Source organism: Mirounga leonina, unplaced genomic scaffold (assembly GCF_011800145.1).
Source record: "Mirounga leonina isolate KUSES-001 unplaced genomic scaffold, KU_Mleo_1.0 Mir_151, whole genome shotgun sequence".
Taxonomy (NCBI): domain Eukaryota; kingdom Metazoa; phylum Chordata; class Mammalia; order Carnivora; family Phocidae; genus Mirounga; species Mirounga leonina.
This window is the reverse complement of record NW_023270377.1, coordinates 73512965-73572831: the sequence shown is the minus strand read 5'-3', so window position 1 is coordinate 73572831 and position 59867 is coordinate 73512965. Positions and strand designations below refer to the sequence as shown.

Genomic DNA, 59867 nt, shown 5'->3' with positions numbered 1-59867 from the left:
GTGTGGGGACCTTCTAAGACTGGATTCTCCAGAATTTTTTCACTCTCTGGATAACCCATACTCAGTCTCCAGCAATTCATCAAAACTACTATTTAAGCCTTCCTACCAGGTTATGGCTCCAGTGGCTTTCACTCCACAAAGGTGATCTCAGTGGTGCCTCTTTGTATTCACCCCTCTTTCCAGATCTCAGGGTGATGATTTTCCCTGTGATCTCAATTCTTTCATGGCCCTCAGAAAAGTCATTGATTTTCCGTTTGCTCAGCTTTTTTTCTTGTTGTAATAATAGAATTGCTAATTTCCAATCTCCTTACATTTAGAAGCTAAAATCAGAAATGCCTAGAACTATTTTTTTTGTTTTTTGTTTTTTGTTTTTGTTGTTGCTGTTGTTGTTTAAATAAGAAATTGCCATGAACATTCCATGTAGATATTTGAAAACATCTATGTAATAGATAATTTTTTTCTAGAAAAATATAAATTGCCAAAAATTAACTTATAAAGAAAGGGGGAATATAAACAGGATTATACCAATAAATTTAGTTGGTGATTTAAACTTTCTTACAGACAGTAGGTACAAAGAGTTTTACATTAAACTTTATGTCTTTTAAGAAATAAAGAATCCTTAATTATAAAATATGTTTCCCACAAAGAAGAAAGGAAAGTTCCCTATTAAGAACCTAGGAAAAGAAAGGAACTTTTTAACCTAACAAAGTTTATTTTACAGAAGCCTATTGAAAGCATGCTAGAGAATGGTGAAACTTAAAAACATTTCTATTAAAGTCAGAAATAAGACAATGATACCACATACCACCAATTATATTCAGTGTTTTACCAGTGCTCCTGTTTAGGTAATAAGACAAGAAAAATAAATATAAGGCAGATACCTAATTTTTTCATTTCTTATTTTTATTAGCAGAATTCACTTCCTTTATGGTTCTAAGAAAATGTCCCCATTTTTTTGCTGGCTGTCAGCCAGGAATAGATCTTAGGTCCAAATGGCCACTTTGAGGTCCCCTCTAACCCAGCAAAACAAAACCTCCCTCATGCTGACCTCTCTCAAGCTTTGAATTTCTCTGACTTTGTGTTCTACTGATAGCCTGAGAAAATACCCTTCTTTTAAAGAGCTTATATGAGCCATCAGGTCTACTGGGATCATCTCACTATCTCAATCTCAATAGATTAATAACCTCAATTACATCTGCAAAATCCCTTTTTCTATGTAACATAATCATGACAGTAACGCCAGGGGAGTGGAGATCTTGGGGGCCTACCTGAGAATTCTGCCAACTGTGGTACTCATACCACTGTTATTTGCATTAGACTGATATTTAATGAAAGAACAATACCCATTATTACTTCACTAAAATATTTTAGTTGTAGCAATAATGAATTCATGAATAAGCTGACACATAGTCACTCACAGTAACCCTGTAACTTTTTTTTAAAGATTTTATTTATTTATTTGAGAAAGAGAGAGAGCACAAGCCTGGGGGAGGGGAGAGAGAGAGGGAGAAGCAGACTCCCCGCTGAGCAGGGAGCCCAAATCATTGATCCCAGGACCCCAGGGTCATGACCTGAGCCAAAGGCAGACGCTTAACCAGCTGAGCCACCCAGGTGCACCACAATAACCCTGTAACTTAACTCTTGTGTTGCTCACATACCATCGTATCACAAGTGGATGGATATTGAGAGGTTTTATCAATAATCATCATCGTCTTTTTGTACTTCCCTAAATTGCAATAGTTGGTGAGAATGATCTTTTCAACTCAGCTTAAAAAAAAAAAAAAAATCCTTTCTGTGAAACAAAACCACTTACCCAAGAATTTATTTCAGTTTCATCAAAGACACATACCTAGGTATAAAAATATATGTATAAAATATAGGTATAAATGTTTGTCTAATCCTCACACTGATTTCAAAATGGAAAAATAAAAAAGAGTAAGCAACTTACCATCAGTTTAATGCATCATGAAGTGGAATTAATGCATTGTAGATTTGTGCTCCAGACTGAACAAGGACATCAAATTCTCCTCTAAGATAAATTTCCACTCCGGGATGATCTGAGAAGATATATTGTATATACCTCCACAAACTAGACATAGAATGATAAGAAAAAATCATGATCTTCCCGAGCACCTTGAAAGTAGGAAATGGTTCCTTGACTTATTTTGTTCCTTCAGCCTGCAGTGCCTAGAAGGCAGCGAACTGATAAGAGGGCTCTAAGAACAGTCTCACCATTGTTATAAAATATTGGCTCTAGCCCCACCCATAGGCTTATTATCTTTGGACCATGCAATAACTTAAAAATTAGAGTCAGTTGTCAGTACTTTTAACATTAGAAGATTTCATATTTTTTATCAAATCTAGATTTTTTGGTATATCCTGAAAAATCAGTAGGTGCAGCAGCTCGGAACCTACATTCATATATGTTACCCATCCTCTGAAGGTGTTCCAGTCCAGCTCCTGCAAGCTCTCTCCCGTTTAACATAGCATACTACCAGGCTGTTTTGCTTATTTACATTACTTCCCTGGATTCTATGGAACTTTTAAGTTTTCTACCATTTCTCCTCTCTAAATGTTGTTTTCATATGTATTTCAGATATGTTAGTCTCAGTGGATGCTCTGAGGAAGAAAAAAACGAGCAATAGAAATCAAGGCTATTAAGTAAATAAACTTGACTACACTTGTTTTACCCAACATTTTCCAAACACCACTGGCTGCAGAGCGTTTTATTGGGTAACACTTATTAATATATAACAGATCTAGTAATTTATGGTAATCGAATTTAATTTTTTCTTACCCACTGAAAAAATATGACACCTTATCTTAGCCAGGCTCCTCTAGAGGCAATGTTTATATGATAAATTTTTGGCAAATAGAGAGGAGGAGGGAGATTTGCAATCCCAAGGCATTAAGAATAAGGGGGAAAGGGGAGTAAAACATAGAAAGAGGAAAAACTAATCCAAGGTGGTACTTGACCAACCAGTCAAGGTTTTACAAGAAAACTTAGCCCAATGTTCAGTAACATGGACATTACTGCACTGACCCTATGGAACTATAATGCTTCAAAATAACCTTTGTTGGTGCCTGCTTGTCTCCTGTATCTTTCCTGCCAATATTCCATGTCTTTTTTTTTTTTTTTTTTTTTTTAATGTTGGTTACCTGTCCCCTCCAAGTAGCCATTAGGAAAGCCATGTACCATGGTGGAACGCTTCAACAGAATCCAACAGTGGTGCGAGTTTCCAGAATCTTCAGGATCTCGTTCGGTTGTGTCTATAAGCCAGAACTGTTGTTGCTACCTCTATGACAGGCACAATTTAAGCCTTGTTGGAGATTTACACTAATCCAAGGTCAAGCTGACCCAGCCAAAAATGTTAGGAGATGAGGCATCGGCTGTGTCACCCAGGAATGTTCACTGGGCAGGTGATCCATAATGCAGATAGAATCAAGCGAATTGGGAGGATAGATACTTCAAGGTTGATATACTCTCTATCAGGTCATGCTTAACCTTGAAAATTCAACTTAAAATTCAAGCAGGAAGAAAACAACTTCAGAGAAACTGGGAGTCAGTTTTCCTTGATACAAGGATCATCTGCAATCAGATGTTTGAGCCCGTTTTCTCTAGTATTTTTTTTTTTAATTTACTCATTTCCTTTACATACCAGAATTTCCTACAGTTGTATGTAAAGCGACACGAGTTTTCCAGTTTCTCTCTTTGTTCCCACTAAGGCTTGGCATTGCTGCTTTCCATGATTGGCTATCTTCTATCTCTACATGAGAACAAAAACGTTGCAAGTTTACTCACAGTAACTATTTTTTTTTTTAATTTATTTTATGTCAAGAATATTGTGCAAAAAAATTGATGGTAACTAAAAACTATCTTCATTGATAGACAATAATTCTTTGAAAAATCATGATGAAATATAACATCTTATTTACAGCTTATAGGATCTAAGTTGAAGAATACTCACATATAACATATTTGCTATTAATTATATGACAATTTCACAATTGTTTTTTGACAGGAGAATTTTATAGCTAGATAACTTGTAGTAAAAAAAAAACATAAAAATTCAATTCCTTACTTTTCTGACAGACACACTTATTTTTTTTTTTGCTGCATTTTTTTTTCTCTTCTCTATGAACTCTCTATTCTTTTTTATTGATCTATTTGTGTGTTCTTTCTCCAATATGACGCTGTCTTGATTTCTGTAGCTTTATAGTAGGACTTGAAATCAGGTAGTGTCAGTGCTCTGACTTTGTTCTTTTCCTCCAATATTGTGTTGCCTGTCCATATAAACTTTAGAATCAGTTTATCGATGGGGCTCCTGGGTGGCTAAGTTGGTTAAGCGACTGCTTTCAGTTCAGGTCATGATCTCGGAGTTCTGGGATTAAGTCCCACATCGGGCTCCCGGCTTAGTGGGCAGCCTGCTTCCCCCTCTGGCCCTCTCCCCTCTCATGCTATTTCTCACTCTCTCTCTCTTGCTCTCTCTCTCAAATAAATAAATAAATAAAATCTTAAAAAAAATAGAATCAATTTATCCCTATCCATAAAATAACTTGCTGGGATTTTGATTGAGATTGTGAGGGATCCATAAATCATGTGGGGAAGAACTGAAATTTTGACAATATTGAATCTTCCCATTATGAACATGAAATATCTCTTCATTTATTTAGTTCTTTGATCTCTTTCATTAGAGCTTCATGATTTTCCTGATCTAGAACTTGTACATATTTTGTGGATATTTTTGGACATACCTAAGCATTTCATTTGGGCAGTTATTGATTGAAACGGGATTTGTTTTAATTCTAATTCTACTCATTCATTGCTGATATGAATATTGACTTTTGACTCCCTCCTTAAATATATGGAATTATTAATTATTTAATTTTTTATTTTTATTTTAAAATAATTAAATTAATAACTCCTGATGAGGAAGACATGTATATTTATTCCGGTTGTTTATTTCATTTTACTTTTTCCTTCTTCTCACCCCCTATCTTGGGTCTTATCAAACACAATAGCTGCTCCTGAGATTACAGCTAACTGTCTTGTGTTCGCAGCTGGTGCCTATGTCAGAGAGGAAGACTAGTTCTTGCTGCATGCACACTATGTGTTAAGTGCTGAACTGGGGACCTATTTAAATTCACATTATTATAAGATGAGTGCTACTGGGGCGCCTGGGTGGCTCAGCCGTTAAGAGTCTGCCTTTGGCTCAGGTCATGTTCCGAGGGTCCTGGGATCGAGCCACACATCGGGCTCCCTGCTCGGCGGGAAGCCTGCTTCTCCCTCTCCCACTCCCCCGCTTCTATTCCTGCTCTTGCTAACTCTCTCTCTGTCAAATAAATAAATAAAATCTCAAAAAAAAAAAAAAAAAAGATGAGTGCTACTGTGTTCTTGGTACAGATGAGACAGCTGAATCTCATAGATGTTACATAACTTGGTTTGAGTCACATCAACAGAATATTCTGGCTCTAGACCTTTCTTAAACATTTCTACAACTCACAGCCCACTTGATAACGGCATGCAGTAAACCACAAACAGACACCAAAAGTGTAATGGAAAGTTATAGGTATTGTACAACTACATAAATGTGGACAGCTTCTGTCCTGAGTATCTTCGGAGACATGATTTAATATAAAATGGTTCTTGATAGTCTGTTTGCAAGCTCCATTCATCTGTTCATCCTCTCCAGGATAAACTGACCCAAGCAAAAAAATTAAGTTCTGAAGTCCCTAAGGGCCTTACAAACTTTGAAAAGGGAGAAAACTGGTGTCATATTTTCCCAGTTCTCTCCTGTCTGCTCTCAGAATATGACCACACCACAAAATAATCCAGAGAGCAATCAGTTTAGGGAATTCCCGATGGTATTGCTTTCTCCAAACTGCACTAAAATTGAGGAAATTTTAATGAATTTTCAAAAAGAAACTGATTTTTGGCAATAATACATCTTACCTATTGAGACACTCAGAAATTACGTAAACTCTGAAACATGCAATGGTTATCTTTTAAATGTTCTAAAAAATTTATATGTAAGTAAGGATATTTTTATTGTGTCCTCCTCTCATATTTGCCTTCTCTTGTCCTTATTCTACTTGGCAAATTAGGCCAATGAAATGGCAAAATGTAAGTATTATTTTTACTTTTTTTATTTCAGAAGTATTTATACAAGAATAAAAGTTGGAGGAGTGAATCATCCACCTTATAACACCATCCACTATAGTATTTCTATTCCATTGGGTTAAAACACAAACACACACACACACACACACACACACACCTTCTCATACTTGCCTTAAACACTCACTCTGAATCTTTATGTAAGTGTAACTTTACGTTTGCAACTTTTCTTCTCAACCTACATATACTTTGCCCAACCTTCCTTCATCTCCATAGCTTCAATTATCATCTGAAATTTAGATTCTATAGATCATTAATGCCAAATCTGTATCACCAGTCCAGAGCTCAAAAGATGACACATTTTCCAATATGATCTTCTTTTATTTTCCTTGGGTTTCTTTTTAAATTTCTCTTTGGCTCTATTTATTCTCTTTGTCTTCCTCCTCTCAGAAGATGCTACACTGTACCTTTCATGGATAGTCCCTATAAATATTCAGTTGACCCCTTGCTATTCCCATTCATGGGAACTTCTTAGCCCTTGATATCTTTACATTAGCTTGCATTCACTTTTTTCTCTCTGGTTGCCTTATCTTCTAAAACTCAAAATTTTCTTCTCAAAGATCAGTAGAATAATAACCATGAAATTCTGACAAAAATGATTTAAAACCATATTTTTATGTTCAACAAGACTATCTTTAAAGATGGGTGCAAACTTTTCAGATATGCAAAACACAGAAATAATGCCATCCACATAGACCTAGAAACCATCCCTAAATAGAGTACTTGCACCAGGGATGTCAACAAAAAAAGGAATGCCAAACATTGAAGCCATAGAATACAAGTAAAATTGATGAATGTGTACTAATAAAATTTATAATTAAGATAAAATACTTGTAATTTTTCATTTGAATGGAAATTTCTAAAATCAAAAAGGCATAAAATGGAAAATATTTATTAACAAAGTCAAAAATGCAAAGAAGGTATGGACAACAATCAAGTTGGAGAAGAAAGTCTTGTCTTATTTGGAGGAAAGTTTTGTTTGCTGATTATAATATGGCCTTAAACTTTCTATTTTTTTAAAAAAATATTTATTTAACAGAGAGAGAGAGACACCAAGAGAGGAAACACAAGCACAGGGAGTGGGAGAGGGAGAAGCAGGCTCCCCACTGAACAGGGAGCCTGATGCGGGGCTCAAACCCAGGACCTTGGGATCATGACTTGAGCCAAAGGCAGATGCTTAACAACTGAGCCACCCGGGTGCCCCTCCCTTAAACTTTCTATATATTCTCAAAACCGCTAGAGGAAAAAGAGCAACAGTTTTAAAACATAAAAGAAAAGGGCAGGAGAAAATAGTAAAATAAATATCGAACAATGAAAAAAATATAAGAAGAAAGCATTGACTGTAAGAGCAGACATAAAATAAACATGTCAGTGACCAAGTATAATGTCAGAGAGGAGACAAAACTTATCAAGGAATATAATAAACGTGAATGTTGAAAACTTCTCCCACCACCACATCTAAGTCATCCAGAACAGGAGCAGTGGGCCCCTCCCCCAGGTCTCACTTCCCAAGGGCGAATTTCCTAGTGTGGGACACCAAGTCTGCTGTATGCACAAAGGGTGGCTGCTTGCAGGCTTAGGTTAAGTAGCTGGAGCTGAGATTTCCAGGTTTGGAGTGTCTACACACATGCATGCCAGGCTTATCATTGTGCAAAATGGTGGAGCCCCTGGCAGAAAGAGAAACACAGACCCCTGGCCAGGGACATGTTATTTACATGAGATGGAGTTCTAAATGACCTGGAAATCCAAGTAATTTTGTAGGTACCTTTTTCAGGGAGGAGTTTAAGTCATATTTTCTTTTACAGCTTGTTACTTTGATATGTAACTTTTAAATATTTAGACATATGGTATCTAGGCTTCCCTTTATACTTCTACTCAAAGCTCTAAGTGGGAAACTGTTTCTCTACACACACACACACACACACACACACACCGGAAAATTTCCCTCTGCAGGATCACAAGCCTGCACATCTAAGAGCTAAAAAATTCAGCTCTTGAAAAGCATTTTTCCCATTTGCAGCTATCCTTTCTCACACCTTTGGATTCATTTTTGTTTGTTTGAAACAGCACATCTAGAGACAGACTGCAAATCCAGCCCAGTAGATACTATTGTTCTTTTCTTCTCTACTGCTTAATAGCTAAATTCGGTGTGATCCTTCTCACCTCCAAAGAGAAAATAAGACCTGAAGTTAGGGTTGTCAGAAGCATGAGCATGTATCATCTCATTCCATCCTCACAGAAGCCCTGGACAGGAGACAACTGGGCATCCTGGTTCCAAGAGTCAGGATGGAGTTGCATAATGGGTGAGGCTGGGAAACAAACCTACAGTTTGGAGGTATAAATGGATGTTTTGTACTTGGCTTAAAAGATTATCCAGACTGGTTTTAGATGTGAGATCAGGAGGGCAAAATGTCCCCTCTGCAGTTGTGTGCTTGGGCTCCCTTGAAACTGAGCTACTTTGCACAGACCTTGGTGTTTCCTGATCCAAATGGGAAGCCTGCCCTATGTGGCTGAGAAGGATCCCAAAGGACTGTGCCCAGAAGTTTCCAGACCTCTCTTCTCAGATTGCTTGCTCTTTCTTTCCCTTGGTGTGCTGTCTACTTTCCCGTTCTTACAGTCTCTCATGAGTACACACTGCGGAGTCTTTTGAGTCCTTTCAGTTAAACAATATAAATTGGTGCAAATGCAAATAAAATATGTAAAATGGCACTCTATTTATTGTGGATACGTTTAAAGGAATGTAATTCTACCTATTTTACAGATAGAGAAACTAAACCAGAGAAGTTACAGGGTTTGTTCAGTATCCCACAGCAAATTCCAAATTATTGTATTAGTAAAAAAAAAAATGCAGAGGGGAGTAGTCACTGAGTTAAGAATGGTTAAAATTAGGTTCTCACTTCAGCTTTGTTATAAGCAAGTTATGCCACCAGAAATAAATTGCTGAATCATCATATTCTTAATATGGCAAAATGAAGTAATAATACAGCCTGTGTCTGCATCAGTGTGATTGAGCAAAAACAGAAACATTTCACAATAGACAGGCAATGTCTCTCTTTCAAGATGACAGATGAGGGAAAATGTTTAAATCAGTTGACTTTACAGAATAAAGTACATAACTCCTAATGAGAAGCATAGTTGGGTGTGTGTGAGAGAGAGACAGAGAGAGAGAGAGAGAATAAGAGAGAAAAACAGAGACAGAGAGAGAGATTGAGATTTGGGAGTAGAATTTGTGACTATTAAAGAGGAGATAAAAGAATTTGATGATGAAAAGAAAAGGTATTTCACCACAAAATCAAGCAATATGTACTGATAACTTTGATTACCAAAAAAATGAAGGAAGGAAGTGGTAGTTCAAGGAATGAGAATAAACAAATTAAGAAGACTAAATTGAGAAAATAGAAATAAACTGAAGAATTTGGGGGAAGAAATTTAAGAAAAAAACAACTAAAAGGGCAAGTAACATGGTGTCAAAACAAGAAGTCTAATTTGAGGAGGAAAAAACATGATTCAAAAGCAATTATCACAGAAATGAGGACCATTAAGCTATTGAAAGTAGTTTAGTGGTTTAATGATTCCAAACTAATTGATACAGTTTTCAATATCATAAAAGATACCGTGACTATCTTCTTCTTCTTCTTTTTTTTTTTTTTTTAACATATAATGTATTATTTGTTTCAGAGGTACAGGTCTGTGATTCATCAGTCTTACACAATTCACAGTGCTCACAATAGCACATACCCTCCCCAATGTCTATCACCCCGCCACCCCATGCCTCCCACCCCCCACCACTCCAGCAACCCTCAGTTTGTTTCTTGAGATTAAGAATTCCTCATATCAGTGAGCACACAGAAGGGTACTAAGTGTTGAAGTGGGATATAATGTGGCAGCTAAAAAACTAGCCAAGACCTAGAGCTGGAATCATCACTGTGTTATAAATAATTGCTTACTCTATGGGGAAAACAATAAATATATGTGCAGAATTATTTAATGAATTAAATTAAAATGAATTAAGCTAAAATTAAATACACGTGCAGTTTCTAGTAAACCAGTGGAGAAGGTAAACTATTATATATTTATGATATTTTTGTTTGTATTATAACCATTATTGCAAAGAACATTTGTAAAATGACATTTGCCTATTTGCCTAGAGCCTTAGGATAAAATACAAGGAACTAAACTGCTCGCTTAAAGTTATAGGGACACTTATGTAATGTAAATTAGAATAAACACTGATAAAAAAGAATAGTTCAAACCATGATTGTTGTCTTGCTCAGCATAGGAACATAGAGAAATCTAAATTGAACATAGCTTTACATTTCTTTCAGAGAAGGATTAAGCTCATTTAACAAATTGTTGTCAGGTCCTAAGACACTCAGGTTTTCAGCTTACTCTGCTTTTATCTGGGAAGTCCAAATTTGAAAATTTTCACTTGGTTTTATGACATTCTATTACACTCTTAACTAATTTAGTCATGTTGCCTTACAATTGGCTATTGCATCCCTAGGGGAAATGTAAAATTTAAAGAGACACTAAAGTCAGATAACGTCACTGCCTATCAGAGAAATGACAGGGAAATACTGTTACACAGCATGTCATTTGATGGCACTTGTGATTAAGATGATAAATATTTGTTGAGTGCTAAAGAGCTAGTCATGTGCGCATATTCCCAAATTTTTAGAGGAGGGAAGGATAGTTGAAATAAAGTGGTAAAATAAAGTAGTAAGGGTATCAACTTTAACTTGACCATGCTTCAAATGTTGATAAAAGAACTCTTCAAACTTTAGAATGTACTTTAAACAGAATAAATTTATAATTTTAGGTAAGACCAGGATTTCCCACAGTAGATGATTTCAATTAAAATAGGACTAATTTATAAATCTTGTAGTACTAGTTGAGATATTATAAACAGGAGAGAATAAGAGGGGAATAAAGGGTACCATTCTAAGAAAAAAATTAAAACGCGAAAACTTTTTTTCATTTATCTCTTTTGCACCACTTCCATTTCAAAGTATTATTCTCTTTTTGTTCTCACATTGTTCTTACATGTTTCTTTTTGTGATCACATTGCTCTATATCACTTCCCAACTTCTCAGTCCTATCTCATGTGATTTAAAATTACCTACTTCACCTTTCCTCCAAATTTGGAAACTACTTCTCTCAGAACAGCTCATCTCTATTTATATACCAGATGTAAGCTAATCTTATTAAGTAATTTAATATTTTTCACACTTAACTGATAATAATTATCATATTAAATATTAAAAGTTTTAGAAACTCCCAGGCCCATCCCAGAATAATTGGGTGATCCGTTTGAATTAACTCATGCCATGTGTATGTGTATATGTATATATATATGTTATATATACTACCATTATATATACCACTAATGTTATGTTACATATACTACTAATATGCTATTGTTATATGTTATATATACTACTAGTAATATGAATTTATTTACACTATGCTGATATATTATTATATATAATTATACATAACATAACAGTATATAATGTAATTATGGCAAGGTGTAAAATGCATCTATTAATTAAGTGAAATACATTTAGATTACTTCATCTTTTAGAAATATATTATAAACATTATATAAAAAAACTGATGAACATCTTCATAGATAAATATCTCTTTGCATTTGTGACTTTTGCTCTAGCATAGTTTTCTATGTAGAAGCAATAGGAAAAATATGCTATTAAATATTTTCCCCAAAAAACCCCACATGGCATCTGTCTTTCAAATTTAGGAAAGTGTATAATTTATACCAAAAAGCTGTCGCTTTGTGGGAGAAGATTGCTGGAATGTGGTATATGTATAAAAGACAAAGTTCTTGAAGGAGAGGGTAGAAAATAAAGCAGGACTGAAATGTTCTGCATTGAAGAATTAGAGGAATTTGTAGTTTGTACCCAGAAGTTTGAGAAAGGGAGAGAGAACAGAGAGAGAAACAGGGAGAGAGGCTGAGGAGAAAGTGAGGACATGGATGGAGGGAAAAGGGGAAGGGGACTTTCACCTGGAAGGGAAGAAAGAGAGAGGAAGAGCTGAGCCAGGTCATTAGGAGAAAAAGATCAGGTAGAAATCTCATCCAGTGGCAATGGAAGGGGGACTGTTCTATGCTGGGGTTTGTGTAGATGTATGTACAATATCTGCATATCTTCCTGATTCTTAATAACTGTGGGGTAAATTCAATGTTTTTTTTTTTAAACCTATTGCTAAAATTTCCCAAGACTTTAAAGCTTCTTGTAAAAGACTACATTTAATTGTTTCATGATATCCCTTTGTAGACTTTCCACAGTGTATTTAACCAATATGATATTGTTTGACCATAGAAATACAATTTTAACTATTATAAATTATGTTTTGGTGAGCATTTTCATAACTGGACATTGTCACGTATCTTGACCATTTCTTTTTTTTTTTTTTAAGATTTTATTTATTTGAGAGAGAGAATGAGAGAGAGAGAGAGCATGAGAGGGAGGAGGGTCAGAGGGAGAAGCAGACTCCCCGCTGAGCAGGGAGCCCAATGTGGGACTCGATCCTGGGACTCCAGGATCATGACCTGAGCCGAAGGCAGTTGCTTAACCAACTGAGCCACCCGGGTGCCCTCTTGACCATTTCTAAAATTGAAATTACTGTAACATATGTTGCAATTTTCTTCCTTAATTAAAATTGGTCAATGAGATAAAAGATATTTTAAAGATCCTTTAGTTTATACTTCCAAATTTTCCTCTGGCTAGTAATGGGGCATTATTTTATTTTTTATTTTTTTAAAGATTTTTTATTTATTTATCTGAGAGAGAGAATGGGAGACAGAGAGCATGAGGGGGGGAGGATCAGAGGGAGAAGCAGACTCCCTGCTGAGCAGGCAGTCTGATGCGGGACTCGATCCCGGGACTCCAGGATCATGACCTGAGCCGAAGGCAGTGGCTTAACCAACTGAGCCACCATTATTTTACACTCCATCTAGGGTGCAGTACTTTGCCTCCTCACTTATTCAAACTTTACTAGGTAGGAGAAGCTTTTCTCTTTTTTTTTCTTAAACGTAGTTAATTTGAGGTGAAAAAAACATATCCTAATGTGAATTGGGGGTACATTCCTTTAAATACTGTTTGCACATTTATAGACCACTTGTATCTCCATATTCTATCTTTTATGAATTACCTACACAAAGAAAAAAATTTACTCCTATTGGTGATGGTGTAGAAGCTTTTCTGATATTAAGATTATTAATAAATATTCTGCAGTGTCTCCCAGCATTATCATTGTTCTTCTAATTTAGGTATGAACATACACTCTCTGTTTTATGTTCATGTCATCAAAGCTACTAATGTTTTTTACTTATGTTTGCACATCTTCTTGTATATTTAAAAAGGTTGTTTATCCTTCTGTATATGACATTTTATCTTCCTAATGATGCTTATAGTTTCTTCCTACTGATGTTATGATTCAAATTTTGTTTTATTAATATATCTTTAATATACCTAAGACTTATTTGGATAACATGTTTGATAAAACAGTAACTCTAGCATTTTCCAAATTGCTAAGTCAACTGTTCCAATAATGTTTACTAGAAAAGACCTCTCTTTCTCACTGATTTTAAATACTCCTTATCATATATAAAATATTAATATATAATATCAATATTTTACTATTCTTACACTAGATCAAGCTGTTTAAATTATTATAACTCTCTTTCATCCAAAAGTACTAGAAGGTGAACATAGTGGGAAAAACTTAGTAGTCATCCAAATAGAAGACTAACCAGTATTCTTAGAAAGTTTAGCATATGATTTTGGAAGGAAGGAGTTTCTGGGATAAAATGATACTTTGAAAAATTCAAGAGTGCATGCTAAATAAATTCAAAATACCACTTCGGCATTTCTAGAGAGGATAGTGTGGTTTATCTCCTCTAAGCAATTAATTGTTGTGTCATACTAATAGATTTTCTAATATAATAGGGATCGAAACCCGCATCAGGCTTCTTGCTTCTCCCTCCCCCTCTGCCTGCCTCTCTTCCTACTTGTGCTTTCTCTCTTTCTGTAAAATAAATGAATAAAATCTTTAAAAAAATAAATAAATAGGGGCGCCTGGGTGGCTCAGTCAGTTAAGCGGATGCCTTGGGCTCAGGTCATATCCCAGGGTCCTGGGATCGAGCCCCGCACGGGGGGGGGGGCGGGTCTTTGCTCAGCAGGGAGCCTGCTTCTCCCCTGCCTGCGGTTCCCCCTGCTTGTGCTTGCTCTCTGTCTCTCTCGCGCGCTCTCTCTTTGTCAAATAAATAAATAAAATCTTTAAAATAAATAAATTAATAAATAAAAGCTATCTCGCCTTATCTGTATTTCACTACATGTATTTAACGTGATGCACCAACATCCAGTGGTGCTTCAGCTTCTCCAGGTACAGTTTAAAAGCAGCTTCTCTGAAGCTGCAACACTCAGGTTGAAGCTCCTACTCCACCGCTTGCCACCTTGTGGGACCCTGGCCAGTTTTCTGGACTTCTTTTTGTCTTAGTTTGCATAGCTGCAAAACGGGATAAAAATAAACTACTTACCTCACAGGATTGTTGCGAGGATTAAAATTCTTAATATATGTAAAGCACTTAAAACGACGCCTGTCACATAGACAATGCTAAACGTGTTTGTTATTATTATGAGATGCAATGAAATGACTGATAATATTTTCTAATATTAACTCCTTTAATCCACTTGATCACTATGTATGTATTTGTCTAAATATGCATATGTACAAAGCACACACGCTTACATTCTTTCACATACTGGGAAATTCTATAAACTAATAGGTATTTTAGTAGCCAGCATCCTTATATTAGACGTATGGTTGAACAAATATTTTCTTTGTGTGCTGTGGCAGGTTTTGGCATGTTTACATTACTTTCATGTGTCTTTATTTTATTTGCTCTGGTCCAAATGTGTAGAACAAAATTTGTATTTGTTTTCTGCTACTGCCGTAAGAGATCACCACAAACTTGCTGTCTTTAACAACAAAAAATGCATTATCTTACAGTTTTGTAATTCAGAATTCTGAGATGGTTGCACTAAAATCAAGATGTCAGCAGGACTGACATTTTTTTTTTTTTCTTCTGGAGAATCAAGGGAAGAATGAATTTTCATCACTCTTCCAGCTTCTAGAAGCCACCCATTCCTTGGTTTATGGTCCCCTTCCTGAGTCTCTAAAGAACTTCTGTCATCACATCCCTTTCTCTGACTACAGTCAAGAAAGTTTCTCTATTTTAAGGACTCAATTGATTAGATTAGACCCACCCAAGATAATCCAGGATGGTCTCCCTATCTCAAGGTCTTAAACTTTAATCTTACCTGTAAAGTCTCTTCTGCCATGTAAGGTACCAGATTTTCAAGATTAGGTTTTAGACATCTTATATTAGTTCTCCTTGTTATATTATTTTATGTAGCAAACCTAATTTCCCACTTAAAACTTCTTTTTCTTTTTTTTTTTCGACTTAAAATCTCTTGATTCCTTGGAATTCATTTACTAATGCTTAGCTGATTCTCCCATTCACTCCGTCTAAAATCTTCTGAAGATTTTGTAACCACCTTGTGTAGTTGTTGGCAGTTATCAAGTACAGAGTTTCAGATGATTTTACTATGACTTACCTGTTTCAGAGACATTTCGGAGGGCTCTTGTCAATTATTTCTTAGATGCAGATATTAAATCGGAAAAATCATAGTGTGTTTTCTCATGTTTTCCTTCTCCTCTGCAGTTAAATTGTTTTATATCCAAATCATCTTCCCTCACTCAGGAACAACTAAAATACCTCACTCTTTCCTCTTTGCACTGGTTGTTTGGGCTGCCATTACAAAATACCACCGGCTGGCTGGCTTACACAACAGCAATTTATTTCTCACAGTTCTTTTTTTTTTTTAATTTTATTATGTTATGTTAGTCACCATACAATACATCATTGGTTTTTGATGTGGTGATCCACGATCCATTGTTTTCGTATAACACCCAGTGCTCCATGCAGTACGTGCCCTCTTTAATACCCATCACCGGGCTAACCCATCCCCCCTCCCCCCTCCCCTCTAGAACCCTGTTTGTTTCTCAGGTCCAGTTCTTGATGCTAGCAAGTCCCAAAATCAAGGTGCTGGCAAGATGCTGAAGCCTCTTTTCTTGGCTTGTAGGTGGCTGCCATCTTGTTGTGTGCTCACATGACCTCTTCTCTGTGTACAAGTGGAGAGAGTGATCTCTGGTGTCTCTACCTCTTCTTAAAAAGACATCAGTTCTATCAGATGAGAGCTCTACTCTATAATATTGTTCCACTTCTAAAATGAGTCTAGAGACTTTAAGTTTTTCAGAATATGCAACTTTTTTTTTTTTTAAGATTTTATTTATTTATTTGACAAAGTGAGACAGCATGAGAGGGAACACAAGCAGGGGGAGTGGGAGAGGGAGAAGCAGGCTTCCCGCCGAGCAGGGAGCCCGATGTGGGGCTCGATCCCAGGACCCTGGGATCACGACCTGAGCTGAAGGCAGACGCTTAACAACTGAGCCACCCAGGCGCCCCCAGAATATACAACTTAAACAGTGTTAAGATCCTTCTCCTAAAATCATTTTTCGATGCTGCCACTTGTTTTATTTCTTACATCAATTCAATTTTGTTCTTTTATGGTTGCCGTTCCTTGCATCATTCATTTATTTGAGATTTCTCTTTTATTCCTTTTCTATTAGCTGAATTAAATTGTTTAACTCATTCATGTTTACTTTTCTTCTTTTATGATATAAATCTCTTAAGGCTGCAAATTTTCCACTGTGAATGACTTTAGTTACAGCCACTAAGTATCGGTAAATAGGTTTTTCTTTGTAAATAGATTTTTAATTCATTCTAACTCTTGCTTAATTTCTTCTTAGACATCAGATACTTAAGGTATTTCTTTTAGATTATTTTAATTTTTCTCTGAAGTATATGTCGTTGTTTAACAGGGTTTGAAAATTATTGGATTTTTTTTTTTAATCTCAGGAAGAAGAAATGTATAATCCTAGCAAAGATTGAGAATCCTGGAGGAACAGCATAGTTGGAGGATCACAAGATCAAAATCAGATATGGTAACTTTGAGCAATCAGAATCATAGAAATGTGAAAATGTCATGTAGACAGATGAAACTCAAAGGAAAGTTCAGGCCAGAAATATAAGTTTGTGAATTGTTGGCATTGGGATTGATTTGAATATAGGAATAAACACGATTCCTAAGGAGAAAATGAATAACGTGAATAACCAGAACATTAGTAAGTCTAGGACCAAAGGCTAAAGAGCAGCCCCAACATCTAGAAGTCAAGAAATTTCAAGTGATAAAGTAGAGGCAGCTTAGCTGATAAAGTGGAGAAGCTTAGTTGTTAAGGAGACTGGAGAAATCATTTGGTAGCTGAAGGGAGATTTTTGGTCAAAAAAATCTTTTTTCTTTTCTTTTTTTTTTTTTTTTTAAGATTTTATTTATTTGCGAGAGAGAGAATGAGAGACAGAGAGCATGAGAGGGAGGAGGGTCAGAGGGAGAAGCAGACTCCCTGCCGAGCAGGGAGCCCGATGCGGGACCCGATCCCGGGACTCCAGGATCATGACCTGAGCCGAAGGCAGTCGCTTAACCGACTGAGCCACCCAGGCGCCCTATTTTCTTTGTTTTTTAAGGGGGAGAATGCCAAAGCATGTTTGTATATGTGCTGCCGAAGCGAGCACGCCAAAGCATGTTTGAAGGCTGATTTAAAAAATCATTATCCTCATCTTGAAGAAAGAGAATGACTGAAGATACAGAAAAGATGAAGGGAAAACAAACAGTAAAAATGCAAAGTGGTTTCAAATAAAAAGATTGACGACATCAGATGTTGCCGAGGAGGTAAAACAACCAAAATTTTGATTTGCTGTGAATGGAATATACACTGGCACAATGATTTTGTAATAAAAAAAAAACAAAAAAACTGTCCACTTTATGAGCCAGCAATTCCAAAAATTCGACATTTACCCAAAAGAAGCAAAAATCCATGTCCAAAGAAAGAATGCCAATAATGGCTTTATTCAAAATGACCCAATAGAAAAATAAAAAATATAATACTACAAAACTTTAGAAATTAACCCAATTGTCAATTAATAGGAGTGTGGATAAACACACTGCAGTGTATTCAGAGAATATAACACTACTCAGCCATAAAAAGAAAACTACTGATGTATCTAAAACATGGGTGAATCTCAAAAAAATTTCTAGGGGCACCTGGGTGGCTCAGTCATTAAGCGTCTGCCTTCGGCTCAGGTCATGATCCCAGGGTCCTGGGATCGAGCCCCACATCGGGCTCCCTGCTCCGCGGGAAGCCTGCTTCTCCCTCTCCCACTCCCGCTGCTTGTGTTCCTGCTCTCGCTGTCCGTCTCTGTCAAATAAAAAAAAAAAATTAAAAAAAAAAATTTCTATAGTAAAAGCAGCCAGACACAAAGGAGTACATTTCGTATGATTCCTTTTTTTTTTTTAGATTATTTAATTATTTATTTGTCAAAGAGAGAGAGCACAAACAGGCAGAGGGAGAAGCAGGGTCCCCACTGAGCAGGGAGCCTGATGTGGGACTTGATCCAGGACCCCGTCACAACCTGAGGTGAAGGCAGACAGTTAACTGACTGAGCCACCCAGCCATCTGTGTATAATTCCATTTTATAGGAGGTTCTAAAATAGGCAAAACTATTTTTTTTAAAGATTTTATTTATTTATTTGACAGAGAGAGACACAGCAAGAGAGGGAACACAAGCAGGGGGAGTGGGAGAGGGAGAAGCAGGCTTCCCGCGGAGCAGGGAGCCCGATGTGGGACTCGATCCCAGGACCCTGGGATCATGACCTGAGCTGAAGGCAGACACTTAACGACTGAGCCACCCAGGTGCCCCAAAACTAATTTTTGTTGTAAAAAAATCAGAACAGCAGTTTCTTCTGCTGGGGCAGGAGGTAGGGCATTGATGGGAAGGGGATGAGGAAATTTTCTGGAGTGATCATAATGTCTTACATCCTGATAGAGGTTTGGGTTACACAAGTGTAGGCATTTATTGAAACTCAACAAGTATATATTCCATTGTGTGTAAAATTTAGCTCAAGAGAAAAAAAAACACAAAAATAAATACTAAGTTCAGTTAATGAATGACACGCTGAAGTATTTAGCGGAAATGTAATAATGTCCATAATTTTCTTGGAAATACATTTAAAAATTACCAGATAGATTGATGATGGATGGTTAGATGTTTGATTGAATGAGTGTAGTAAAATCTCAATGGTAGAATCTCGGTAGCGGCTACGTGGATGTTTACTTTCTATGTGTTTGAAAATTTTTATAGCAACGTGTTGGGGAACTAGGAAGTAAGGAGAAGGTGTCTGGAGCTATGTGGTTGGATTTCCCTTTGGAAGGACGAATGCCACTGCGAGAATTTGGAGGGGAAAAGGCAGTCAGAGAAGCACTGCTTCTGGAATAAACCAACCTTGACAGAAAGAGCAGAAATGAACATAATTAAATCATTTTGGTGTGATAAAACTCTCAGAAATCTCAGCTTACAGAATTACAAGAAGTGTCTGGACATCTTTGGGGGCCCAATTGGTCTTCAGTGAGTAAGTTTGTTATGGGCACAGTCAACATATTTGTATTTTTTTCTATACACTTGGCACACAGTGACCAATCATTGACATTTCAATTAATCAAATGTTCCTCTTCCTCTATCCTCGTTTTGAATCATGCAAAAAGACAAAAATCCTCATCTTATGACTGCATAAAGCATCTCCTCTCCCATGTCTGTAAGTTCATTTAAGATTTTATTTATTTATTCATGAGAGACACAGAGAGAGAGAGGCAGAGGGAGAAGCAGGCTCCCAAGGAGCAGAGAGCCCGATGCGGGACTCGATCCCAGGACCCTGGGATCATGACCTGAGCTGAAGGCAGACGCTTAACCATCTGAGCCACCCAGGCGCCTGTAAGTTCATTTAAAATCTATTCTTCACTATTTTACTTTGGAATCTTCTTTATCGCACTCTCAGTTCTTCGGAGTCAAACATCTTTATTGGATTTTTGCAACTCCCTCTGACAGCTGATGTAACCTGGAAGGAGACGAAAGATTTTTAAAGTGTGGCAGAAGGGCTGAGTTCACATACAACAGTTTTTCTCCCCTCTGATACACTCTTGATCACTCCGAACGGTGCTAGGTTAAACAAGCCCAGTCTCTCTCTAGCACCTCATCCAGGATTTGAATTTTCCTTAGAGGGGCATGCCCTCATTCATTTGTTTGCATGTTTATATTTTCTGTGGCAAGCAAGAATAAAAGAAAAATGAAAGGTGAGGGTCATCTCTAATGGAAAAATGCTGGAGTGGACTGACCTGAAACGTGCCATTATGCACATCAGGGAAACCTAAGTGTCTTTTGTGTGGAAAAGGAAAGCAGCTCGCAGATTTCCCTAAACTCAGCATGCCATGTAGAGACTGGACCTGAAATTATAAACAATTCTTTTAGTTTTCTTTTTCTAGTGGCAGAAAGATTCAGTAAAATTCTACCACCCATGTTGGGGGGTGGGGGTGGTGGGAAAGTAAAAGCAAAATGAGTTTAAAAAGTAGCATGTACATTCAAAATTTAAATTTTTTGCCAGTTCAGCAATGTAAGATGTCATGGGTAACACAGGGAATACTTATTTAAATTTTTCATGTACTCTCAGAATGAATCAAGATTAAAACAAGGAGATGCACATAATAGCGCAAAAGGAGCAAAATCTCAAGTTTTCTTCCAGGTGAAAGATGAGTTTTTTAGGGCCTTCCTGTCTAAAAAGCAAAACAGCAACTGCTATTTGCTTGCTTTAGGAACAAGCTTGTCAAAGATAGTTCTCTAGACATTTCTACTCTGTTAGATAACTAGCATACACTGTTTAAAAAACAACCCCTGTCTTTAATCCTTATCAAAAAAACAACACTTTGCAATAGTAAATACATTTGATCTAAGAAGCTGATCAGACATGAATAAATTTATGAACTCTGTCTTAAGCAACCTGACACAAACAGATCTTTTAAAATGTGTTTGGATTTTTCAGTGTACCTCATAAGACAGAGTTTTGTTTTTATTTCTGGAATGGTTAGTGCTGGGTACAAAGTAGGTTAGTGTGTGCTTTAATTATCAAAATGTACAAAAAAAAAAAAAACGAACTTGGGAAAATGTCTTTATTTCAAATCGTTAACTTTGTCTTCCACACTCCAGTTGGTACTGGTATTAGACACGGTGACATATAGACAGAGAAGGGACATAACATAGATAAAGCAAACAAAAATTGAACAAAACACAAGAAGATGACATTTATAATGCCACTGACAAAGGGAGTCACTTCGCTTTAAATAATGTGGCAGGCTGCAAAACTATAGTAATTACTAGAATTTCATTTTCATTAACTAATAAACCAAGGAAAACAATTTAAGTATCTGAATGTCATTTTTCAAATGAAAATAAACTGTAAACATTTGAATAACATCACAGCAGGGATGATATACCTAAGGAAATCTATTGAAATTTGCGAGTGGATTCATCCTCTTCTATCACATTAAAACTGCAATTGACTGTAAACCTCCTACCACTCTCCACTGAGACTTTAATTGTAAAGATTCCTGTTACATATCATATTAGGATTTAGTTAAAATTGTAGAACACATTATTTCCAATCAGACAGCCAACCATCACTCACAAAGATTTTTAAAAAGGTGATTAATAATTCATCTCAGATAAGGAAAAGATCTATATTTATACCATCTTCTCAGCCACCATAAACTACCTGACAATTGTTCAGTAATGATGCCCAGTAAATTCTTTAAAATGGTAATTTGTCATTCTGTCACTTCATTTGTGACCTAAAATTCCTCACTTGAGGCATCATCAAATAAATTAATCACTTTCCAGGATCCATTTCTCTGTTCTGCACGTTATTATGCCCGGGCTCTCTTGTGTTTCTCTTCATTTACATATATTTAATGGCTGAGCCGTGGTTCACGATGGCACATAACGCACACATCTCATTACAGGTGAAATATTCTAACTGCCACTATCACTGGGAAAGAAAATAACTCTCCCAATTTAATTTTCCTGATGTAACAAAACCATGATTCTTCACTATGAAATGTTGATGCCATCCATCAGTCACAATCAATAAAATCATCATAGAAGTACGCCTTCTTCAGCATCCTTCCTTCATACTGGTATTATTTGAGGAAGGTAATTAAACTCATAATATGTAATGAATGTAAATGAAGTAAAAATCCTCATGTTAGCTCTCTAACTATGCTTATTTTACGGCTTTGATTTAAAATATTTCCTTCACAACTTACAAATACATTAAGGCCTGAATAGAGAGATACAAGATGCTGCTGAGACATTCATCACCAAATGGGACGAATTTTTTAGAAAGCATTTTTGTATAAAATGACCAACTATTACTATTTACAGGCTTTTCACGTAAGCGATATATTGTCTAAGAGTTTGCATATTTCCAGGCCTTTTTCAAATGTAGCTAGTAGTTTCTATGTAGGCACCATCATGACAAATTCAGTGATTTTATTTCAGCAACCTGGTCTACTTGATGTCTATCTACCTTTTCGGTACTGCGGGGACTGCCCGTTCTCAAGTAAGAAACTGTCTTGTTGAACTTGGCAGTCTGGCCTGCTTCTGCCTGAAGAAGCCTAAGAAAATATAGATCAAGGAAGCAGTACATTCACAAACAGCGGTTTGGGAATTAGCACTTCCAAACTATTTCCACTTACTGTAAATATTCATCTCAAGTTGCTATTGTATTATTTTTGTAAAGGTCAATGGGGAGTGTTTTAAAGTAAACTAGTGTCACATAAACATTGCCCATGTCTCTAAGTATGTTACAACTTAATTTAACATTCATTAACTGGTCTTCCGCACATACTTAGGAACATTAGTTTCAGGGGAATGGTGCCTTACAGAAGTCCATTTGGAATGAGGATTCCCTTCATTATGAATTCATCATCAAAGAATGGTGACTTTCTTTATCTTGGAAGTGGTCCCTGTTTGCCTGTTTAAAATAATGCTTGAGAGAGTGTCTAAAACAAGAAGTGAAATATTAACTACATCTCTGAAACAAAGGAGAAAGTAGGTGAATATCACTGCTCCACAGATGAATGACCTAACTACAATATTGACAAACCATCTACACTGTAGTACTTTCCTTCCTCATTAATTATCATATAGTTATTTTTAATGGGCTCTTATTTAAGAAAAAACAAAGACTGCGTGTGCAGTTTTGCATATGTTTTTATTAACACTGCAGCAGTCTCTTAACCTAAAGCAAACCCTCTATCACACACACCCCCGTTGACTTAGCTGGAAATAGCAGCTCACCACTTTCTGAAGCTCTCTGGGGACAGCCTGAGGTGCATTTGAATTTGAGACTGTCCTCAGCTCACATCGAAGCAAGAAAGTTGCTGGGCGTTCCAACATGATACTGGACTGTGGCCGCAGTTGACATTTGGGGATGGGATATAGCCAACTACATCTTCAGACAGACACCAAAGTGACTTGGAACGGCTAGTTGTGATGATGGGGGGCGGGGAATAGAAAATGAACTTTTGTCATAATTAACAAAAAAGATTCAAGTCTCAAAGAAAATAAGATTGGGATGCAACGATGGTTTAAAGGGTTAAGCTAGGGGTGCTTGGGTGGCTCAGTTGGTTAAGCATCTGCTTTTGGCCCAGGTCATGATCTCAGGGGCCTGGGATGGATGCATCAGGCTCCCAGCTCAGTGGGGAGTCTGCTTCTCTCTCTGCCCCTCCCCTGCTCATTCTTTCTCTCTCTCAAATAAATAAATAAAATCTTTAAAATAAAAATAAATAGAGAGTTAAGCTGTAGGGTTATTAGAAAATTCTCACGAAAACTGTAGCCAAGTAACACTAAATATGTGTATTAACACAAAGAAATTAAGCAAATAGTTTAAACTATCTCGGACAATAGGAAAAAGAGATAGAGAAAAAACATTATTTATGACCCATTAATGAGTTTTAGCAAATTTGATGCTCTAATATTCAATGAACAAATGTATATTTTAAGGACAGATGTGGGTAACCAGTAAAGAAGACGGGTATAAAGGTAAGGTTCATGTCATGAACAAGGAGGAAAAAAGAAAGATCCTTGCAAATACAAATGCATATATTAATTATGTTAAATGTACCATGGAAACTAGTGATTGCCCACATTGTGGAAGAGTGCACTTAACAAGACCAAACATCTAATGAGGGTGGGAGGAATTTCCCTATTACTTAAACAATAATCTCTTCACTCCCCCAGTCATATTTACAATCCTACTAGCAAAAGCTACCCAAACTGAGATCCCTGAATATTCCATTCATAGACACCTGGCTATTAACATATGTACCCTAGCACCAGAAAATGTTGTTGCTACCATTAGTTGCCTCAAATATTGTTTTCTAAGACTAGGAAATTTGACTGCATTATTAAACTTGGAGCTATGGTTGCTAAAATTAATGCTGTATGGGAATTTTCAATTAAATTGAAGTTTCCATGGGTCAACTCTTAATAAACCTAAGGTAGAGAGCTTAGTTCACATATCTCTTTATGCCCAAAAGCCAATGTTTTTATAGGCTACCTAAATAACCAGTTTTGCCTGAGATGACTTATTACTGAAAATCTCAATTGCCCCAGTACACAAAGTAAACAATGTACTGAGTTTGATACACTTATTAACTGGGTAACTTTGCCTAAGTTATATTTCCTCCTCAGAATCTCTGTCTACTGATCTATAAAATGGAAATTTAAAAACAAACAAACATATGATTCACAAGATGGCCATCCAAATCAATAAGCAAAAAAGTGAATGATAAAACTTTAAATATTGTGCTAATTACATTTCTTTTTCTTTTGTGTGGTATTAGTTTGCTAAAGTTGCCTTAACAAAATATTAGACTACGTGGCTCAAAAAATAGAAATGTATTCCTGACAGTTCTGGAGCCTAGAAGTCCAAGATCAAGGTGTCAGCAGACTTTGTTTCTCTTGAGATCTCTCTCCTTTAACTTGCAGATGACAACTTTTTGCTGGGTCCTCACATGATCTTTTCTCTATGCCTGTGCATCCCTGGTGTCTCTTCCTCTTTTTATAAGGACAGCAGTCATTGGATTAGGGCTCTACCTTTAAGACCTTATTTAATCTCAATTACATAATTAAAAACCTATCTTGTACAGTCACGGTGGGGGTTAGAACTTGACAATGAACTTTGAAGACACACACGTCAGTCCATATAAAGCATATTGATAATAAAATAAATTCATATGCATACCATCAAAAATTTTAAGGAAGATTTCTTAGGATAATTGTGGTGGAAACCAGGATTGCTCACTCATACCCCGTTTACTCTCTGCTCAGGCATTTGGGAAGATTGCACGTCCTATCTTTTTGTGGTAAGGTGGGGACTTGTGGCTAGTTTTGGCCACTGGGTAATGATAGGTGATCATTTTAACTGTTGGTGTGAGACTCCACCACTCTGCTCCCTTGCGTGGTGATCATGATCTTGACTTGGGATGAAATTGTCACAAGATTGAGGCAGCCTGGATGGCTGCATCTCTACTTGGAGGAAAACCGCTGTATATTTACTCAGAACTACAACAAATTTTGCATGCATAAGAAATAACCCCTCCATCTGTTAAACCACTGTGGCAGGCACAGCCTAAAGGGACTCCTTATGAGTCACAACCGTGCATAATCTCTTGAGTGCAGGCAGAATTTGTGTTTTGCTTCTTACCAATAGAATATGGCAAAGCGGAGGAGACAGTCAACACCTTGAATAGGTGATGCTATCTGTCAAAGATGAGGGGACATTAGACCCATAACTATGTTACATTGTTAATGACTCTACCTCAACAGACTGCAGGGGAGGGACTCTTTCTGGCCTTGAAGATGAAAGTTGCATTGGTATGGACAGCCCAAAGAAAGGACAATGTGGCAAGAAACTGTGTGAAGCCTTAGGTCCTTAACACAGCCCCTTACCAACGCCTAACAAAACAGCCTGAGCCCACAGTGTCACAATCTTAGAAACTGATTTCTGCTAACAACCACATGAACTTGGAAGAGGACTCCAACCTCTAGAAAGGAATGCAACCAGGTCAACCTCTTGTTTGCAGTCTTGTGAGATCCTAAGCAAAAGATTCCAGTAAACCATGCCCATACTTATGACTTATTAAAACTGTGAGATAATAAATATATGTTGTTTTGAGCTACTGAGTGGTAGTAAATTGTAAGCAGCAGTGGAAAACTGACACATCCACTGAGACTTTAGGATTGTTAGTCATTATAGCGTAAATCTAGCCTATCCTGACTGGTATTGTGGCCACTGGGAAGGTGGAAACAATAAGGGCTGATGGCCTGGGCAATTAGATGGATAATTAATTGAACAGTCATAACCCAACAGGAGTCCAGAAGAATGGACTGACAACATTCAGAAGAGAGATATGCTACTGTATTAATCTCATGTTTTTGTCCTTTGGGTGATGTAAAGAAAGCATAGTTCTTGAATTTTAAGAGGTCACAAAGTTTAGAGGGTTATCAAAAGCACTGGATTTCAGAAATAGGATCTTGGGATACCTATAAAGGATAAATCTAGCAAGTATTAATTAAAATGAAATTAAAGGTAGGGTCTTTGTTACCAAGACCAGCCCTGACCTTTGGCAATTACAGCTACTTGACTTGCATACCATGATTTCAACTGCTGCTTCTCCCACCTAATATAAGGAGAGCAGAAGCTGAAGCCAGCATCTTTCATTCTGGAAATATTTGGCCACATTTAACCTGGTGTCATCTTCCTCCCTTCGTCAGCATCATCATCATCATCAGAAAACGTATTAAGAACTGTACTGGCTTCTGTAGAGAATAAATAACAGACACAATCCCTACATATGGAAAATCTCACATCTAAGATATTCATGTGCACTCATTAAAAAGAAGAGATAGGGGCGCCTGGGTGGCTCAGTTGGTTAAGCGATTGCCTTCGGCTCAGGTCATGATCCTGGAGTCCCTGGATCGCGTCCCGCATCGGGCTCCCTGCTCGGCGGGGAGTCTGCTTCTCCCTCTGACCCTCCTCCCTCTCATGTGCTCTCTCTCATTCTCTCTCTCACAAATAAATAAATAAAATCTTAAAAAAAAAAGAGAGAGAGATAGAGTTGAAATCGTTAAATATACAATCCGGAAACATACAAGAAAACAAAACCTCTAATGCTTAGAAAAGGTTTGACTAATGAATCACAGAATGGAATCTAAAATCTGGCAAATTCAAAAGAGAATTCTCTAATAAAAGTCTTTTTTTGTTTACCTGGGGAGGGGAGAGTTTGAGCACTTAAATAGAATACCTGAGACAGCTCTAGTTCCTTCAAAATAGCAGCATCTCAATACAAACAATAAAGTAAAATCATCTCTCTACAGTTGTAGAACTGTAGAACATCAATAAATACATTAAGTAAATATCTTTCCTGTACCTCTTGCCATTGGAGTTCATGAGGGAGCTTCTGGAACCTCTTTGTATATAGATTTAAAATTGGAGCATATTTTCTACTATTCACTAGAATATAAAAACGTAGACTTCATTGAAAGTATGGTATGGTCTGGTCTGATCTAGTCTTTGATTCTACCAGATAGATAAATAGACAATAGATGATAGATAGATAGATAGATGGATAGATGATAGATAGATAGATAATAGATACATAGATACATAGATACATAGATAGATACATAGCTAGATAATAGTTTTTTTTTTTTTTTCTGAAGGATTTTTCAACACTTTATTCCAAAATGCTAAAATGGCCTCTTTTCTTTTCCTTTGACATTTGACTGCAATAGGTGCATTAAGTTTTATACCAAGGATTCTGTTATCATTAGAGAAACATGCCAAAGGGAGAACTTGTCCACTGTGAGTAATGCTGCTGCAGTTCAGATGGACGGTGGGTATGTAGACCTCAGCATTTTCAGCAGAGCAGTGTCCAGTAAATATATGAGCCTTGTACCACCTCTACATTTCACAAAGTAAGATGAAATGAAACCGACAAGTCCAACTAACTCATTCCAAAGTTTCTCCCCTTTTAGTAGTCTCAATTCTGGGGAAGCAAGCCTAAGCCCTGAAACGTATTTTCCCTGTTTTTCCTATTACACAATATAGGGAGATTGTTCTTCTTTTCCCTCTTCTTCTTTTAATTATTAACATTACCATTTGTTGTTTTGGCTCTGTGTTGTACTTAGTTTCAATGACAACAATTAGTAGTAGATGTGAATTTACTCCTCAATGCTGGGAAGTGGATTTTTTTTTTTTTTTTTTTTTTTTTTTTACCGGCACATCCTGCTTTCAGTAATTGGATGTACCACCAAGGAGTAAAACAAAAGATGAAACATCCTTCAAAGGAAGACAAAAGGAATTAATATTCCAATTAGGTAATTACAATCCACCAGCCTAAAAAACTCCAGTCCTTTCCTTTTCAATCACATACTATTGTGCAACATAGCTCTGTTATACTTAAAATCTACTTTCTTACACCACACAGAAGAATGCTTTTTAAGTTTGGGTTCAAATTATTTCTTTTAATGTTTAGAGTGGCTAGTTCTGACTTCTCTGGAATTTTCTGGCAAGATACAACAAAGGAACCAATTTTTCTCAGTGTTCTTGCCCCCATCTAATTTAAGGATCAAATCATATGAATCTTTTACATGACACAGTGTAACATGTTAGATTTCTCTTACTGAAAAGAAGTATGGAATTAATGTTAAGAGAATGGACTCTGGAGTCAGACTGCCTTGGTTCAAATCCTGATAATGTCATTTGTCAGCTGCATGGCCTTGGGCAATTTCCTGAAACTTAATGCCTCAGGTTTTCTCCAATATACAATTATAATAGTTCCCACCTTTTTTTTTTTTTTTTTAAAGATTTTATTTGACAGAGAGAGACAGCGAGAGAGGGAACACAAGCAGGGGGAGTGGGAGAGGGAGAAGCAGGCTTCCCACGGAGCAGGGAGCCCGATGCGGGGCTCGATCCCAGGACTCTGGGATCATGACCTGAGCCAAAGGCAGACGCTCAACGACTGAGCCACCCAGGCGCCCCCCCCACCTTTTTATATATAATAATAGTAGTTAATACTTGTGGGCATTTAATATGCACCAACCACACTTCTAAATAATTTACATATATTGAGTCTATACATGTATAAACCATCTGGAATAGTTTTTGGCATAATCTGAGCACTCAATAAATGCTAGTAATAATAATGGCTATTGTTAGTATTAGTAACAGTCATAGTACTCGAAAGACATGAGGTAGAGTTCTTATCTACCTTTTCTAACTCCATGTCTTGTTATAGATTTCAAATCCAGCTTTACACCAGAAGGACATTCCAAAAGTCCTGTTTAGTCCTAGTAAGAAGTTAAGAGACTATGCCATGAGTATCTATGAAGGATGATGAAAATTTCACAGGAAATCCTTTATATTTAAAAATTGTCTGAAAATACAGTGTGTCCCAATACAAAATAAGTTTCACCAAGATTAGTACAGAATAACAATATGGAGAAAACAGGGGTTGTAATGCCAGTCCCCTCAACTAACAGAGCCTCACTGGAATACTGGACACGTGCTGCTAGCCGCCATATTCTCTATTAAAAGTATTGCTTTCGTGGTGATGGGGAGGGGTGCTTGTTGTAAGAGTAAAAAATGAAAAATGAGGGTGTTCCCTCCCCTTGCGTATATTGCAATTCCTCTGTGTTTGATCCCCACGTGCCCCACACCTCCCAAGGGGAGCTAGAGTGAGAAGCAAATCTCCCAGGCATATACCTTTGTGCACGTTCGTATGTCCTATCTTATGCCTCCATGCGTGTTCTCCCTCACGCACCCATTCTGTAGAGAGAAAATGTAATGCAATAAAGTTATAATTCCAAACACCAACCCCAACAGGAAACTGCTAAAGGATAGCAGTCAGTACAAGTAGCCAACTATTTTAAAGATGATGTCAGCATTTTGTTGTTCTTGGATGTTTTAAAGTGTCATGGAAACACATGCTCCACGGTAAAAATTAAATCAAGCAGTGGAGTGTGAGATAAAGCAAAAGGGCGAAGTCTCCATTCTACTCCTCTAAAGAAATCACTGTTCATAGATTGGTTTATGTTCTTGCAGGTTCCTGTGATTTGTTTTTTAATCTTGACAACGTGTTATGACTATCTTTTCGTGACAGTATTGATAGATTTCTTTTAATAAATACTGAAGTGCTCCTCACATATTGGGAAACAAGACAAAATCTGGAGCATGTATTAGATAAGGTGATCAAGAAGGGGGCGCCTGGGTGGCTCAGTCGGTTAAGCGTCTGGCTTCAGCTCAGGTCACGATCCCAGAGTCCCAGAATGCATTTGCATTCCGCTCCTTGCTCAGCAGGGAGCCTGCTTCTCCCTCTGCTTGCTGCTCCCCCTGCTTGTGCTCTCTCTCTCTGTCAAATAAATAAATAAAATCTTAAAAAAAGAAAAAGAAAAAGAAAGCAGTAGAGGCTATTTGAACAGAGATTGGATAAATATGCTTGTATGCTATGCCAGGGAATGGAATTATCATTAGGACATATAGACTGGTTTCATGTCTCTACTATTTCAAGAAACTGAATGGACTTTTGTCATGTAAATGCTGTGTACTCTTTTGAGTTTTTCAGTTATAAAGAGTTCTAAAAGTGCAACAGATGCACATTTAAAATGTTAACAAATATTTCCAAATTGCCTTCCAATCTCGTTTACCATGCCCTGACACCAAGACTGCCTGAGTGTTTCTATCCTCCCCAACGCTTGCCAACCCTGCAGATTGTCACATTTTTTTAATGTTCCCTAATCTTACTGGTGAGAAATGGTATTTCTACTTCCATTTCACTGAGTACTAGTGGGTTTGCAAACCTTATATTATTTTTGCATTTTTTATCATTACTTTTTCTTCTATTTATATATGTATTATTGGTCTTTTCCAAAGAGCTCTTTGTGTATTAAATTACCCTTTTCTATGATTGAGGTTGAAAATAAATTTACCCAGTTTAATGTTGGTCTTTCATTTCAACTTTGCTTATTTTGCTTTTTGTTAATTTTTTCAAGTTTTATATAGTCAAAAATTCTTCCCTTTATCTATTTATCATTAAGTACCTACACTGTGTCAGACTCCCTTCTAGGAGCCAGAGATATAAAAGGATTAGAAATGCATACAATCTAGCAAAAGGAGATAGACAAAAATTGTCAAAATATGAGATGATTCCTATGTTGTACAAAGGATAGGCAGGAGATAGAATCAAAGTGCTGGGGGATATGGGCCTGCTCCTTTACATAAAGGAGTTGAGGAAGGCCTCTCTGAGAGAGTGGCGTTTAATCAGACACCAGAAGGAAGTGAGGGAGGGGTCTCCAATCAGAGAAACAGCAAGTGAGGCAGGATCCTGCTGAGCGTGTGTGAAGAATGGCAGAATGGCAGAATGGCAGAGGCCAAAGGCCTTGTGGATGAGCAAAGGAAGAGAGAAACAAATGAGGTCAGAGAGGAGGCAGGTATCAAACCAGGTAGAACCTCGTGGGCAATGATGTGAAAAGCAACTGGGAGATTTTGAACACTGTATCTGACTTAATTTTAAAGGATAGTTCTACCTCCACTACAGAGAATAGATTATAGAGGATGAAAACAAAGGCTAAAACAGAAAGAGCATTTATGAGGATATTGCAAAAGATCAAGTAAGAGATAGAGCTGTAGGGCATTTTAACATGCTTCTGAGTTACTTTCTTGAAGAATATAAAGACAAAATTTACATATGTTTTCTTCTTAAAATTAGGTTGAAATTTTTGTATGTAATTAGATCTTTTATCATATGCAATTTATTTTGTTTTATTTTTATTAGTTTTTGTATTGAGATATAACTGACATGTAACATTGTGTGAATTTAAGTAGCACAACATGTTGATTTGATACATTTATATATTGCAATATGACTACCCATCTAGCATTAGCTAACACTTCTATCAAGTCACACAGTTACCATTTCTTCTTTGTGGTAAAAACATTTACAATTCAGTCTCTTTGCAATTTTGAAGTATGTAATACAATATTGTTGACTCTAATCACTATGCTATGCATTAAATCTCAAGAATTTATTCTTCTGATTGCAAGTTTGTACCCTGGGACATCTCCCCAATTACCCCACCCCACCCCTACCTCCCTACTCCCTGGTAACCACCATTCTACTATAAGTTTCTATGAATTTGGCTTTTTTTTTTTTATTCCACATGTAAGTGATATCATATGGTATTTGTCTTTCACATATTTTCTTTTCTTTTTTTAAATTTTCTTTATCCATTCATCCATTGACAGACACTTGGATTGTTTCCATATCATACCTTTTGTGAATAATGCTGCAGTAAACATGGCAGTGTAGATACCTCTTCTGCAGACATCTTTTTGATATCCTGTTTTCATTTCTTCTGGGTATATACTGAGAAGTGAGATCTCTGGATTATATTGTTCTATTTTTAATTTTTTGAGGAGCATCCAGAGTTTTTCATAGTAGCTGAACCAATTTATATTCCCACCAACCTCTAGAGCATAAGGCTTCCCTTTTTTCCACATCCTCACCAACTCTTATCTCTTGTCTCCTTGATAATAGCCATTCTGACACGTGTGAGGTAGTATCTAGTTGTGGTTTCAGTTTGCATTTCCCTGATGATTAGTGATGTTGAACATCTTTTCATGTACCTGTTGGCCATTTGGATGTCTTCTTCAGAAAAATGTCCATTCAGTTTCTCTGCCATTTTTAATCGGATTATTTGGCAGGGGCAGGGGGGTGTTGGTTCTTGAGTTGTATGAATTTTTTATATATTTTGAATATTAACTCCTTATCCAATATATATGATTTGCAAATATTTTCTTTCATCCTATAGGAATGATTAATTTTGTTAAAATGTCCATACTACACAAAGCCATCTATAGATTCAAATCAATTCCTATCAAAATTCCAGTGGCATTTTTCACAGAAATAGAAAATGCAATCTTGGGCACCTGGGTGGCTCAGTTGTTAAGCATCTACCTTCGGTTCAGGTAATGATCCCAGGGTCCTGGGATCGAGTCCCACATCAGGCTCCTGGCTCAGCAGGGAGCCTGCTTCTCCCTCTCCCTCTGCCTCTCTCCCTGCTCATGCTCTCTCTATCTCTGTGTCTCAAATGACTAAATAAAATCTTAAAAAAAAAAAAGAAAGAAAATGCAATCTTAAAATTTGTGTGGACCACAAAAGACTCCAAATAGCCAAGTGGTCCTGAAAAAAATGAACAAACCAGATGAATCGCATTTCCTGACTTAAAACTATACTACCAAGCTATACAATTAAAACAGTATGGTACTGGAATAGACATAGACCAATGAAAGAAAAATAGCCCAGAAATAAAGCCCCACATATAAAGTCAACTGACAAATGACAGGGGAGACAAGAACACTCAATGGGGAAAGGCTAGTGTCTTCAACAAATGGTGCTGGGAACACTGGATAACCACATGCAAAAAAATGAAATTGGACCCTTATCTTGCACCTCACAAAAATTAACTCAAAATGGATTAAAGACTTAAACATAAAACCTGATCCCATAAAACTCCTATAAGAAAACATAGGGATGAACTTCCTTGACATTGATCTTGGCAATGATTGTTTTAGATATAACACCAAGAAACAAAAGCAAAAATCAACAAGTGGAACTATGTCAAGCTAAAAAATCTTCTGCATTGCAAAAGAAATAACCAATAAAATGTGTAATTTATTTTAAAGTAAAGACTAAAATAAGTTTTCTGTTTTTTCCCTGACATTAGCCTATGTTTTTTCAAGGACTGTTTGGGTTGAATGTTTTATATTTAGAAATTTTATCCACTAAGAATTTATTTTGTAAGTAACAGAGATCCAGCTTTAAGGGTTTTTTTTTTTTTTTTTTTCTCCCCAAACGATCTCATCCTAACAACTTTTATTAAAAATTTATCTGTTCTCCATTGATAAGAGATGCTCTATTCTATGTGCTTGAACATATTTCTGGACCCTGAATTCATTGATCTGTCTCTTGATCTTTGTGCCAGTACAATACAGCAATTATTGCTGCTTTTTAAGATATTTAATATGTTTTAAGATTCAGTAAAGAGAGTAAAATCATTCTATGACAAAACTAGCTACAAGTCTTCTATTAAACTATTTATGATAATTAACTTTCTCTACCATCATTAAAAACTAGAAAAGCAGAAAATAAGAAGAGCCAAAGAAAATTATGCTTTTAAAATATTACTTGTCCTCCACAGTGGTTTCATGACCATTACCACATTCTCCCAAGCAGATCTTTCCTCCATATTCTGTGTTTATTCATCTTCTGTTTATGAGCTTCTGTGATTTTCTATGAGAGCTCTTACTTCATTGTGCTTTATGTTGGGTCGAACTGTGCATCCAAATATGCAGACCGACAGATTCTTGAAGACAGGAACACTACATACAAGAATCAAACAGTTCAGGCCTTGGAGTCAATTGAAGCATAGAAGATTTTAATTTTGATAAAGTTCAATTTATTTTTTTCTTTTGCTATTCATATTTTGTTGTCATAAACAGGAATCCATTGCCAAATCTAAAGTCATACAGTTACCTTACATTTCTTCTAAGACTGTCATAGATTTGGCTCTAGGATTTAGGTCTTTGAAAATTTTTTAGTTACTTTTTGTATATGGTGTGATAAGGGTGCAATTTCATTCTTTGGCAGGTAAATATCCAGTTTCCCATTCCATTTGTTGAAAACACAATTATTTGCCCCATTATATGGTCTTGGTCTCCTTGTCAAAAATCAGTTGACCATAAATACATGGATTTATTTCTGGACTCTCAAGTCCATTCCATTGATCTGTCTATTCTTAAGGCAGTATCACAGTGTCTTATTTACTATATTGCTTTATAGTTACTTTTGAAATTGGAAAGTGTGAGTCTCCCATATTTGTGTTCTTTTAAGAAAGTTATTTTACCTATTCTGAATTCTTTGCAACTCCATATGCATTTTAGGATCAGCTTGCCAATTTCTCAAATGAAGCCAGCTGGGGATTCTATAGGAATTGCCTTAAATCTGTAGATCAATTTGGAGTGTATTGTCATTTTAACAATAATAAGTCTTCGAATCCATGAATATGGGAAGTTTTTCCATTCATTTAAACGTTTTTGTCTTTCCACAATGCATTGCAGTTTTCAGAGTATAATATCTGCACTTCTTTTGTTAAATGTATCTTTATATATTCTTTTTGATGCTATTATAAATTAAAATATTTTCTTAATTTCATTTTCAGGTTATTAATTGCAAGTGTGAATAGAAATACAATTGATTTTAGATATATTCATCTTGTATCCTGCAAATTTGCTGAATTCATTAAAAAAACTAATAGACTTTAAGTGGATTCTTTAGGATTATTATAAACAAAATCATGTCATCTGTAAATAGCTATAGTTTGTTTCTTACTTTCAAACTGCCTGCTTTCTATTTTCTTTTCTTTACCTAGTTACCCTGGCTAGAACCTATAGTACAATGCTGAATAGAAGTGATGTGAGTGAACATCTCTCTCTCTTTATTGATCTTAGGAGGAGAGCAGCTACTCTTTCACTGTTACATATGGTGTTAGTCGTGGGCTTTTTTACTTACCTTTTATCAGGTTAAGGAATCTCCCTTCTCTTCCTCATTTGGTGACTATTTTTTTAAATTCTACTTTATTATGCTATGTTAATCACCATACATTACATCATTAGTTTTTGATGTAGTGTTCCATGATTCATTGTTTGCATGTAACACCCAGTGCTCCAGTCAATATGTGCCCTCTTTAATATCCATCACAGGCTAACCTATCCCCCCACCCCTCTCCCCTCTAGAACCCTCAGTTTGTTTCTCAGAGTCCATAGTCTCTCATGGTTCGTCTCCCCTCCGATTGCTGACTATTTTTATCATGGAAGAGTGCAGGATTTTGTCAAATGCTTTCTCTGCATTTTTTTTTCACATGCTGTGTCTACTAAGATGAACATGTTTTTTGTTTTTTATTGTTGATATGGTATATTATTACATTAATTGATTTTCAGATATTAAACCAAGTTTGCATTCCTCAGATAAATCCCACTTGGTCATGGTGTATAATTCTTTTTATACGTTGCTGATTTGGTTTACTAGTATTTTGTTGAGGATTTTGGCATCCATATTCATGAGAGATATTGGTCTGTAGTTCTCTTGCAATGTATTTGTCTTGTTTTGGTATCAGGGTTATACTGGCCTCAAGAAAGAGATGGGAAGTGTCCTCACCTCTTCTAATTTTTGGAAGAGCTTATGAAAAATTGGAATTAATTTTTCTTTAAGTGCTTGGTAAAATTCACCTGTGAAACCATCTGGGCCTGGAGTTTTCTTCATGACAAATTCCTTGATTACTACATCTATCTCTTTACGTGGTATAAATATACTCAAATTGTCTATTTCTTTTTGAGTCAGTTTCAGTAGTTCATGGGTTTTTGGAAATTGGGCCAGTTAATCTAAGTTATCAAATTTATTAGTGTACAATAGTTTATAGTATATCTTATAAGCATTTTTCTCTGCATGGTCATTAGTAACATTCCCACTTTCAGTTCCAGTTCTAGGAATTTGAGTCTTTTCTTAGTCAATCCAGCTAAAGCCTTGCCAATGTTTTAATCTTGAGCAAAAAAAAACAGATTTAGTTCTATTGATGTTCTTTTTTTTTTTTAATTGTATTAATTTCCACACTAATCTTCATTATTTCCTTCCTTCTGCTTGTTCTAGGTTTATTTTTTCAGGGCTTTAAGGTAAAAAATTAGACCAATATTGATTTTCTTTCTTTCTTTTTTTTTTTTTTTAGTCATTTACAACTATAAATTTACCTCCAATCACTACTTATACTACTTGAACATTTTGGTATATTATGCCTTCATTTTCATTCGTCTCAAAATACTTTCTAATTTCACTTTTGAGTTGTTCTTTGATCCATTGGATATTTAGGAAGAAGTTGTTTAATTTCTACATAAATGTGAGTTTTAAAATTTTTGTGTTAGTTATTTTTAATTTCATTCTACCGTAGACAGAGAACATACTTTATATTTTTGGGGTTTGGGGAGAGGACAGGGAGGGCACTAGCATATTATCTATCTTGGGGAATGTTCCCTATGTACTTGAAAGGCAGGTGAAATCTGTTGTTTTGCAGGGGGAAGAGTGATCTACAGGTGTCTCCAGTATAGTTGGTTTGAAGTGTTGCTCAAGTCTTCTACTTTATTGTTGATCTTGTCTATCCATTATGGAGAGTGGGATATTAAACCTCTGACTATTAGTGATAAATTGTCTGTTTCCCTTCATTTCTGTCAGTTTCTGTTTCATGTAGTTATGTGCTCTGCTGTTAGGCAGGTATAAGTGATCCCTGATGACTTGGTACTTTTATCACTGTAAATGTCTTCCTTTATGTCTAGTAACACTTTTGTTTTAAAGTCTGTTTTGTCTTAATATAGTCACTCCAACTTTCTTGTGGTTGCTATTTGCTTAACATATTATTTTCCAACTTTATTTTTTAAATCTATTTGTACTTTTGAATCTAAAGTGTGTGTCTTGTGAGCAGAATATAGTTGATCTTGTTTTTTTTATCCTATCTGACAATATCTGACTTATGTTTGGAATCCATGCATGTTTAACATGATCACTAATATAGTCAGATTTACATCTGCCATTTTACTTTTTACCTTTAACCCGAAAACTTCTTTGAATATTTTTTTAGTGTGAGTCTTCTAGCAACAAATTCTCTTAAGATTTTTGTGTGTTTGCTTTTGTTGTTTAACCTAGGAATATCTTTATTTCACAATTATTTTTAGAAACTTTTGTTGATACCCAGCTGTGCTGGATAGAGGACTCCTGGTTGATAGTCTTTTCTTTGAGGATTTTGAATGTTATTCCACTACTTTCTGATCTCCACTGTTCCTAGTGTAAAGTCAGCTCAAAATCGTATTGAAGTTCCCTGCTAAGTGCTACATCCTTTTACTGTGTTTGCTTTCAAGATGCTCTCCTTGTCTTTATCTTTCAGCCTTGTTGCTATTACATATCTATTGTGAATCTCTTTATGTTTATTCTATTTGGAGTTCATTGTACTCCCTAAATACATGTTTTCTAATAAATTTGGAAAGTTTTAAGGCATTTTATTTCTCCTTCTGGTACTCCTATGATGCATATGTTGCTACACTTTTTGGTGTCTCATGTTTCTCGTCCCATGTTTCTCTGAGGCTGTTTATTTTTCTTCATTATTTCTTTCTCGTGTTCTTCAGATTGCATAGTCTATCAATCTGTCTTCCAGTTTTTTCATTCTTTTTTCTGCCAGTTAAAATCTTCTATTGAGCCCCTCTGGTCAATTTTTTTTTTTATTTCAGTTGTACTTTTCAGCTATAGAATTTCCATTTTTAAAATAATTTTTTATCTTTTTATTGATTTTCTCTATTTAATGCAACACTTCCATCAAGTCTTCCCTTACTTCCTTATTAAGAGTTACCTTTAATTTTTTGACTATAATTATAATGGCTTCTTTGAAATAATTGTCTACTACATCCAATATCTGCATATTCTCACAAGAAGTTTCTGTCGCCTGCTTTTATTCTGGTGTTTAGGTTATATTTCCACTTTTTTTTTCACATAGCCCATAATTTTTTGTTGGAAACTGAACATTTTAGACAATATATTGCAGCAACTCTGAGTATTCACCCCCTCCTTTCCAGGGCTTGTTACTGTAGTTTGCTTCTTTACTTGTTTAGTAACTGGCTGGGTGATTTTAGTGAAGTCTATTCCATTCATCTCTCCCTCTCTTCAAGGTCACAGCCTTCAGTATGCCCGCACTGGCCCTGGGACGACAGTGTATTTGGCAGAATTCTCTTTGATTGTCTCTTCCCCCCTCCCCCACACCCTTCCCCACCACACTCCCCACACTCCAGTCTTAAGCTCCACTAAATGCTGGCTCATTGCTCTGTCGTTTTCAACAATTCCCTGGGGCATGAATTCCTTCACAGACTAATCAAATTTGAGGACCTGGAAGTTATAGTTCCCACTGTCTAAGATTTGTTCTGAATCTCTTTTTGATATCTCATTTACATCTTGAAAGCAAACACAGTAAAATGTTGTGGCACTTAGCAGGGAACTTCAGTGAACTCTTCCAGATATCTCTTTTCCCATTTCTCTCCAGTAAACTGCCCTACAGTTTAGCCCATATATCCTATAAATCTACTAATCTCTTATCAATTGCCTTTCAGCAAAATGTCCATTGTTTTTGAGAGTGCCCATAGGCCTAACTTCTTTAATCTTGCAAATAAAGTCATGAATTTGGAGTTCACCGTTCTATGGCTTGTTTGTCCTCCCCAAGCAAAATCTCTGAGCCATGTCTTTGGTGCTGGTAGCAGAAGCAATGGTGAGCTTCTCCTTAAGTGACACCCCACTTTAGGAGCTAAGCACTCAATGGATAAGAAGGGGGCAGCATCCTTCGGTATCTTTCACTTGCTTCTCTTGCTCTTAGCATGGAACACCACCTACTGGGCCAGAATAGGGGCAATTGGGGCCTCCAGTATTTTCACAGCACTCTGCCCAAGATAGAGCCTCTGTCCCATCAGCGGGGGCTAGACAGAAGAAAAGAGCCCCCCACCTCTCAGCCACACTCACCTGGAACTTAGCCTCATTAAAAGGTAGTTGGGAGCAAGATGAGAGATGCTGATGTTCTGCACCCTTAGAAAAGATAGAACTTCAGAGGGTTGCTGGAGGGAAAAGGAGACCTATGTTCTTAGCTATTCCAGTCTAGAGTGGAGTTTCTGTCTTCTTAAGGTAGGAGGAAGGACAGAGGAAGGGCATGAGTTTTTGCTCAGATACCACAGATTCTCACAGTTCTTACTGAGTTATAGTAGATTTTCTTGAATAAATGTTTCTTCATTTGCTATATGTCCTTAAGACTACTTCCTGAAACTTTAAATGGTTATTTGTATTTATAATTTTCATCAGTTTTACTGAGTTGCAGAGTTCCTCATATGGTCATGCCAGAAGTGAAACTCCCATGTAATATTTCATGGTATGAATATACCATAATTAGTCATTATCCACTTGAATGTTACTGGTCTTCTGCTCTTATAAACAAAGCTCCTATAACAAATTTTCAGACATTTTCTTGAAGGACATAAACAGTTGTTTGTTCTTAGCATATTCCTAGAAATGAAACTTATTGATCATAGAATATATGTATGTTTGGCATATTAACATTTGTCAATTTCTTGAAATTATTTTTCCAATATACACTCCCACTAGCGATAAATGAGGGTTTTAATTGCTGCATCACCTGAATAACCTTTGGTATTGTCTGATCTTTTTAATTTTAGCCCTTCTGGTAGGACTATAGTGGTATCTCATTCTGGTTATAATTTGTTTTTCTATGATAACTAATGATGTTAAGTATCTTTTCATACATTGGACAAATTAATAGTTTATTTTAGATGCCAGCTGTAGTTGTTTGCCCCCCCCTTTTTTTTTTAATTGGCTTGGTTGTCTTTCCCCGTACAGTAGCCATATTATCTTTTCAATTTCTCCTTGTAGTGACTGTGGTCACCTGTGGTAGGTGGCTAACATTACGAGAACCATGGGTTAAAACAATAATAATAATAATTCTAATGGCAAAATAAAAATCTTGGAAGACCCTACCTCAAAATAAGGGTGGAGAAAACATTCCACAAGTGAAGACACCTTTGGATCCCCTCATACCTATTCAATCTTCTAATCGTACACTGTAGAATGCTAACCACAAAACAGACATATTGTGATTATCTGTAAACATCAGAGGATATAGCATCGAGCTGTATTGCCTCCACCAGGACTCTGAGCTGTAAACTTGTAAGTACATTAGAAGCCGACGCTCAGCAGACTTTGCCGAATTGCTGGCAGCATCAACATCTGATCGATATGCATGTTCACCAGCCAAGCTGACTGGTACATCTGTTCTGTGAAGAAACATACATTCTGCCTCTAGTACAATCAGTGTAATTAAAAATTAACACGCATTAATTGTTAGAGCTGATGTAAACAGCTGATGTTCCACTTAGCACTGTCTCCTGTACATATCATTAGGCAAAGCCAAATATTGTTAAGTAAACAGGCAGTGCTTACCAAAAGGAGAGAAATAGAAAACTAATTCCAACTAAATAAACTGACACTGTATTATAAGTCAAATTAAAACGATTAACCAGAGCCAGATTAGGCTCTAGATCTTCAGAGGAAAACAATTATAAAAGTCACATTTAATTATTTGAATCTTATTTCGGTAAATGTATTTAGGCTCCGCCAGAAATAGAATCGGTGCGGGCGCGAAACACTAGGAGTTCAGAAGAGAGAAAGAACTCTAGGAAAAGTATGATTCAGGATTGATTTATGGCTTCAGCATCCCACGAGAATGCATCATTCACAGCCACTCCAGTAACCAGCATTCTCTGGGGAGACCCAAATCTGATGTTCAATGTTAAAAAGTGTCTATTTTCTTCCGCATGCATCTGCATAACTGCCATCGCTGTCAGTGGGAGTTACAAGCACAGACTGAGAAGAGAATATACACCTCACCAGTTAAGTCCTGTCTGACTTCCTCTTCTTTTTTTTTATAATGTCATGGCAAAATGATTTCTCTATCTTGATTCAAAACCAGGGGGAAAAAAAAGTCTCTGGCAAGCAAATCTGTCCAGTGAGGTGCATTCCTAGTTCAGAGAGCAGTTCAGTCTTTACAGATTGCCAGGGGCATTCAGCTGCTAGGGCCCCAGGCGCTTCCTGCTCAGATGAGGCTGGCCCTGCCAGGGGCTTGCCTGTCACTCTCAAATCTGATTTAAAAATAGCGTGAATCTGAATTTTGAGAATGATTTCGTAGACTATTTCCTCATGAACTTTGAGTTTATAAACAAACAACAAAAACCTCTCGATACATGTTCTCAAAAGGAAATAAAAATCACAGAACTCTAGAATCCAAAGGAGAGCCTGATTTATCAAGAAATCATCGGGGAAAACATTGCTCTATGACTCAGGTCAACCCTTTCTTAGTTTTGTCATAATGGCAAAGTCATTATGAAGAGACTAAAGATAGAAGAACTCCCTTAACATGTAGGCTTGCGATCATGAGACTTCCATTGTAACTACGTGGTTTTGTGTTTGACAGAGGGTCTATTTTATTTATTCATAATTGTATTAAATTTGACTGCAAATGAATAAGTTCATATATTAAAAAATATATAAAAATGTTCAATCTACTTATAATAAACATTAGATGTGTCAAGGACCACAGGAATCAAAATGGAGCCTATAAAAGTTAAGCAAGTTACATAAATTTAGATCATGAATATAAAAGCTGGCTTGTGAAGTCTAAGTTTTCTGTTTGCTGTTCAAAACCAGCATCAATCTGCATGATTTAAACATAAAATTTAAAAAAGTTGGTAGTAATAAGACAACCGTTTTTTGAGAATTTAAAATAAATACCTAAAAGACATCATCCTTATTATTATAAAAATGTCTGATATTTAACATGAAATATCTGTTTACTATCTGAAAACACAATTTGTGAAAATTTTGGAATGATATTAAATACATTTTTCTCTTTTTAAAATAAAAAAATAATTTAAAAATATTGGACAGACTATTTAAGTGAAATAATTTGAAAATGATGTTATAGTTAATTAAAAGTTAACACATAACCAAAAAAAAGTTAACATATATCCAATACATGGATTATTGATTAAGAAAGAAGTAACATGTTTCTCACAAAAACTATTAAACATTAAGGTTTTTTTTCAAATTATTCAGAAAATCTTAATGATCTTACGGTATCTCAAATGCATGAATACCTTCCAGGAGTAACTTATGAAGTATTACAGGTATTGAGAGTTTTTATAATTAGGATAAATTTGGATTTTACCTTGAAAACTTCTTTTTAAAATATCTCTTATTTCATTTTATTTTCTTGACATTACACACACACAGTTCAGTTAATTCTGGGAAATTCTACCTAATTTCAGTACCTTGTATTTGTACAGGGACTAGATAAAACTTTGCTAAAATTAAAAATTAAAAAAGATATGCACCTCTTTTATTAAAAATTGAAAATAGAAAAGGCATCTTTTTCATTTTCAAAGAAAAGCAGGATAAAGAAAATACCTAGTTCATGAAAAGAATAAGGATACATATTTTTATAGCATTTTTATGAGGATCTTGTAATATATAATAATGATTCTTAGATCCTCAGTGTACTCATAAATATACATTTTTCCCAAAGAAGAGAGTGTGAATTTGTGTTATCTTAAATCCCTTACAATCTATAGGGGGCTTTCATGAATGTTGTAGCAAACAAATAAATGTCATACAGAAGAAGGGAGAATAGAAAATATAGAATGAGGGGCGCCTGGGTGGCTCAGTCGTTAAGCGTCTGCCTTCGGCTCAGGTCATGATCCCAGGGTCCTGGGATCGAGCCCCGCATCGGGCTCCCTGCTCAGCGGGAGGCCTGCTTCTCCCTCTTCCACTCCCCCTGCTTGTGTTCCCTCTCTCGCTGTGTCTCTCTCTGTCAAATAAATAAATAAAATCTTTAAAAAAAAAAAAAAGAAAATATAGAATGATTACTTACTTGTGGTTGTTAAAACTTCATTAAGGCAAATAGTTTTTACCTAGTGTCTCTTGGAATATAATAAACATATTTAGGATTGATTTATCTCCTAATCACTCTTATTTTCTATTGTTTCATTTTGGAACACCTCATCCATTCTCTTTTTCATTATGGGGTCAGGTCAAAGTCTTTGCTTTTCATATTTGATGTGCCTTCAGGTAATGGAATTTTCAGTAAATGATATATATAATTAACAGTAAGAAATACATTTGTACTCAAATTCTCTTTTTACACCCCAATCTACCAACAATTTTGCCGATGGGATTTAACAAATACAATGAAGAAACTGATACTCACTTTTTCTGGGTGCAATGTAGCAATATCTTATCAATATCACAGCTAATCCTATCACCTTTTCATTTATGTCTTAAAAAATAAAACTCATAATTATCTATGATTCCTGTTACCATCAGTTTGTTGTTAATAATTGCTTTTCCTGTCTATTGGATACTTTAGATGCTCACTTCTCTTCATTCCTCTATCCAAAACTACAAATGTGATGCTACAAAACTGTAATTACAAGTATGACAATGTCTTTTCAGGCTATCCATAAGGTTATATATCATCCCTCAGGGATTCCCTTTGGGTTCTCTATTATTTGTGAGTGGTAGGACTAGATGGTGGGTCCATCAGGAAGACATGAAATGCCTCAGGAGAGGTATGCAAAGGAGGGGTAGAAGAGATTGAGGGTAATCTTTTTGTTTTAGCATTTTGACATCTGTTAGTCAAGAACTAGGACTCGGGTAGCAGTATTCATGCCAAAGGCAGAGACTCTTTCTAGTACTGATGAAAGGTGTCTCTCTCAGGGTCCTTGAAGAGCAAGGGTCTTGACACACTGTCTTCTAGTTCAAAATCTCAGAAACACTTCCATTCAAGCTGGCCAGATGACAGAGCATAGTGACAGGGATATATGTAGTCAGAAGCATTACCTGAAAACGGGGAAGTCGAAATTGAAATTCAACTCTTGCTCTTATCTCACTCTATGACAGTATTAGTGAGCTCATCTAAAAAGGTAAAAGCAATCAACCATATTCACGTTGAGCCTTGAATCTGTCCCCAAAGTTTTCCTGTGTTTCCTTAGTTTGTTCTCTATCTAACACTCTACATGGACCACAATGTCTATTTCAGATTTCTTTCCTTAGGCCCCTAATCATACGCTCTGCTCTCAGGGGAGACTCTCCTCCTATCTCACAAAATAAAAAGAAACCAGAAAGTGAAGATTGCCTTAAGATCCCATCAGGAGGGGTGCCTGGGTGGCTCAGTCGTTAAGCGTCTGCCTTCGGCTCAGGTCATGATCCCAGGGTCCTGGGATCGAGCCCCGCATCGGGCTCCCTGCTCAGCGGGAGGCCTGCTTCTCCCTCTCCCACTCTCCTTGCTTGTGTTTCCTCTCTTGCCGTGTCTCTCTCTGTCAAATAAATAAATAAAATCTTTAAAGAAAAGATCCCACCAGGAAACCTACAAAATCACCTGCATCTTTTCCACATTTTCCTTCCCCTCTGTGTAAAAATAGAAGGGCTCTTCTTTTTCCCAGGCCACTTACTTACTGGACTCCATTCTACGCTTTCTGACTTCTCAGAGAACCCGTTCTACCCATTTAATGGTCACACGTCTGGAAAACGTTATTTGCATGATAATGTCTCCAGTTTTCATCCTATTGATTCCCCAGTGTCAGTTTGCATTTTCAGAGGAAAATGGGTGGCTCAGTTGGTTAAGCAGCGGACTCTTGATTTCAACTCAGGTCATGATCTCGGGGTGGTGAGATTGAGCCCCATGTTGGGCTCCCCTGCACTCTTTGCAGAGTCTGCTTGGGATTCTCTCTCTCCCTCTCTGTCTGCCCCTCCCCTGCCAAAAAAAAAAAAGAAGGTGAGGAGAGCTTTCAGACTGTGATAGCGATACGAGCCCTTGAAAGAGAGAGCATGCAGGGATGAAGGTGGCTTACAAAGAGTCTCAGACTGTGGCATAGTTCTAGGATAGTGTCAAATGAGGCAAATGAGGACACCTCAACCCAAAGTTGCCCAGTTAAGGAATGCCAGGTCTCTCAGGAATGGACCTGCCTTATACCCTCTCTGCTCAGTTATTGGTTGTGAGCAGTCAAAGGGAATTATGACCTCTGCTGCAATGATGGTCAATCTAGAAGGGCAACTCCTGGAGCCATCATTCAGTTCTGTTCCTGCAGCAGGATGCTAGAGTGGGACATTTTCTTGACAACACACTCAGCCTCCTGCAATTTATCAACAGTCATACCCCACCATTTAAATCATTCTCATCCAAGCTTCCAATGGACAAAATCAATGAATTCTTTTCAGTCCTTAATTTTCTTGTCTTTTCCACTGCATTTGACATTGTTGACCACTCCCTCCTTGAAGTTCTCTCCTCTTAACTTCTGTGACACTAGACTGAGAATTTTTCTCTTTAACCTCTCTTTTTTTTTTTAAGGTTCCTCCTCTGAGAATCACAATTAAAACTCACCTTCCCATGTTTCTAAAATTGGCAAATGTCACTATTATGTACCGTGTTTGATATAAATGACAAACTGCAAAGCTTAAGTCAGTTTGGGCTGCCATAGCAAAATGTCATAAACAGGATGGCCTAAACATATCTGGAGGCTTTGAAGTCCCAGATCAAGGGGCTAGCCACTTCAGTTCCTGTGAGGGTACTTTTCCTGGCTCAGAGATAGCCACCTTCTCTTTGTATCCTAACATGGCTTTTCTTCTGTGCAAGCATGGAGAGAGATAGCTCTCATGTCCCTTCTTCTTATAAGGACAACAGTCCTATCCATACTTCATCAGCACAGTACTTACAATTCTGCCTCTTAAACATCTCAAATCTATTAATTCCTCTCCATCTTCATGGGCTTTCCAAAACTATAAGCCACTTCCCTTTGTGCTTGGATTATTACTATAACCTCTTCCATTGGTTTCTTTGTCATGAGTCTATTCTCACTACAAATTGGGTGATCTTGCTCCAATTTAAATCTGATGAATATCACTATCTTCTTAAAAACCCTTCAAGATCTTTGAGATACAGTTCAAGTAGGGGAGCAGCAGAGGGAGAGGGAGAAGCAGACTCCCCACTGAGCAGGGAGCCTGATGCGGGGCTCTATCCCAGGACCCCAGGATCATGACCTGAGCCAAAGGCTGATGCTTAATTGACTGAGCCACCCAGGCGCCCCATGGAAAGCTCTTTAATGCTTGGCCCCTGTCTACTCCTTCAGCCTCACCTTTGGCATGTCCCATTAGACTCTGCATTCAAGTCAAACAACACTTCTTATAGGTGCTCCCTTATACAATTTTACTTTAGGTCTGGCTGGATCTATTTTTCTCTAACTCCAAATTTGACCAAATCTTACCCATTTTTCAGAGACGATCTGGGAAACCTTCCCCAAGTCTGTGAGTCCAGATTTGATATTTGTTTCCCATGATCTGAGAATACTGTATTCTACTACAACTATACTGCAACTGTCCAATTTCTCTCCTTTGCTAGTTATGGAAACATGAAGATTGGAATTACATCTGTTCTGTGCATCATAACAACACTTAAGACATAATAGTCACAAATATGCCCAGTAGCCATTTTAACAACATGATCTTGGAGCTATTGTCTTCTCCTTCTTATCACTCACCACACATAGATTCAATTGTTTGAGGTGGGAATCAGAACACCTGAGTGAAAGCCCTCACTGTACTATTAATTAGCTGCAAAGCCTTGAGCTAATCTTTTTAGCCCTAGTTTCTTCATTTCAGGGTGTGTTCTCCATGTGAGTGTTGTCCTCCAAGTGAGCTTCTCTCAGCAACTAGTTGAATTCTACTGGATTAGATAACTGGTAAGATCCACCCCAGCTCTAAAGTATATTTTTGCTTGGCTAGAAAGTATTGAGTGAGTTAGATGATATGTGTATGGAATAACATCACTCAATTATATTAAACACTTTTTAAATTATAATTTCCTTTTTAATATAGTCTTCTTTTAGTAATCCAACACTCAGGAATCATTCCCCCCAGTTTCAGTTCTATGTTGACTTCATATGGACAGGATATGTCCTGCACTTTTAGTGTCACTTCTCAACTATTCTCAAAACCAGCCAGCTTACCAACTGGCCAGTGTTCTAGAGGTCTGCCTGTGACACCTTCATGTCTCTTCCTTGGCTTTCTCATCTGTAAAATGGGGATTGCAATAATACTTATAAGGGTTTTTTTGTAGCGAATTAAATGAGTTAATTTTTGTAAAGTGCCCGGCACACATTAAACTTTATATAATGCCATTAATTATTACTATGGTAAGGGATCAAACCATTTTCCATTTACCCTGATTTGATGTTTGGATTAATCATCCATCCTCACAAGTACAATGACCTTTCAACAGATTCTTTTTGTCTCCAGGCCTTTAAATATTTCTCTAGCTTGTGAGATACCACAAACCTTCAACTTCTGCTTAATAACAACATTGGGCTTCCCTTTTCTCTCTGAGTAAGCAATTTTTTGTTACCAAAACAAAATGAAACAAAAAAAAAACACACCCTAATTATTTTTCTTTTTTGTTTCCAATTTGTGTCCCCTGTCAATTCTTCCTTGTACCTCACTATCCTTCTCCCTCTGCCACCTGAGTATGAAGCATCTTATACCTTAAGTAAAATAAGATGAGGGGAGCCTGGGTGGCTCAGTCAGTTGAGTGCCTGACTCTTGATTTCAGCTCAGGTCATGATTTCATGGTTCTGGGATCGAGCCCCGCGCCGGGCTCCCTGCTCAGTGTGGAGCCTGCCTGAGGATTCTCTCTCTCTCTCTCCCTCTCTTAATCTCTCTCTCGCTCGCTTAAATAAATAAATAAATAAATAAATAAATAAATAAATAAATAAGTCTTTAAAAAACATACCACGAGTATTTTCCTGGAACTGGCATTATGTTCTTGTATGTACATTGCAATGACCATGGCCTCAAATCAAATGAGTTCTCTCAAATCCATCACAACTTTAAGGGAGAGGATGTTTTACTGTGATAAACATTTAGTAATAATTACATGGGAATTTCAGGACTCCTAGGGACAGAATATAAACCTTCCTACTGAAAAATTGTTCCCTACCATCACGCAGAAGTTTCACAAAGCTTACTTCTTCTGAGGTGAAGACTATAGTACCCAACATCTCAAAGGAGAAAACAGGGAGGCTTGTTTTATACCCTACCTAGTTTGTAGAATCAGAGGAATTTAGCAGAAAAGACCAGATAAATTCAATACTCCCTTCTATTCTCACCTCCGCCTGTCCTTACTCCCATTGCTACCCCAGGCAATATGGCATGAAAAGGCTCAGCAAGAAATATTCATTTGTAAAAGAAAAACAAATCATTATAGCAACACTCACTGGTCATTCTGTAGCAAATGTGCAATGCTCAGATTTTGTATTTTCCTGAAATAACATGCACATTTTAGGCATGAAATTATGATTGTTTGACTGTGAAATGCTGCACCCAAACACCATGTGGCTTTTAGCAGCATATCATCATATCAAGAACTATTTTTACCCTTTGGCGATTTTTCCTGCCTTGGCTCCGAGAGCTAGTCCATACGGTATTTGTATGTGGCATCAGTGGCAGAGATTTTTTAGAAGAGTAGATTTCTTATGTAGTACCATGTCCCAATGATAGCACAGAATCTAAAGTAGAAATTAAAATAACCTGCTTTCAGGTTCAACTGGCAAGAAATAAAGTCATAGTGAATATGAAAGAGGGAGAAACAAAGATGAGCAAGGAATTGAAGCTTACTGCTCTGTTCTTATTTCTCTTAAAAATTGCTGTACATGCCTACCAAGTTTTAGGAATAATTATAGTATATTTAAAATGTGTAGTCTGTATTTCTTCCCCGTTGAATTTGAATACTCATGGCAATGAACTTTGTCCAGCATCCCATCTGAGAAAAGCAGACAGAAATCCTTAGAACCTCAATGTATTTGCTGCCTTTCAGAAGCTTGGGCAGAAGAAAAGAGCAACTTCGTAAAAGATTTAAGCACATATTGGTCCCCTTCCAGGACGCAGACATGAAGCCATATAAGAAATATTTTGAAAAGACAACCAAAATTAGCCAAACTCTTTAAACTTCCAAAATGCTTGGAGCAAAAGTCTGTTTTAGTTTAATCCAAATTAGTTTGCAGACTTAACTAGAAAGAGAAGCTATAGGAAAATATGAGCTGGCTTAACGTTTGTGTCTTGTCTACAACTACAAAGTGGGCTTTTGTCTCTTGAAGAGACAGATATGGTTATAGGGGTTTCCAAATTTATGATGACATAAAGGTATGGTGATCCTGAGCCTAGACTCTTAGATTCAAAAGCTCCATATACATTGAGCATAAGACAAAGCTATGCTAATTCATATAACATTTCTACCAGCCTGTCCAGTCTAAGGAAATAACGGTGTTAGAAAGAGTCAGTAAATCAGCATTATTTTATACTCACCCAATATATATTGCTGTTTGACTTGGCAAGCAGATGTTTCCAGAGCTGCTGAGATCACTTTTTAAGGTTTTCTAGTGTTAATCACATTATCTTCTTTTCATAGTTACTTTTGTAGCTACTTTAAGGAGCTTCCAAGCACTATTCCTTTATAATAAAATGTTCCAGAGTTTCTATACTTAAGCTGAAGCTCAACTTGTCCATGCAACCTAACTTGCTGCATATGTATTGCAAAGAAATTCCATTTTGTCGGTTGATTTATTGTTGTATCAGAAGGAATAAACTCTTGAACCCCAGGGGAGAAAAATTATGCTGCTCCATTCTACTCATGACATTTCAACATAGGCCAAAAAATAACTGGGATTATTTTCTCAAGTGAACAAACTGAAATGCATTTAAAAAAAAAAAGCAAAAATTTTTGTCGAGATAAATGGTTTCTAAACCTTCAATTGTAAGAACTGCTCCTTTTTCTGACAATGCTTAAGCTTCATTGTGTAAGTTTATCTTTTCTAGAAAAGCATTGTTTTTTAAAAATTGTCACCAAAAAAAAAAAAAAAGCATTTGTTTTTTAAAAATTGTCATCAAAATTAAGAAAGAGGATACTAGGTAAAGACACAAATGTGTGAAGTGATACATCTCTTCTGGCTAATTCTTTGAGTGAAGTTATATCTGCCTGATAATGGGATTTGGCTGAAGCATTGTAACTGTCCTTGTCATTTTCCATTATATACGTTTAAAGCTCCATACATCAATAGTCGTGGCAACAATAATAAAGAATAACCAGTATTACATGTTTGTAGGCTGTGCAGATGCTAACATAAAAGAAAGTAACGTTTCAAGTTCTTAACCTGGACAAGTAGGAACTATGTACGATCCTATGTTAGAGAAGATGAATCTGAGGCTTGGAGAAGTTGAGTGTTTTGCTCAAAATCATAAATCTAGGAGATGGCAGTCAGGATGTTGAATTGATTCGCCTGACTTTTCAGCCCATGCATGAATTTTGACACAACCCTGGGCTGTTTTCCTCCTGCACCAGAAACTAGCCCCCGGGTGGCCAATAAACTAGATCACCAAGATTGTCTTTATTATGATTTTCTTCCAAGTTGCCTTCCTCCTTCATTCCTCTCCCCACACTCCTACTGCCATACAAGGGGGAAATTGCCTCAAAACGTAGCGGGGCTTCAGAAAAGGTATTTTCATGTTTAGCATAGGCTAAGAGAAGTCCGCTTGAGTTATTGTAGCTGATTACCTTGAGTATGATTATCAAACAAAAGAAAGGGACAAGGAACATCAAATGAAAAATGCCTAAATTAAGATTCTCAGTCCCCCCAAATGTAACATATCAAAAAGACTTTTCTAATGAAGACAAACACGGGTCTCAAAAAGAGAATTGTGGTACTTGAAGTTGTTTCAATATGTAATTCAGCTTTATGCTGTGAAGCAACTTACAGTACTCCAATTGTTTTACTTACTCAGCTACATGTAAAATGTGTACTTAGGAATGCTTTATAATAAGATACTCAACAAAGTCAGTCTTATTTAACTGCACTGATTAGAAGGGCCAAGCATTTCACTTTGGCACAGTGTGGCCCACTACCTCATTTCATCCTGTTTGAAATATTACTCAGAGTTCAGAATGCCAAGCTTTGAGCAGAGAAGAACAATGTGTGGTTTAAAAAATAAATAAATAAAATAACAATAGTGATGATGAGAAGAGGGTGAAATAATGCAATCCCTGATTCTGTCAGATGGCAGCTAGTCTGGGGGGGAGGGGCAGATGCGAGTCCCATGATGTTACCAAAACAGAATCTAAAAAAAACCCCTGCAATTACAAAAGAGGCAAAGTTTAAACCTACCCTGTAGGAGTGAGAGTCACCAAAGCACTGGGTGACTAAATGAGAAAGACTCGAAGAAAATGTCTCTGAAGAGAGCTATTGGGGAGGGGTAGAGAGAAATTGCCAGGCAGCCTGAAAACAAACTTGACCTTAATGGTGACCATATTGAAAGTGTAACAGAAAACCTCATGGAGCAAAACCAGAGCAGTAAGGAAAACAAGCAGAAACTCTGCGGAGTCACTTAAGTGTTTGTCATTTGTTAACAGAAAAGAAATGTTTGACTGCTGGCCCCTGGGATTTGTAGGTATCCCACCTAGATGAGTTCCAGATTTTGTTCCAAAAAAGAAGAAAATCTACTCTTCATGAGTATAGAATGAGTTCATTTATCTGAAGGTGCAAGTCATGTTACAGAATTGTGATCTATCACTTCAGTCATCTTGAGGTGAAGAAATTGTAAATTCAAACAGATTAAATGACTCTTCAATGCCATTAGTGTAGTCAGTGAGAGGTGTACTCACAGGGTGTGAGTGTGTGTGTGCCATAGCCAGGAAAATGATTTTTAATCCCTTCATGATATATCTTGTATTTATTTGTCCACATTCTTACAATTCTGAAATATGAGTGCATTTACATTTAATGCATGCATTTTAAAAGGCCATGTTTTATTTCTTTTTTTTTTTTTAAGATTTTATTTATTTATTTGACAGAGAGAGACACAGCGAGAGCAGGAACACAAGCAGGGGGAGTGGAAGAGCGAGAAGCAGGCTTCCTGCTGAGCAGGGAGCCCGATGCGGGACTCCATCCCAGGACCCTGGGATCACGACCTGAGCCGAAGGCAGACGCTTAATGACTGAGCCACCCAGGCGCCCCTTATTTCTTTTTTTTTTTTTAATTTTCTTTCCTTCTTTATTTCTCCCTCCCTTCCATCTTTCCATCCTTCCTCCCGTCCCTCCCTCCCTTCCTTCATTTCTCCCTCCCTCTCTCCCTTCCCTCCTTCCTCCCTCTCTTCTCTCCTTTCTTCCTTCCCATCTTTCTTTCCTTCTTTTCTTTCCCATGTTCCCTCTTTTATTATCCTCCTCGCCCACCAAGAACTGTTGTTAAATCTAAGATCCATCTTACATTCTCACCTCTGTTAGATTAAAAAAACTTGCAGATTGAGATCAAAGCCAACAACAACAGAATTCCCAAGGAGCAGATTATGGATATGATAGAATCTTGGGAATACCACTACAAGTACAGATTTTCTTATTTAATTATTTCAAATCCCCTGAAATACAAGCTTCCCAAGGACTAGAACACATCTCTTCTAACTATAAAGCTAGAGTTTTTTCACTCTATCACATTTACTATTTTAATTATTGTTTTCACCCATTGACAAATAAAGTTACAGAAAAAATACTATAGTCCTTCACTCACATTTAAGCTTCTGGCCAGTACCAAGTAAAACTGAGACTGAGTCAATATTTTGTGAATTTCAGCATTGAAGATAGTTCATATTTTCTGGACATTAAGCTTGTATAGAAAGTTGCTCTAAAATTTTTACACTTAATTAGTTGATAAAACTCCATTTTAATTAATAGATCATAGAGTAAGCCTCAGTGTTTTACATATATAAGCATAGATCCAGAAAGTGTGGCTAGAAAATATTTCCGTGGACTACATTTAAAATTTAGAAATTCTATGTATATATTTAGCTGTTCCAATTTTGGATTATTTTATTAGTGTGCTCAGATGATACAATTTTTTTTTCTAAAAATCGTCTCAAGACAACTTCTGAAGGTACCTCACTATATAGAAGGAGGGGAGGGTGGGTAAGAAACCAGCATGAACCATTTATTTTTGTCTTTTTTTTTTCCCCTTCTGTATTGGCATTCATCTTTTATGAGTGTATATTTCCTTTGAAAATTGCCACTGATTTGAACTGCAACCACTTTAAAGATTAGGATCATAGCTTATTTATGGATCTTTACAATTATTAGTACAAGACTGGGTTTTAAAATAGCTTTAGGGGAAAATAATCATTCTCTCTCTTCTCTGATTTCAACAGTCCAGGATACTATTGATTTATTAAAATAGCACTTCTAATTGATAAATCCAAATACTGTTTGTCCAAGTAAAAGTACATTGGAGATATTGGCCGGAAGTTTATATTCATTCCAAGGAGAAATATCTACCTAAGAATCCATCCGATTGAGTATACGATGTAACCTTTATGATCAAAAGTTACCTTTTTACTTACTTTATGTTCCAGATTTAAAGAAAGAACAAAACTGCAACCACTCTTCCTACATGTCAGACAGCCCATTTCTCCAGTCTTCTCCAAATGAAACAATACTGATCTATTAGTGTAATTATCACGTAAGGTCATTTACCACTTTGTAATTGCTGCAGGTTGTGAATGATGTATGAAATGAAAGCATCTGCAATGCAAATAGAACATAGGCAAGAATGTGCTGTGTGCTAATTAGGTAGCCATCTAATGATAAGACCCTAGGGAAACAGGACAGCAAAATCCCACAGTGCTCTGCAGTTACGAGGCAACAGAACATTCCTAAGGAGTTCAAAAATATATCCATTATTAAGTATAATCCTTTCCTCCCCTCAGACTCTCTGAACTCTGTTCCCTGCATGCACACACCCCTTCTATCTACGTCAGCCTTTGCAATGCAAATCAGGCCCCAACAGCCAAGAACCATCTGATTGCTGTGAGAAACTGTCCTATTTGTTTGTATTAAAGATCGAGGACTTATTTGAAGAGTGTTGATGAGTCGTGGTTTTTATTGTTTTCCTGGTCTTTTCTATTGAAAAAAAAATTTTTTTCCAAGAGTGAGCCACATTACCAAGGAAGAGTGGCAAGGCTTAGTCATCACAACCTCAACTGCTTGGGTTGAAAGGAAGGGAGATTACGCTACTTAAAGCAAAATCTTTCTTTATGCAACAATCCAACAGATTTAGAATACATAGACCAAACAACGTTTAATGAGCTGGTTTTTTCTTAACCAACTCTTAAATATTCACCTATTTTATATGGATGAACTGTAAATTTCAGGAGTCTGTTAAAAGGAGCACCTGACACCAAATACATTAATTAATTAATTAGTTAATTAATTCAGTCAAATTAACCTGTGAGATGTTCCCTCTCTGCTTCCACTACAAAAAATATGTGTTTAGTTTCCTGTTGCTCCCATTTGGGTAGAGAGAATTTAATTCCCTAAATTGCCTACCGAAGTGCATAATCCAATCATCCTGAATACCAATAATGACAATCACTTTCTTCTATTGTGGTCTGTTCGCTATTTATATAATTTCTACTCATCTGGCATTGTTCTTGAGCTCAACATAATGTATTTCTTATGATGTTACACTGTCATTTCCCATTTCTGCTCCAGTACAACAGGATTACTATAAACTGTCTTCAGTGACAACATTTGACCTTGTGGTTAGTTTCTTGTCTTTCTACTCATTACTATTTGTGACTCATAAATGCTGTTAATAAAATTTGTTTACATGATTCACACAACAGGTTCAAATCTTTTGTAAACTTTTCCTTCAGCTGGGAACTTTAGACCACATGGATTTTTCTCTGCTAACTGATGAGCTTCTCTGCATTTTTTTTCCTAGCTTCTTGCCACTTCACAGCTACGGAAGTAAATAGAACTTAGCAATTGTTTTTCATTCATTCTACAGCATCAGTTTTTAGATTGGGGATATAAGGTCCCCCATATATTGATTGTTGGCTCAGATAGGATAAATTTATCCTTAAGTTATTTTAGAACTTTTGCATATGTCTGCTTAGAGGATGCAATTATTTCTCACTATTAAAAAAGATGTATCGGGTGCTTACTATGTTACAGCAATAGATATAGATTCTCAGATATAGTGGAAAAGAGGCAAAGAATGTCATTTTTATCATGCAGCTTACACCATAAGAGGCAGATTGTCAACAAACAAATAACCAAGGAGATTCTCAGGTAGTTATAAGTATTTGGCAGAAAATTAAGAGTGCATGTGATAGTGAATGCAAATTTAGACTGAGGATTTAAGAAGATCTCTCTGAGGATGTGATATTTATGTGAAGATCTGAATGACACAAAGGAGCTAACTGTGATAAAATCTATGGGAAGAACATTTCAACTAAAAAGAAGAGTTAGTGTAAAGGTCAAAAGGCAAAAATAAGCTTAGATCCATTAGTTCCTGGAAGTTCTTAAGCATGGAAATATGTGTACGGTGTAGGATTTTTACAAGCTTCCTCAGGCTTCAGTGGGAAGAACTGAAGAATCAGGATTTAAACCATAGGCTTGTCATTTGGCTGTTGCAATAGTCCAAGCAAGAGAAGATGGAGGCTTGAAGGGGGGACAGGTAGTGGAAATGGAAAGAATTGGATAGATTTGGAATATATTATGGAAGCAGAGTTTATGGGGGATACTTGTAGAAGAGATGGGAATAGAACTAATAGAAAGAGGATTAAAGGATAATTCCAAGGTGTTTGATGATCAACAAGTAGATGTGAGCCCATTTATTCAGGCAAGAATAGGGGAGAAACCTCTTCCTTGGTAAAAAGGAGAATAAAAGCTTTGCTTTGGCCATGTTTTGACTTACACAGTCTTAGAGTAATGCCTTTGAGAATGTCAAGTTAGCACTGGAGATAAATTTGAGATTCATTGGAGCTCTGAGACTACAGAGCTCACCTAAGGAGTTTATATAGATAGACAAGATAAAAGGGAGCAGAACCATGCCCCGAGGGACCGCCCATGATAAAGGTAGAACAGAGGAAGCAAACAAAGAAGACTGAAAGGAAAGGCCAGAGAAGTAGTTAATATGATGATATTATGGTATCTCTGGAGGCAAATAAAGAAAAGCATTTCAAGAAAGAAGCAAAGGGGCCCAAATAGGTGAGTAGGAGACCCTAGCCTCCATGGCCACACACACACAAAAAAACAATTAGACAGCTATCTATGAACCAAAATAGTTCGGGGAAAGCTCAGGGGTCCACTTAAGAAACTTCAGGAACACAGTGAAACAAAAAAACCCTGAGAATAACTGAAAAGGGAAAGAAGAACAGCTTCATGTCCCTTGCACTATCCCATCCTCCAGGGCAGCACTGCTCAGCATCAAGAGAAAATGCCCCAGCTAGAAAGAGTTCCTCACCAGGAAAGGGAGAGCGGGGGTAAGGAACCCACTCCTCCAGCCTTTTGGGGCACCACATGAAGGACCCACATTGATTTTGCCCTACCCAGAAACTGACAAAGCTGAGAGGTATTGTATAGAGAGAGCTAAGAACAAGAATGAAGAGCAGGGGTTCTCAGTATCAGCCACGTAGCAGGTGAGACAATGATTTAGAGCGGCGACCGGCTCTGCAGAAGGTCCCAGCAGCTTTCACCACTGCAGAAACCGGCCCAACACAGCTGCTGGGACCCACTGTAGATTTCACCAGGGTCTGCCCACAGCTATTTGCCTTTGCAGACACCAGCCCCCTAAGTCCTTCCCTGCTCTCTCTCTCCCCCTTGCCTAAACCTGGGATCTGCACCAGCAGCAAGAGTATAAGACTCCGACCTAGATCCCAGCAGCACCTCCTCCAAACCCCCCACATGCGTGCATTTGGGGCTAGCTACTCCAGCTGTCTCACTGTGTGCCCCTGGCAGCCCAGTCACTGGCCTCCACTGCTGTGCGTGCATCAGTGACAAGATCTTGCAGCCACAGAAGTGCATGCCAACAGCCCAGGTGCGGCCCTATCTTCTGTCACCGGCCTGCACCACCGGGCTCCCCTACAGCTCGCTCCTCCAGCTATGGACCTGCATGCCCCTGGCCTGACTTCTGACACTGGCTTCACCGCCATGCACCCATGGTGAGACCCTGCAGCCACAGTGGTGCACGCCAACAGTCAGGACCCCTCAGCTGTCGGAGGCCTCGCTGCAGGCTACCTCCTGTCACTGACCTGCACTCCCAACCTTGTTTGCACCTAGCCCCTCTAGCTGTGCGCCTACACCCTGCCAGCCAGACTCCCATCACCAGCTTCTATGGCTGTGCATGTACCTATGGCCAGACTCTGCAGCCACAGGAGTGTGGACCCTCGGCTGGGATCCGCACAGCTGTCCGTGCACCTGCACTTCTGCACTTCTGACCCTGACCCTGACTGCTACATGTTTGTCTGCAATTGCCCCTACTCCTACACAACCACTGGCAGCTGGACCCCACTGCTGAGTGTGTGGGCCCTACTGGCCCAGGCCACCGTCACGGCCTACCCTGGTCTCTAGATGCCAGAACTTGAGGCACCGCTGAGTGCCCCTAAGAACCCTTGCAGCCTCTGTGGACCAAGAAAGAGTATACTTTAAATATCATTTAGGATTATGGTGGAATTAACTTGAAAATGGGTAATGCTTGCCTTGTTCAACTGAAACAGATTCTTCAAAATATTTGAAAGATTCCATTATAGAAAAACAAAAATATGCATTCACAACGGTCAGGCGTATCTCGATTGAAACTCCAACTCTGCCCCTTACTGGGTTACATTGAGCACTTTATTTATTTTCTCTGAATTTCAGGGTGTTCAAGTGCAAAGTGAGGTTCCTAACGCTTCTTTCACGAGATTCATTTCAGGCTTAGTGAAATAACTATGTCAAACACCTAGCATAAGTTCTGATAATATGACACACATGTAGTAAGTGGTGAATATTTTTATTAAGTCCCACCCTATTTCATAGAACCTTGAAAATCATGACCCTTATATTCCATTTTGTTGAACAGTAAGTTACATGATGGCAGGAACCATGCGTTACTAACTTTTGAATCTCTATAACCTTCTACAATGGTTGGCATATAATAGAAAATCTATAAATACCTGCTGAAGTAAACTGAACTGAATTCCTTGATGGTTCTATCAATGGCTGTGTGACAAACCCCTTTAAAACTCATTGGCTTAAAACAACACGATATTTATCTTTGGTTGGAAACACTTTAGTCCACTTAATGTCTACTAGGGTGGCTCAAAGTCTGGGGGCTAGACTCACCTGAAAGCTCACAAGCTTACAAGTTGGTGCCTGGCTAGAAAGACTTACAGAGCTGAGAGGTGGAATAGCTAGCATGACTTTGGTGTGTCTATCTTCATGTGGTGTCTCCATCTTGATGGCTTCAGGGGAGACAGCTTTATATGCCTGCACAGAGCTCTCAAGGCATGAATCTTGAGAGAGAGAGAGAGAGAGAGAGAGAGAGAGAAAGTCAGGCAGAAGTTATATCTCTTTCTACAACCTAGACCAGAAGTCACTTCTACCACATTCTTTTCATTGAGTTGTAGAACATATTGTGGTCTTTTCTGAAAATACTATCTACCCCAATCTATTGGCAATGTTGTTTAGCAGCTGATCCAAGCTAATCTGACCAGAATTCTGAGAATGAGAGCAATGAAATGAAATTGGTCATACTTTAATAATTGTCAAATACGAATGATAAGTGTATAAGGGGTTGATTGCTATTCTCTTTGTGGATATATTCGCAATTGCACGTAATCCAAAGTTTTTGTTTTGTTTTTAATTAAGATCTTATTTGGAGCTGGAAATCTACCTCAGATTTTCTGGTCTTAATCTTGTCAACATTTACCTGCTGCCTTTTTTTTTTTTTTTCTTTTCACTTCTATTCTTCTGGGCCTCCTGTTTTCCTATTTTGGT

The 59867-nt window shown here is 37.2% G+C and overlaps 1 long non-coding RNA gene across 1 annotated transcript; it reads right to left on the bottom strand.

Moving 5' to 3' along the window:
• Positions 1–20093: 20093 nt before the first annotated feature.
• LOC118012433 lies at positions 20094–50704 on the bottom strand. The gene is made up of 3 exons (XR_004679707.1): positions 50375–50704; positions 30034–30096; positions 20094–20268 (listed from the first exon to the last, which is right to left on the bottom strand). It is a non-coding gene; the product is annotated as an uncharacterized LOC118012433 (long non-coding RNA).
• Positions 50705–59867: the final 9163 nt, after the last annotated feature.